Here is a 57,324-nt window from a genome sequence, read left to right on the forward strand (position 1 = left end):
TCCAGGTACATAAATCCCTGAAAGTTGCGACCCAGGTTAATAGGGCTGTTAAGAAGGCATATGGTGTGTTAGCTTTTATTGGTAGGGGGATCGAGTTTCGGAGCCACGAGGTCATGCTGCAGCTGTACAAAACTCTGGTGAGACCGCACCTGGAGTATTGCGTGCAGTTCTGGTCACCGCATTATAGGAAGGATGTGGAAGCTATGGAAAGGGTGCAGAGGAGATTTACTAGGATGTTGCCTGGTATGGAGGGAAGGTCTTAGGAGGAAAGGCTGAGGGACTTGAGGTTGTTTTCGTTAGAGAGAAGGAGGAGGAGAGGTGACTTAATAGAGACATATAAGATAATCAGAGGGTTAGATAGGGTGGATAGTGAGAGTCTTTTTCCTCGGATGGTGATGGCAAACACGAGGGGACATAGCTTTAAGTTGAGGGGTGATAGATATAGGGCAGATGTCAGAGATAGTTTCTTTACTCAGAGAGTAGTAGGGGCGTGGAACGCCCTGCCTGCAACAGTAGTAGACTCGCCAACTTTAAGGGCATTTAAGTGGTCATTGGATAGAGATATGGATGCAAATGGAATAGTGTAGGTCAGATGGTTTCACAGGTCGGCGCAACATCGAGGGCCGAATGGCCTGTACTGCGCTGTAACGTTCTAATTGTAATTCCAAAAAAAAAGATACAAGCAGACTCCCAAAGATCCTGTTCAATTACTGTCAATTCCATGGAATACCCGGAAATATCGATACACAATCCCAGAACCGTCTATATTTCTAAGAAAATCTGGAGACATCAATATTTGGACATCGAGTCTCACAGGAACACCAGCATCAGCGAGTCGGATACAGCACACCCAAAACTGCAAGATATATCCTAATTTCAAAAGACAGTATATGGTCGTTTGACTATACACATTGAAGCTCGTAGATCATCCTCTTTCAAACTAATCTTCTCAGACGTTGATCCATTCTCTCCCTCCCTATAAAGCGGCTGATACACGGCTGTCCCTGAATTGATACTCTCTTGGACGTTTTGCGAGAATGAGATTGCATTGAAAATCTGATTCATAGCAAAGAAATTTAATTGGGCCTTATGAAAAATGACATTCATTACAGCCACTAAACAAACATGCTCAGCGAAAGACTTTCATCTGAACACGATACATATATATATATATATATATATATATAGACCACAGAACACAAAAGTCCGAGTGTATCAAACCTGTGTCCTCAGTACCCTGCTCTACGGCAGCGAGGCCTGGACAACGTATGTCAGCCAAGAGCGATGTTTCAATTCATTCCATCTTCGCTGCCTCCAGAGAATCCTTGGCATCAGGTGGCAGGACCGTATCTCCAACACAGAAGTCCTCGAGGTGGCCAGCATCCCCACCAACTAATGGTACAAGGACCACAGGACACAGATTGAAGGCTTTGGGCAAGAGATACAGGTGAAATATTATTCAGAACATTTTTATGCAGCGGGTGGTAATGATCTGGATTCTGCTGCCCACAAGGATGGTGAATGCAGAGACAACCAATGATTTCAAATTGAAATTGTACAGTAACGTGACGGAAATAAACTTGCAGGGCTATGGGGATTGAGTGGGGGAGTGGGAATAACTTTGTAGCTCCGTGAAGAAACAGCATGGAAACGATGAGCCGATATATCATCTTTAAACTGCTTCACTCTCTATCCTGCTTTTAATACACTCTTTAAAACGTTCCTCTTTGATCAAGTTTTTGGTCATTTGTTCTAATCTCTCCTTTGGACATTTGATCAAAATATCCCCTGTCTTGGTGCCATCTTTTCTTTGATAATGCTCCTGTGAAGTGCCTTGGGACAATTTGCTACCTTAAAGCTACTGTATAAATACAAGCTGGTGTACTGTGCAATGGCTGCTCCGAACGTGTCTTCTGTTGATGCCTGTAATTCCACTGAATTCGAATTTTGCATGTGTTAGTCGTTCCCCACTAGCTTGCCCAAGTATCTGATCTTCATATGCGAGTCTTCGAACTGAGTGGTTGCCGGCTATTCAACTATGTCGGCATTGACTGCCAATTTTGCATCTGAAGCCCACGGATGCCCTCTTATTGTGTTGCAAGGCTTGTATCGCATGGTGTGTTTCCTCAGTGTCGAAGGTTGTTGGGTCAATATGAGGGTATCTCATTTGGGTTAGTGTCCACACCATTACAGCCACATCACCAGTACCCAGTTACCCCACGTCTGCCACCCAGTTCTCTTAGAACACTGTACTTATGCTGGGGGTGTAGAAACGTTCGGGGGGTGGTTTGTTTAGTAGTGGTGGTTGGGTGCTGGATGCTAATGCAACTTACTTTGTTCTTAAAAGTCATCAACCTGATTCTTTGGGAGGTAACTGGCACCCACCCGAAGGCCTGGACAGCTCACTTTTCACAGTGCTGTTGTCTTCTGTACTAACCTTCTGAGCTACCGAAGCAGCACAGGGAGTCCACACCAGCAGTTCTGGCCCTCTTGGCATCATATGCCTTGAAAAGTGCAGAAAGTGGTTTAACTCCACTGTAAGCAAACTGTTCACTTCCAGAGTTGGTGTAACTGGAACGCTCCAGCAAGTCCACCAGAATTAGAGCCCAACTCTTGGCGATCATATTTACGAGAGGGAATGGTAAGAGCACTGTGCAGGTACACCCCTGGTTGCGTTTTTAATCTCGTCACGATTCACTGTGCGGCTTCCCCCCGGGTCCTGACTTTAATCTTGCGACTATTCACTGTGTGGCTTTCCCCCGGTCCTGTGTTTAAACTTGACACGAATCTCTGTGTAGGAACCCCCGGGCCTCGTGTTTAAACTTGTGACTATTCATTGTGCAGGATTCCCCCGGGCCCTGTGTTTAAACATGACACGAATCACTGTGCAGAATCCACCGGGCCCCGTGTTTAAGCTTGACAAGGATCACTGTGCTGGATCCCCCGGGCGCTGTGTTTAAACTTGATACAAATCACTGTGCAGTACCGCCGGGCCCGATGTTTAAACATGTGACTATTCACTGTGCTGGATCCCCCGGGCCCTGTGTTTAAACTCATAACTCTTCACTGTGCTGGATCCCCCGGCCCCTAAATTTAAACATATGACGACTAACTTTGCAGGTTGCCCAGGGCCCTTTGTTTCAACTGTGGCTATTCACTGTGCAGACTCCCCGTCTCTGTGTTTTAACTTGACATAATTCACTGTGGAGGATCCCCTGGGCCCTGTGTTTAAATTTGACACGAATCACTGTGCATGTTCCCCGCCGGGCCCTGTGTTTAAACTTGACATGAATCACTGTGCAGGATCCTCCTGGGCCCTGTGTTTAAACCTGATAGGAATCACTCTGCAGGATCCCCCGGGCTTGGTGTTTAAACTCTTGACTATTCACTGTGCAGGATTCCCCCGGGCCCTGTGTTTAAACCTGACAGGAATCACTGTGCAGAAATCCCCTGGCCCCGTGTTTAAGCTTGACAAGAATCACTGTGCTGGATCCCCCGGGCGCTGTGTTTAAACTTGATACGAATAACTGTGCAGGATCCGCCGGACGCTATGTTTAAACATGTGACTATTCACTGTGCTGGATTCCCCCCGGGCCCTAAATTTAAACATATGACTGCTAACCTTGCAGGTTGCCCAGGGCCCTTTGTTTAAACTGTGACTATTCACTGTGCAGGCTTCCCGTCTCTGTGTTTTAACTTGACATGAATCACTGTGCAGGATCCCCTGGGCCCTGTGTTTAAAGTTGACACGAATCACTGTGAATGCTCACCCCCACCACCCACCGCCCCACCCCCGGGCCCTGTGTTTAAACTTGACAAGAATCACTGTTCAGGATCCCTCCCCCGGGGCCCTGTGTTTAAACTTGACATGAATCACTGTGCAGCATCCCCCGGGCCCAGTGTTTAACCTTGACAGGAATCACATGTGCAGGATCCCCCGGGCCCTGTGTTTAAACTCGTGACTCTTCACTGTGCAGGATCCCGCCCGGGCACTGTGTTTAAACTTGACAGGAATCACATGTGCAGGATCCCCCGGGCCCTGTGTTTAAACTTGACAGGAATCACTGTGCAGGATACCCCGGGCCCTGTGTTTAAACTCGTGACTCTTCACTGTGCAGGATCCCGCCCGGACCCTGTGTTTAAACTTGACAGGAATCACATGTGCAGGAGTCCCCTGGCCCTGTGTTTAAACATATGACTGCTAACTTTGCAGGTTCCCCAGGGCCCTGTGTTTAAACTGGACATAAATCACTGTGCAGGATCCCCCGGGCCCTCTGTTGAAATATGTGACGATTCACTGTGAAGGATCGTCCCGGGCCCTGTATTTCGAATTGTGACTATTCACCGTGCAGGTTCCACCTGGGCCCTGTGTTGAAATTTGACACGAATCAGTGTGCAGGATCCCCCCGGGCCATGTGCTTAATATTGTGAATATTCACTGTTCAGATTCCCCTTGGCCCTGTTTTTAAACTTGTGACTATTCATTCTGTATGTTCCCCTGGGCACTGTCTCTAAATCTGGGACTATTCACTGTGCAGGTTCCCCCTGGGCCATGTGTTTAAAAATGTGACTATTCGCTGTGCACGTTCCTCCCGAAATCTTAGTTTAAACTTGTGACTATTCACTGTTCAGGTTCACTTCGGCCTTGTTTTTTACACTTGTGGGTTTTTATTGTGCAGGTTTCCTCATCACGCACTGTGATTAAACTTGTGACAATTCACTCTGACGGATCCCCCGAGCCCTTTGTTTAAACTTGCGACTATTCACAGTGTAGAATCCTGACAGGCCCTGTATTTAATATTGCGATCATTCACTGTGCATGACCACCCTGGGCCATGTGTTTTGATAGTATAAATATTCACCGTGCAGGTTTCCCTGGGCACCGTGTTTCAACGTCTGACAATTCACTCTGCAGGTTCCCCTGGGTCCTGTGTTTAAATTTTTGATTATTCACATTGCAGGTTCCCTCTGGCCCTGTGTTTAATCTTCTGACTATTCACTGCGCTGGTTCCACCCGGGCCCTCTGTTTAATCTGAAGTCGTGAGTCGAGATAAACGGGGCATTTTCAGATTGGCAGGCTGTAACTAGTGGAGTGTCGCAATGATCATTGCTGCTGCTCCAGCTATTTACCATCTAAATTCGGGACTTAGACAAAGACAGTGAGTGCAATGTTTCTAGATTTGCTGACGAAACAAAGCTAGGTACAAATGCATACTGTGAGGCTGAGACAAAAAAGATGTAGGCAGTTTAAGTGAATGGGTAACAAGGTGGAAGCTGAAAAATAATGGGGATCTGTGAGGTTATTCACCTCGTTCGCAAAATAGGAAAGCACTTTTTAAAGTGTGTGTTCTGACGGCGCTTCTACATTTTTGTTAAAATGTTTTGGGGACTCGTGTATTTTGCAATTGTAGCATTGTATTATTTGTGGAAATTGAAAATGATTCTATGGATTTACTTTTCATTTTCCTATTTGAAAACTACCTTTACTGGAAGCCACCTGTCTTCCGATAAATACCCAGGAGAGGCTTTGTGACTTGGGGGAGATTTTGTCCAGAGAACTGACAGGTCAGGATTTCTGGGGATCTGGAGCTAGACCATTGAGATATTGCTTTTGGTTTCGCTTTGGACGGTGTTTTCGGGGTGTTAACTGTTTTGAAGGCAGCTGGAGAAACCAGCCAAGCAAGCAGTCACAATCAGCACCCTGTTCCATGTCTTTGAGATGTACTTTGAAGCGAATGTAAGAGATCCATAAATTGAGGTTGCATTCCGACTGAAAGGCCTGCCAGAAACCCCTGCTGTCATATTTCTCTTGGAAAGCCTATCAGACTGATCTTCAACGTCGCCTGGAAAGAAACCTTCTAGAAATGTCCTACTGACGGTGAGGGAGGGAAAGAGACGGGTAAGGAGGAAAGAGAGAATGGCTGAGGGACCGAGAGACACACACAGTAAGGGAGAGGGTGAAGAATAAAATGTCTCAAAGAGAAAGGATGGGCTCGAGGGACCGTGCAGCCTCTTCCTCTCTTCCTAAGGGCTTTTTAATATTACATCCTGAACTAAACAAGGTTATGATGATAATGTTTAGCAAATGAAATGGAATTAATTAACAACAGTTTCTCCTTTAAAATGATCATTATTAATTCACAATTTTACTTGTGTGAATTTGGGCTTGACAGATATTTGGTGTTTATTAACATCGCTGAATAAATAAATATTGGAAGATTCAATTTCACTTTGTTCCCATCCTTGTTCAAACACCTGCTGACTCACTCGAAGGTTTAAACCGAAGGAGCAGTTCTGGTGGTGCAGGGTCCCTTTAAGAGGTTGGGACTGACCCTCTCCATGTTGCCCCCTCCCCCCATCCCACTCGGTGTCACAGCGCTGGGTCACGGGTTACAGACTGTCAGTCTCCATGACTGACACATGACCCCCTTACACCAAAGACAAGAAAAAGAAAGCAAAAATTATCTTGCTCCCTGTGAAATCAAATTGACAATCCATTGAAACCCCGAGCGTGAAATATAAAAGGCGAAAAGAGAGATTTTGATGCTTGTAAAAACATTTTTTACACAGAGGGAGGTGTTTGTGTTTATCTGTCCAAGTTGGTCAATGTGAATATATGTGTCTCTGTGTGGGTTCGTTCTCTCTCTCTCACTCTCTCTCTCTTGGTCAGTGGGAATGGCTGTGTCTGGCTGTGGATTTCTATGTGTGTGTGTGTTTATCTGGACATGTCAGTCTGCCTGTGTGTATTTGACTGTCTTTCTGTCTGTATGTGGGTTTGTCTGTGTGTGGGACAGGACACCGAAGGAGACTCTTTCATCCAATGGTGACTTTATGGGTGGAACTGAGGAACAGAAAACGATCTAAACCTGGAAGACGTTTTGTGCAAAGACTACCTTGTCGCAGTTCTGAGGTGTCAGATTGTATAAATGCACAAATTAGGCAAGTGTGTAACAAAGGCAAAGTCGTATTAATGTGTGATTTTAACTTGCACAAAGATTGGGAGAGGCAGACTAGCATCTGTCAGAAAGGTAGTGAATTTTGTGAATGTGTCTGGGATAGCTTCCGACAGCCATGTGTCCTAGATGTAACAAGGGGAGAGGCAATATTAGATTTAGTTATGAGTAAGGAGCCAAATTTAATTAGCAGCCTAACAGGTGTGAATATTTATCAATTAGTGGTCACAACATGATTGAAATCAAGGTATCGTTTGAAAGTGAAATGCACGAATCAGCTGCTAGAATTTTAGACTTGGGTAAGGCTGACTTTCCCAGGATTAGACAGACTTTCCACAGTAAACTGGGAATATCTCTTCATGGGTCAAACAACTGAATAACAGTGGAGTTATTGAAAGAAACATTTCACGCAATACAGAGCGAGTATATAACCCTGAGAGGAAAAAGCTCCACTTCACAGAAAAAACAGCCATGAACAACCAAAGAGATTAGGGACAGTGCAAACGGAAAAGCAAGGGCTTACAAAAATGCAAAACACAACACAGATCCGGCCGAATTGGATAAATACAAAGATCAGCAAAGGGTCACAAAGCAGCTTAAAGGAGTTACTGAAAGAGATTATGAAATGAAACTTTCAAGGGACATCAAAATCAATAAGAAGAAATTTTATAGTTACATGAAAGGAAAGCGGGTGGTCAAGAGCAATGTAGGTCCACTAAAAGCTGAAAATGGAGATATTGTCATTGATAATGGGGAAATGGCAGACATGTTGAACAATTACTTTTCCTCAGTATTTACAGTTGAAAAGGAGGATAACTTACCGGCAATCCCGAAAAATTAATAGCCGATAGGTGCAAGGGATTTAATACAATTAACGTTCAGTAAAACATCAGTAACAAAGAAATTAATGCAACTGAACAGTGAGAAATCTCCAGATACTGATGGTTTCCATGCGATGGTGTTAAAGGAAGTAGGTGAGCACATTGTAGATACCCTAACTATAGTCTTTCAGAGTTCCCCAGATTCAGGAGTGGTCCCTCTGGGCTGGAAAGTTGGACATATCACTCCATTTTTGAAGAAGAGTGTAAGAGGAAACCAAGGAAATTACAGATGAGTTAGCCTGACATCTGTGGTGGGCAAGTTGCTGGAGTCTATAATCAAGGATACCGTGACTGGACGCCGAGAATAATTTCAGTTAATCTGAGACAGCCAACGTGGATTCATGACGGGAGATCATGCCTGACAAATCTCATTGACACTTTTTTTTAAAGAGGTGACTAAGGGACTGGACAGCTGAATGTCGATGGATGTTATTTCTATGGACTTTCCAGAAGGCATTTGATAAAGTCCCACATAAGAGACTGTTAATTAAGGTAGACACCCAGGGAGTTGAGGGCAAATTACTGACATGGTTAGGAAGTTGGTTGAGTGGTCGGTGACAGAGAGTGGGGATAATGGGTAAGTATTCCCATTGGCAGGATGTAACTAGTGGTGTCCAACAGGGATCTGTGTTGGGGCTTCAATTATTCACATTTTTCATTAACGACTTGGATGATGGCATTGTAAGTCATATATTCAAATTTGCTGATGATGCGAAATTAGGCGGCATTGTAGAATGTCTAGATGATAGCATAAAGTTACAAGGAGATATAGACAGACTAGGTGAATGGAAAAAAAACTGTGGCGGATGGATTTCAATGTGGGCAAGTATGAGGTTATCCATTTTGGACCAAAAAAGTATCGCGCAGGGTACTTCTAAATGGAAAGAGGTTAAGTACAGTGGATGACCAAAGAGACTTGGGGCAAAACAAAAACAAGAAATGCTGGATTCACTCAGCAGGTCTGGCAGCATCTGTGGAAAGAGAAGCAGAGTTAACGTTTCGGGTCAGTGACCCTTCTTCGGAACTGACAAATATTAGAAAAGTCACAGATTATAAACAAGTGAGGTGGGGGTTGGGCAAGAGATAACAAAGGAGAAGGTGCAGATTGGACCAGGCCACATAGCTGACCAAAAGGTCACAGAGCAAAGGCAAACAATATGTTAATGGCGTTTTGAAAGACAAAGCATTAGTACAGATTAGGTGTGAATATACTGAATATAGAACATCAGCAAGTGCAAACCTGAAGAAAAACAACCTGAAAAAAACAGTGGGTAAGCAAACTGAACAAACTAAGATGAAATGAAATAAATGCAAAAAATGTAAAAAGGAATGCAAAAAAAGGAAGAAAAAATAACTAAAAATGACTAAAAATGACCAAAAAAAAAGGAAGAAAAAATAACTAAAAATGAAAGTAAAGTGGGGGGCTGTCATGCTCTGAAATTATTGAACTCAATGTTCAGACTGGCAGGCTGTAGTGTGCCTAATCGGTAGATGAGATGCTGTTCCTCGAGCTTGCGTTGATGTTCACTGGAACACTGCAGCAATCCCAGGACAGAGATGTGAGCATGAGAGCAGGGGGGAGTGTTGAAATGGCAAGCAACCGGAAGCTCAGGGTGCTGCTTGCGGACTGAGCGGAGATGTTCCGCAAAGCGGTCACCCAGTCTGCGCTTGGTCCCCCCAATGTAGAGGAGACCACACTGTGAGCAGCGAATACAGTATACTACATTGACAAAAGTACAAGTAAATCGCTGCTTCACCTGAAAGGAGTGTTTGGGGCCTGGGATAGTGAGGAGAGAGGAGGTAAAGGGGCAGGTATTGCACCTCCTGCGATTGCAAGGGAAGGTGCCCTGGGACGGGGACGAGGTTGTGGGGGTAATGGAGGAGTGGACCAGGGTGTCACGGAGGGAACGATCCCTTCGGAATGCTGACAGGGGAAGGGAGGGGAAGATGCGACTGGTAGTGGCATCACGCTGGAGGTGGCGAAAATGGCGGAGGATGATCCTTTGGATATGGAGGCTGGTGGGATGAAAAGTGAGGACAGGGGGAACCCTGTCACGGTTCTGGGAGGGAGGGGAAGGGGTGAGGGTAGAGGTGCGGGGAATGGGTCGGACACGGTTGAGGGCCCTGTCAACCACAGTGGGGGGAAATCCTCGGTTGAGGAAAAAGGAGGTCATATCAGAAGCACCGTCATGGAAGGTAGCATCATCGGAGATGGAGAAACTGGGAGAATGGAATGAAGTCCTTACAGGAGGTAGGGTGTGAAGAAGTGTAGTCGAGGTAGCTGTGGGAGTCAGTGGGCTTATAATGGATATTGGTAGACAACCTATCCCCAGAGATGGAGACAGAGAAGTCGAGGAAGGGAAGGGAAGTGTCAGAGATGGACCATGTAAAGGTGAGAGAAAGGTGGAAATTGGAAGCAAAGTTGATAAAGTTTTCTAGTTCGGGGCGGGAGCAGGAAACGGCACCGATACAGTCATCAATGTACCGGAAAAAGAGTTGGGGGAGGGGGCCTGAGTAGGACTGGAACAAAGAATGCTTGACATATCCCACAAAAAGACAGGCATAACTAGGACCCATGCGGGTACCCATAGCGACACCTTTTACTTGAAGGAAATGCATGGAGTTGAAGGAGAAGTTGTTCAATGTGAGAACAAGTTCAGCCAGGCGGAGGAGGTTGTTGGTGGATGGGGACTGGTTGGGCCTCTGTTCCAGGAAGAAGCGGAGAGCCCTCAAACCATCCTGGTGGGGGATGGAGGTGCAGAGCGATTGGACGTCCATAGTGAAGAGGAGGCGGTTGGGACCAGGAAACTGGAAATTGTCAAAATGACGTAGGGCGTCAGAAGAGTCACGGATGTAGGTGGGAAGAGACTGGACCAGCGGAGAAAAGAGAGAGTCTAGATAGGAAGAAATAAGTTCAGTTGGGCAGGAGCAGGCTGACACAATGGGTCTGCCGGGACAGTCCTGTTTGTGGATTTTGGGAAGGAGGTAGAAGCGGGCTGTCCTGGGTTGCGGGACTATGAGGTTGGAAGCTGTAGAGGGAAGATCTCCAGAGGAGATGAGGTCAGTGACAGTCCTTTGGACGGTGGCTTGATGTTCGGTGGTGGGGTCATGGTCCAGAGGGAGGTCGGAAGAGGTGTCTGCGAGTTGGCGTTGAGCTTCTGCAAGGTAGAGGTCGGTACGCCACACAACAACAGCACCACCCTTGTCTGCAGGTTTGATGACCATGTCGGGGTTAGACCTGAGAGAACGGAGTGCCTCAAGTTCAGAGGGGGACAGGTTAGAGTGATTGAGGGGGGCAGAGAAATTGAGACGACCAATGTCTCGCCGACAGTTTTCAATGAAGAGATCAAGAGCGGGTAAGAGGCCAGGGTGAGGGGTCCAGGTAGAGGGAGAATGCTGGAGGCGGGTGAATGGGTCTGCTGGTCGGGGGGAGGACTCCTGGTCGAAGAAGTGAGCCCGGAGGCGGAGGCGAAGGAAGAAGAGCTCAACGTCATGCCGAGCGCGAAATTCATTGAGGTGGGGGTGTAAGTGAATAAAACTGAGACCTTTGCTGAGTACAGAACGCTCAGCATCAGAGAGGGGGAGGTCAGAGGGTATAGTGAATACACGGCAAGGGGTCAGATCAGAAGGGGTAGGGTCAGAGGGAAGTGAAGCGGAAGGAGGATCTGGAGGGGCATTAGTCCCCATCAGCTGCTGGAGCTTGCGTTCCTTAACACCTGAAAGGAAGAAAAAAAGTTTTTTGTTAATGCGTCGGATGAGACGTAAGATGAGATGAAACTGCGGAGTAGAACAAATTTGAGATAAGGTGAGACGGTGCTGCTGGAGAGAGAGGTCCAGTGTGTGCATATGGCGGCGCATAGCACTGAGTGTGGATCTCAGGATGCGGCGAGAGTAGCAGTCCGAGGAACGTTGTATTTCTCGGAGATACCTGTGATCCTGGGTGGTTTCAAAGCATGATGGGTGAAACTGCAGTTGGAATCCACGTGGAATCAGTCGGAGCCGGAGACAGTCACTGAGGAAGGAGATGTGGCTGTGAAAACGGGTTTTGGTAGATACCTTATCAAACACCAGGAGGGAAACAGAAAGCAATGAGGGTGAACAAGGTAAAAGAGACAAACGAAAATCCCGTCGGAGAGAAGAGCAGAACTTCTTCAAGGTAGGCATTCCTGGAAGAGAAGTGGCAGTGAATTAAACACTAAAATAAAAGCAAAATACTGCGGATGCTGGAACAAGAAATGCTGGATTCACTCAGCAGGTCTGGCAGCATCTGTGGAAAGAGAAGCAGAGTTAACGTTTCGGGTCAGTGACCCTTCTTCGGAACTGACAAATATTAGAAAAGTCACAGATTATAAACAAGTGAGGTGGGGGTTGGGCAAGAGATAACAAAGGAGAAGGTGCAGATTGGACCAGGTCACATAGCTGACCAAAAGGTCACGGAAGAGACTTGGGGGTTCAGGTGCATATATGTTTAAAATGCTGCAAGCAAGTGCAGAAATTATTCAAAAAGGCTAATGGAATGCCAGCCTTTATATCGAGAAGACTGGAGAATAAAGACACAGAAGTTATGCTGCAGCTGTACAAAACCCTGGTTAGACCCCACTTGGAATACTGTGAGCAGCTCTGGGCACCACACCTGAGGAAGGATATATTGGCCTTAGAGGGAGTGAAATGTAGTTTTACTACAAGGACACCTGGACTACAGGGATTAAGTTACGAGGGGAGATTACACAAATTAGGCCTTTTCTCGCTCGAATTTAGAAGGTTAAGGGGTAATCTGATCGAAGTCTTCAAGATATTCACAGGAAAAGACAGGCTAGATAAAGATAAACTAATTCCACTGTTCGAAGATTCCAAAACGAGGGGACATAGTCTAAAAAGTAGGGCCAGTCCATTCAGGGGAGATGTTAGGAAGCCCTTCTTCACGCAAAGGGTGGTAGTGGCTTGGAACTCTCTCCCACAAACAGCGGTTGAATCCAGAACAGTTGTTGGCTTTAAATTTGAGATACATTTTTGTTAAACAAATATATTAAGGGATATGGGCCTAAGGCACGTATATGGAGTTAGGCTGCGGATCAGCCATGATCTCATTGAATGGTGAGACAGGCTGGAGGAGCTGAATGGCCTAATCCTGTTCCGAACTTCCTATGTTCCAATAATCTCTTAATAAAGAGCTTTCATCTTAACAACTCCGATGAATATACCGAAATATCCTGCACAAAATATCAACCAGTTGTATCATTATACTTGTCAGAACAAAAGTGCCTCTCTCAAATGCTGCCGATGTTGGGTTTATATGGGCTGATGATGCAAAGGTTGGTGGGACAGTAAGCTGTGACGAGGGCACGAAGAGACTGCAAAGGAAGATTGAAAGGTGAAGTGAGTGGGCAAGATATTGGAAGCTGGAATATCATGTGGAGAAATGTGAGGTTCTTCACTTCGGCAGGAAGAATAGAAACACAGAACATTTTTCTGATGGTGAGAAACTGTTAAATGTTGGTGTTCAGGAAGGATATACTTGCCTTCGAGGCGAGGAGAGAGAGAGAGAGCGAGACATAGAGATGTGGTGAGGGAGAAGGCCAGTATTAAATGTCCCAAAGATACTATGCAGGGTGCATTATAAAACAAAATCTGACACCAAACACACATAAGGAGAGATTAAGGCTGATGACCAAACTCTTGGTCAAAAAGGTTAGTTTTAAGGAATGTCTTTAAGCAGGAATGAGAGGTAGAGAGGCAGAGAGGTTGTGAAAAGGAATTCCCGAGTGTTAACAGGCAGTGGCATTAATTCCTGATTATTGTTAAAGATTTGTTAGGAAAGGGTATTAATATTTACGGAGCCGAGACAGCTTGATGTGGACAAGAAGCAAATCAGCCATGACCTGATTGAATGGGTGGGACATGTTCCAGGGGCCGAATGGCCTCCTTCTGTCTTCCTAAGGGTTTTATTAATATCACTGCCAATGCAATGTTGGTTTTCTGTTTGCAAAGTGCTGACAAGGTCGTGGTTCTCTCTGGTCTCCCCTAAACCCTCCAGCCAGCCTTGGAATGACTCATTGATTCATGTCTAAGGGAACCAGTCAAGGGTTCTGGTCTATATTTGCTGAGCCTTCCAGTCTCACTCAGTTTCTCGTCTATATCCGACTGTATGTCACCCCTACTGTACCTCCACTCTGTATCCCATCCACCTGCCAAATTAGTTTAACCGCTCCCACGCCCGAACGTCACGAGCAAAACTCCCAGCAAGGATGTTGGTCCCATTGCAGTTCAGGTGCAACCCATCGAACTTGTACAGGTCCCACCTTTGCCAGAAACAGACCCAGTGGTCCAGAACACTAACGCCCTTCCTCCTGCCATGCATTCATATGCTCTATCCTCTTATTCCTCTACTCACTAGCACGTGGCACTGGGAGTAATCCAGAGATTAGAACGTTTGCGGTCCTGCTTTTCAATTTGCTACTTAGCACCCTAAATACTTGTTGCATCACCTCATCCCTCTTTCTACTTATGTCGCTGGTAGCAATGAGAACCACCACCTTTGACTTTTCACCCTCCCCCTTCAGAATGTCTTGCAGCCGTTCCGTGAGATCCTTGGCCCTCGCACCAGGCAAGCAACATACCATCCTGGCGTCACTTATGCGGACACATAAACGCGTGTCTGTACCCCTTACGATAGAAGCCCCCATCACAATAATTCCCCCACTCTTTTTCCTGCCCTGCTGTGCAGCTGAGCTGCCGGTGGTGCCACGGACCTGGCTTTTGCCGCGTTCCTCTGAGAAGCTATCTCCTCCAACAGTATCCAAAGTGGAACATCTGTTAGAATTAGAAATGGACCAAAGGGACACCTGCACTATCTGCCTAGTTCTTCTGCTCTGCATGTGGGGGTCACCCAATTCCCTTTCTACATTAGCAGTCTTAACCTGCAGTGTGACCACCTCCCTGTACGTGCTATCCAGGATGAGATCAACCTCGCAGATGCTCCACAGTGTCCGCTACTGCCGCTCAATATCCGAAACGCGGATTTCGAGTTGCTGCAGCTGGAGACACCTCCTGCACACGTCTTCACCCTGGACACTGGAAGTGTCCCTGACTTCCCATATCGCTCAAGAGGAGCACTCCAGGTTGCCGAGCTGCCCTGCCATAAGTTACCCTTAATTTATACCCTTAAATTACCCAACAATTAGATTATTTACACAAAGGACCTTGGGTCACTAAAAGAAACGACCTACAATATTAAAAAAAAACTTTAGAACTTTCCCTTTACCTTTACTTTCCAAACCAGATACTGAGATTTATTCTCTAACAACTGTTTTGCACCCACTGTTGAGCATTGAAGAAACTTTGTTATCCAATACAATATTTAAAATGATTATTTTTTCTTTCAAGAATCGAAATTCCATTTTATTCCAGGCTTTGCCATGTATTGTTTGTCTGTTCATTTGATTCCTCCAATAATCATTCCTTTGTCTTTGTCTCAGCTGTTGTTGCACTTCTAAATCCCAGTGGTCAAGCTCAAATATTTTCTCTCTTATTTGCATGATGTAAGTTAGGTTAAAACAGAAACTGGATTATCTTATAACTCAAATGTCTTATTGCAAGTTGCAACAAAATAGTTGCCTATTTAAAGATAAACGCAGCTCAACTGATTTTACCCCACCTAAAACACATTGATATTGTAGATGGATGTTTAATTGTGAATCCAAGGAAAAGTTACAAACCAGTTACTAATCATGTTATCATTCACAAAGTATGAAATTGACTAATTTCTTTCTTAATGAGTCCACTGATTAATTATTATGAGGATTAAGTAACGTTAGTCATTTTAAAACACCATTCCAAGAACCTCCAATTCCGCACTGGACAAAATCTGCCTCCTCCTTAATCTGATTATTGTTGTTGACCACTCTTTCTGTTCTCTAGCTCATGAGTGCTGTGATCTGCACAAATTTTGCATGTTCTTACCCTCTAAAATATCATAACCCGAAGTGACTAATCACGATGAAGAATCTGTTAAAACTTCATTGACACCCTTCAGATTGAAGACTGTCACCCCACCTGCTGATCACCTTACTCGATGACAGTCATTATTCTTTTACAGGTGTGCTGTTAATTCCTAAACTATTATCATGTAAGTACATACAATTAAAACAATAGATTATGCACGCTGGCTTATTATTTACCTCAGATACCCCTTTACTGTTGATCGGAAATGTACCGAATCATACGGATTATTTTTTCAACTAAGTTACCCAAATTCAAATAATGCTGTCATCAGTTGATAATATCTTTCATTTAATTATCTTAAAAGGAGGCTTTCCTTAATACTCAGCTACCACCTAGACAGTATTCCCATTAACTTTTTTGAAAATTACGTATGTGTATATCCCTTTAAACTCAGGGAGATTTCCTTTCGAGTGCTTGGAATAGCAACTCATATTAATTAATTTATTATTGATTTAAATGTCTTAAACAATCATTTCCATGTTTCGTTGTTTCAGATGAATTTATCAGAGACACTAATGTCTACAGTTGTTATGCGAGCTATCTGCAAATAATTACAAAGACGTTCTCCAGAAAGATAACAAATCGAAACAAATGTATGAATGAATTAATGGCAATTCCTGACTTTAAAAAAAAATAAGGCCAAACCTTCAGATCAAAATATTACCATGCTGTCATAAATGTTGCAGAAGTCTTAAGCTGCTGGTGTTGATTGATCTTTGTGACCATATGGTCCACTTATTTAGAGAAACAAAGAACACAAGGTCCATTTGGCTTGGAGCCAGATAAGTTCCTTCTGTCCAGATACACGTGGTAATTCAGGAACAGTAATTATCACCAAATCCGAGGTGGATTCAAAATTGGCTTTGTGGCAGGAAACAAATGGTAATTGTTGATTGGTGTCGCAATGACAGGAGGGCTATTTCCAGTGGTATTCCGGGGAGCTCAATACTGGTCCACTGCTTTTTGTGGAATATCTTAACGATTTGGATGTAAATGTAGACCTCATGATCACGAAGTTTGCAGACCAGACGAAGATTGGCTGTTTTGTGGATAGCAAGGAGGATAGCTGTAGATTGCAGGAAGATATTGATGGTCTGGTCACATGGGCACAAAAGTTACAAATGGAATTCCAGCCGGAGAAATACGAGGTGATGCATTTTGGGAGGTCAAACAAGACAAAGGAGTACACTTTAAATGATAAATCACTGAGAAGTGTAGAGGGAGTGAGGGGCCTTGGCGTCAATGTCCACAGATCCCTGAAAGTAGCAGGACAGGTCGATAAGGTGGTTCAGAAGGCATATGGAATCTTTTCCTTTATTCGCTGTGGTATAGAATATAAGAGCAGGGAGGTTATGCTGGAACTGTATAACTCATTGGTTAGGCCACAACTTGAGTACTGTGTGCAGTTCTGGTCACCTCATTCCAGAAAGGATGTAATTGCACTAGAGAGGGGACAGAGGAGATTTACGAGGATGTTGCCAGGACTGGAAAAATGCAAGTAGGAGGAAATATTGGAGAGGCTCGGGTTATTCTCCTTTGAACAGAGAAGGGTGAGGGGAGATCTGATTGAAATGTACAACATCTTGAGAAGCCTAGATCGAGTGGAGGTGAAGAATCTATTCGCCATATCAGAGAGCTCAGTGACGAGGGGGCACAGTTTCAAACTGATTGCTGGAAGAATAGAGGGTAGATGACGAAAAACGTTTTTCACCCAGAGGGTGGTAGTGATCTGGACCTCACTGCTTGAAAGAGTAGTTGAGGCAGAGACTCTCGACTCATTGAAAAGGAGTCTTGATATGCACCTCAGATGCCATAATCTGCAGGGCTAAGAACTAAATGTTGGAAGGTGGGATTGGAATAGGTGGATCCTTTTTTCGGCTGGCACAGAAACGATGGGTCAAAGTGGCCTCTTTCTGTGCCTTAAACATTTTATGTTTCTATGATTCCATGGTTCTTGGAAGGTTAAAATACTAAGTTATTCATCTTTTCTACTGATATTCGTTCCATGTTTTTGGCCAATCTTTTACCTCGTAATTCATCTTATTCTCCGGTCTTGCGGATCTATGTCTGGTTGTTCCCCTTATGGATTCCCTTCCTTGAATGAAAAAAGTTGGTCAGACTAATCAGAGCAAGATTCCACTCAACTTCACAGCCAATCATTTCGGTTTCGCCTTTTTCAACGTCTGGCCCCAAGTTACACCATTGTATGTTTTGGGGTTTTGAGGCTTAAACACTTTTATTTAAAAATTCGCGGTTCTGAATTTTCAATGTATTACAATGGTGTCCTCAGTTGTGCCTGACCTAACAAGTTGCAAATAACGGCTACTTATGAATCCAGTATAATTTATTAAGCAAGATGTTATAAATACTTAACAAAAAAGCACTGAAGACAGCATGCAAGTTTCTTATCCTTCAAGGCCAGGATTCATTGAATGTTGCCAGCACAGGTGATCCCTTTGTTCTCCAGTCTCTGAATTGACATTACGTGGAACTGTGTTTCAGAATAATTAATCTACAGACACCATTGTAAACTGTACCAGCAAAGACTCCGAGTTTCCATCTTTTGGGCTTCCAAATCATTATTATGATATCCTTTGAATTAACGCTTCCATTAGTTTAACATGAGGTTCATCTGCTGACACCGCACCTCTGCAATTAGACTGAAGTATGCTAAATGCATGTCCATCTCTTATTTCCTCGGCTCCAAGAGTTAACATTTCATTGTTTGAACAAACAACACATCCTTGTAGATACAAAGCAATTGTACATCAATCTTTCCTCTTCTTATCAATAATGCCAACTGCCGTAAACAATTCACCTCAACTTTCCCAGGGTGCCAGCGTTGTGTCTAATGCAATATCAGGAAAAAACAACGTTGCTTTTAATTATAAATGTTTTCTACTGCAGATGTATTTAATTGATCAAGTCAGTTAGCAATCTGATTAAACTGCATGGCTCTTGTTTAATGATCGGTGTCATATCCAGTTTAAGCTTCTTTCACATCAGTTCCTTAATGGATTGCAATCACTCTCCTCCTGACCCCTTTACGAAGGTCATCTCTTTCCCTTTGCTCTATGCTCAATATTCTTTTTTTGACTTCTGCTAATTTACTACCGATCCTCTTGCTCTGGACCCCCTCTTCCCGCCACGAACAGCTCTAGTTTTTGTCTTTACTCCTGCAGGCCATTTTCTTCTTGATCTCCAGCGGTCACCTCTTGTCCATTAACCACTTGATCTTTAAGCTGGTCTCAGTTGCTTTGTTTATGAATTAATTTAATAATTGATGTAACTGCATATTTCACCGCGCTCTTTAACTGCTCTCTGAACTCGGACTGAGTGGCCACATATATAAATGTGTTTGTACAGCAACTTAAATTCCGCAGCATATATGCGACATCTTCAAAGGTATAGTAAGAATCATCATCTAAGAAATAACCATCATCAAATATATATAAAATATACACCAGCCACAGAAATATGAAACTGCCAGATATGGTGAAGAGTAAAATCATAGACTTCCTTCTTCTCTCCATTTCAGAGTCACTGTGATTATCTTTCTTGCTCTGACGTCTCAGTCTCTGACGAACACGATTGGTCACTAAAATGTGTCTGCACGTCAGAGTGTTCAGCAACAGAATTAAAATGAATGGCAATAATGGTGTTAAAACTTTTTCAAACATTGCAAATCCAATCCATAGAGGGTCAGTAAAATAGCTTGGCTTGTTAGAGCAGCCCCATTGTACATCGTCGATGACCCCTCTAGGTTTAAATCTAAAGTAGATGGGAATATTTTTTAGACAGAGGAGAATGCCGGTAGTTGTTAGAACCACAGTCGCAGTTTTCCTGGCACAATATTTTGATTTCAGCTTCTGGCAACAAATGGCGACAGATCGATCAAATGTGAAAGTGATGGTGAACCAGACGGAACAGTCGATGGCTGCACGGATCAGGACAGAGAGAGGGCGACACACAGAGGTGAGGTCCAAGAAATTTAATGGGAAATAAAGGTTATTGATTCTCCGGAGTATGATCTCAGTGATAATGACCAGTAGATCCGCCGTTGACATGGCCACCAGGTAGCGAGTGGTGCAGGTGGAGAGTCCACAATTTCCCTTGGACAGGATTACAATTGACACTAAATTAACTGTAATGGAGAGAAAGGAGAAGCGGTTGCGAATTACTGAAAAAACTGAAAAACATTCCGCACTTCTCAACCCAAGCAGGAAGGATTTTAGCACAAACAACCATGTGGGTTGGGATCAGGTCAGATCGGGTCCATGGCACCAACCTGCCTCCAACACCAGCACTTCCAGATTTAACAAATCCAGGAAGGGACGAACAACTGCTCACCGGATGCTGGTCATCCAGTTCATTATAGTGACGAGGAGCCAAAAACGGGTAGATTGGTGAACGTTACCCAGTCTTCAACCACTCCCACTGTCGGAATCCATCCCGGGCTCGAATCACTCCCTGGCATTGAAGTAATTTCAGCCTGATTCGAATCAGTCCCTCGGATAGGAGGCACTCAGACGTCTTTGGCCATTCCTTCTGATGTATAAATGATTGAAATTGAACAGGGATTTGCTTGAGACAGTGCAAATATGATCAACGCACAGGCTTTCATTTCGACAGGAATATCATTAACATATTAGAAAGGCGGTGATTGAACACATAAATAATAATGTACTCTTCTGGGCTACACATGATAAAAGTATCCAGGGTAACCAACAGGTGCACACATTCTTTACGAAAAATACAATAACTGAGAGATTATAATTATCGGGATATGTTGTGGCTCGATTCTTTTGATAAGAGAAGTATGTGTGTCCAACTAATAGAGGCCTTTGAAATTATATAGGGATTAGAGAAGGAAAACGTGGACCTGATATTTCAACCTTTGCTGGTGACCAGTTCAGTATTTCCTCAAAATAAGATGATCATCAATAAATGCACGATGGAATTCAAGAGAGACCTATTTACTTGGAGTGCTGAGAATGTGGAAGTTGCAATGGAAAAAAAAATAAGAAGAAGCGAGGTGAGAAAATGAGGGAGACAGGATTGGAAGAATATACAGATGGAATTAGATGAGCGGGAATGAAGAAAGCATCGTGTAGAGAGGGAAGACAGTCGTGATCTAGTTGTGCCAAATGTCCTGTTTCTGTGCTGTAAAATCGGTAACTTGTCCATTAACCAGTCATAGTCATCAGTATTATTCATAATATTGAAGAGGATTATGTATTATTGCAGTGCACTCATGACCAAACGCTTCTCAGGACCGTGCTCGGGAAGGAAATTAATCAGCATCTAATAGTGCTGTCAACAACTCTACTTCGAGTAAGAGTAAGATGGGGACCAGCATTGACTACAATGACAGATACTCCAGGAAATACATGGTACCTAGTGTTACTTTGTCCAGACCAGTTAGTCAGCCACAAGCAGTGTAATTCTCGAGTGACAGAGACTCCCAGTTAGACATGTTCACTGAGGTCAGGGGCTCCACACCAGTTGGTGCAAACACACTGTATAATTCTACATTAACAGATAATTGCAGTAATCCTTACCCTCTGATATACTGCTGCTTTGAGCTCTGATTCTACAGAACACAACATTCCACATAATTCAATAACTTTACAATGCAGTGTGCCTTGAGCTAGGAACAGTTGAGACAACAGATTCAAACTGCACAGATAATTCAGGAAATTAATGCAATTATATTATTGAATATGTGTCTGTCTAACTGTAACCATTCGATCTCATGTAGTATTATCATTCCCATGGTAATGGAAGAAACCAGCTCATACACAGATTTGCAAAACTTCATTGGTTAGAGATACTTACCAGGAACGCCAATGATAGCAAGGATCAGACAGAATATTTTCCCCACCCATTGAATTGGTCGGTGCATTTTCTGCTCGGATTGATCGGTCTGTTCGTGCTGCAGGTTATACCTCTGAAATACATTCTGAGGTGACACATTCCCAGTGCATTAACTTTATACCCTCCCGGATCTCCATGGGGATACTGAGGTTGCAAAATTGTTCAAACAGTTTTTCTTAATCTTTGAACAAACAGATTAGGACAGTTGTGTTAATTCCCTGTTGATGGAATATATTTTTCACTGAAATTGAATTGGACCCATCGCCATCCCCATCCCCACCCCCCAAGACTGGGCAAATCTGATCACAACAAGCAACTAATCATAAGTGGAAGCTGTGTTAAAGAGAAATCAAGGAAGTCCTCGAAAAATCATGAGTCCCATCTGTAGATTTCATGTTGTTTCAGTGAAGACCTTCGCTCTGCATGACTATTCAGAAATTAATTTCCTAACGTCAGAGGAGCCTCTCAGGGATGTTCGTCTGCACTTTGGGTGCCTTCATTAGCTGTACAATTCTGTTCAACAATTCATAAATTCAAAGAAAAAAGGAACATAGAATGGTTGCAACACTGCATTTGGCCATTTGGTCTGTCTTCTCCATGTCTGTTCTCTGCACGGGCACCTCAGCTAATCTGACTTCCACATCTCCTCCTCACTGACATGCATTGCTTTTCTCTTAAGTTGATTATTCAGTTCGCTTCTGATTCAATCGGTATTCACCACACCCTTAGGCAGTTCATTTCATTTCCTCAACACGTGCTGTGGAAACATACGTTTTCCCTTATGTCGCCATTGATTCTATGTATGTGTCCTTTGGTTTTCGCTACGTCTGCCAATGAGAGCAGTTTCTCTGTGCCCATTCTGTTTAAACCGTCCGTGGTTTTTAACTACTCCATCAACCTTTCTCTCAATTTGATTCTCTAATCTGTCGGCATGAAACAACTGTCACACTTGGAAATTTTCCCTTGATCATTTCCTACACCCACTCTAAAGCCGACACATTGTTCCACAAGTTCACTGCCCAGAACTGGGCACAATGTCAGGATTTTCAATGTTGTTCCATCCCTCACACGCTCTTAGTTAGTGTGGTTCCCTTTTCCACCTCTTTATCCGATACATTGATGATTGGATTTGTGTCAAAACCTTCTTTCACATTGAGCTCGAAAATTTAATCACAATTGCATTGAAATATCTGTCTCCCCCTCGCCTGAAAACGGTCCATCTGTGACCCTTCACTTCTCTTTCACGAATTCCCTCTCCATTTAAATGGACAGGCTCTGCATCAGCATTTAGTGTGATCCACCAACTCCCACAGATATATCCTCCAACTCTGCTTTGTGTAAATAATAACTTCCATTCTTTCAGTATCCTCATCGCCTTCTGTTTGTCCCAACGCTGCCATCTTCCATACCAGAGCTTTTGCAGTCTCTTCATTTCACGTTAACCGTGCATTCCTCACATTAGTTTTGCAGAGTCCTCTGCGGTATCTGTCCCATCACCCGAGTGACTGTCCTCACCTCCTTCCCTACCTTCCAGAACCAGGCTATTAATTCACTTATTCTCAATTTCCTGTCCAATGCCTCCACCTTCAATACATCATCCTCCTCCATTTCCACCATGTCCAACTAAAATCGCGAACAAAATATCTTTGTTCATTCTTCCATCACACCCAAGATCTAGTCTCCTTGCCTGCAGCTTCTTTCTATTCAAGTGCAAGAGATGCACCTATGATGATAAGGTCTTTAGAAATAAAAGCGGGAGTAGGCCATTCAGCCCAGAGATCATGTTCTGCCATTCAATACCATAATGGCTGATCTGAACATGGCTGTAATTTCAATTTCCTACCAGACAACAATAAGTCTTCACTCCCTCGCAAATGAAAAGTTAGTCTCAACCAACCTTGAATATATTCAACGACGCAGACTCCACTGCCTTCTGGGTAAGAGAATTCTAAATGTGATGGAACTTTCAAGAGAAGAAATTCCTCCTCATTACCATTTTAATTGGGAGACCACTTATTCATAAACGGTGGAGAATGTGCACAGAGATCTATGGCTGTGGTTGATCACTGAGCTGTCCGGGAAGTAGACCACGAAATTAATGTTAGGAATTGACAAAGTTCTTCAAATTCATTCACTGGAACCACTGCAAAAATGTGGAATTTGGCAAGAAGGCAGAGTTCAAGGGTATGCGTCCTTGACCAGATTAGGATCTGAGCTGTGGCATTCGGTATGCCTGTAGGTTGCGGTGGAGGGAAATGGGTTACTTGGTAAGGAGAGCAGTATGGAGATTGAGAGTCGAGGTGAGGAAGGCTGGATTACGGTTGTGGAAGCAAAGTGTGAGAGCAGCCAATATTTCAGAGGTGATCAACAGCAGGTTTCTGATGGCTTGGATACAAGGGGAGGATGCTGATTTCCGGGCTGGCTGGGGCACCAATGTGGGCTTAGCCTGAGGTCGCAAGTTGAAGGCACTTCCTTCTTGTAACTTGGACGAGGGCATTTCTGGCGAGGCTGGGATTTGTGATCCATCTTTTGTTTGCCTTGAGAACGAGATGGAGAGCCACCTTCTCGAAACCCTGGGCTTCATCTGCTTTTGACACACCGGCAGTGCAATTAGAAAGAAAGTTCTAGTATTTTTACCCAGCAATAGTGAAGAAATGGTGACGTCGTTCCAACTCAGGATGTGTATGGCTTGAGGGAACTTGCAGGTGTCCATGTTTCCATGCGTCCGCCCCCTTATCCTTTAAGGTGTTAGAGGTGGCATGCTAGAAAGGAGCTGTCGAAGTAAAATTAGTCGCTTCCTGCGTTGTGAAATTGTGTATGGTGCACACCCACACTTTTTGGGATTTTCTTCTCCCTGCTGCTTTCACATGCGTTCAAGTCCTCTGAAGAAGGAATTTTCCTCCACACAAGATCAGGGGGCAGGTTGTTCAACCTTGCCAGTCCAAGAGCGAAGTCCAAAGTATGGAAAGTCCTCATCAGGGAACTCCTCTTTGCTGCCGATGCTGCTTTAACATCTCACACTGAAGAGTGCCTGCAGAGTCTCATCGACAGGTTTGCGGCTGCCTGCAATGAATTTGGCATAACCATCAGCCTCAAGAAAACGAACATAATGGGGCAGGACGTCAGAAATGCTCCATCCATCAATACTGGCGACCACGCTCTGGAAGTGGTTCAAGAGTTCAACTACCTAGGCTCAACTATCACCAGTAACCTGTCTCTAGATGCAGAAATCAACAAGCGCATGGGAAAGGCTTCCGCTGCTATGTCCAAACTGTCCAAGAGAGTTTGGGAAAATGGCGCACTGACACGGAACACAAAAGTACGAGTGTATCAAGCCTGCGTCCTTAGTACCATGCTCAACAGCAGCGAGGCCTGGACAACGTATGTCAGCCAAGAGCGACGTCTCAATTCATTCCATTTTCGCTGCCTCCGGAGAATACTTGGCATCAGGTGGCAGGACCGTATCTCCAACACAAAAGTCCTCGAGGCGGCCAACATCCCCAGCTTATACACACTACAGAGTCAGCGACGCTTGAGATGGCTTGGTGATGTGAGCCGCATGGAAGATGGCAGGATCCCCAAAGACACATTGTACAGCGAGTTCGCCACTGGTATCAGACCCACCGGCCGTCCAAGTCTCCGCTTTAAATTTCGTCTGCAAACGCGACATGAAATCCTGTGACATTGATCACAAGTCGTCAGAGTCAGTTGCCAGCGTTCGCCAGAGCTGGCAGGCAGCCATAAAGGCGGGGCTAAAGTGTGGCGAGTCGAAGAGACTTAGTAGTTGGCAGGAAAAACGACAGAGGCGCAAGGGGAGAGCCAACTGCGTAACAGCCCCGACAAATAAATTTTTCTGCAACACCTGTGCAAGAGCCTGTCACTCTCGAATTGGCATTTATAGCCACTCCAGGCGCTGCTCCAGACACCACTGACCACGTCCAGGCGCTTACCCATTGTCTCTCGGGATAAGGAGGCCAAAGATAACACACAGCAGCCACTGTGTGCAGTGGTGGAAGGAGTTCAGTGTTGACGTGGTGCATCAGGTGCACATCAAGTGCGTTCACTTACCTGGATCTTACTGAGGCGCTTGTGTTTTGTTGGAGGTGGCACAGATCCAGGAAACTGGAGAGCATTCCATTATCTCTGACTTATGCCTTTGTAGATTGCGAACCTAAGAGGCAGTGGATGAGTTATTTGTTGCATAAATTCCAGCGCCTGATATTTTCTTGGAGCAACAATATTTATCTGGCTGGCCCAGTTAAATTTCTGATCAAAGGGAATGCCTAGGATGTTGATAATGTGGTAACTGGAAATTGACCACGATGATGAATATCAATGGGAGGTCGTTAGTTTCTCACTTGCTGCACTTGGTAATTTCCTGGCAAATGGGTGATGTAATTTTCAATGTCCTTTTATGAGCACAAGCCGGATGCAAACAATGCAAAATCTATGGTGTGGTTAGTTGGCAGTGAATGAAGACAGGTTCAGCTTGTTTGTCATTCATGCAAATTTCGTCAATCTTGGCTTCAATGTTTGACCGAATAATTGAAAGTGGAAAATTACAGGGTAGATGAAGGAAGTACAAACTGTCGTTGATCTATTTGTTGAAACAAGCCACGAGCTTCATGGTTGGCTGTGATAATTTCGAATAGATACATTGTAATGAACAGGAAAACAAGGACAATACGCAGGGTTGTACCATATATGGACAAGAGGAGGGGTCATTGGATCTGATACAGGCTTGTTCATTCCCCTTCAATACTTAGTTACATGTTGTCAAGGGGAGGACACAATAGGGAGAGTTCTGCTGCTGTCCGTCGAACCATGGGGCTTGCAAAGCTTACTCTGGGGAGTTCGATGAACCATCTCTTCCCACTATTTGGCAGTACGTCATCGTATCAGGGGAATTGCGGTGGTGCATGTCGGGGCAATGGGAGGGCTATCATTATCTTCTTCTTGATGGATCTGTCGTTTGAGGGTCCAGTTCGTAGGTGATTGAGAAAGCTGTTAACAGCTCAGCTCTGGCACAGAGTTCTGGAAGTGACTGACAACAGATTAAAGGAGTTCCACGGAAAGTAAGTAATACAATTCCCGCCCCAGTAATTCATTGCATTTTCTGGGTTACTTAAAACAGCAACAAGAAACCTCGAACCCCGACTATGCCAGTTGGCTGTAAAGACAAAGCTGCCACAGATTTCACGTTCATGACAAACAGAAATCAAACACTCGGACTCTCTGGTGAATCAGATTCAGTCCTTTGTAAATACAAACATTTTTCTGTTTCAATAATTTCGTTACCATTCTCGGGAAGATCAGTTCCTCCCCTACATCCGAATTTTACATTTTGTTCCGAAATAGTTATGTGATTTTATGTTTGATTTCGCACAATATCAGGATGGATCAATTCTACACTTACAAACTTGACATTCAACAAACCCCCAAAAAGACTTCAAGGCAAATCTGTCAGCAAAAACATGTCTACTTCCTTCTGCCTCTCCCTTACATGAGTTGCAGTTATTGCAGATGTTTTACTTTGCGGTGAGTAGTTTTCTCATTGGATTGAATTACCCTGAGAGAAGGACTCATAGCCTCATAGAATATTTCATTCACCTGCCCTGCACGGCCTGAAGTCAGGCAAATTTCTCGCCCTGACAGAGATCAACAAAGGACAATGAAACATCCCAATTACACGATCAGATCCTGGGAAGGCGCAAAATGTAGGTTCATTATTTACCATATTTGGTAAACATGCATCTGTCAAAGGACAAAGCAGGAACCAGTCTTACTTCCACATAGGTTTATTCACAATACTCCATACAGCATAAGTGTAGACTACATTTCCCTTCTCCAGACCAGCTCCCCCGTACCCCTCCCCAGGTGGAAACTGGTTATTCCATATGCACCCTGATCTTTCCACAATTGGTATCAGCTGCTCTTAATCAGAATTAGAGCATGCAGCTTTACATACTCAATTGACAAATCATTTGCAACATTGGCTCATTAGCAGCATTTTGTTATCAGTCCATCAGTGTGTCCATTGTATTGTATTCTTTTTCTTGTGATTCTTCTTCGAATAGACAAGTTGCATGTGAGCATTTTAGCTCCACTTTGAAGACCAGAACTGCTCTTCACATGTCCTGCATTGCATGAATGCACACCCTCTGGACTGTTCATTCAACACTCACCACGAAATCTAACACTATGCCACTCACTCACACAGCGACATACACAAACACACGTAAGCAAAGTACAGTTGAAAAGAATAGTGCACTTTTAAAGTTTATAAACAAAATAATAGTTCATAATTCACTTGGCACGTTTTCGAAAAGACACAATGCAGACCTTTTGAAAAAGACGGCTTCCCTCCTGAAGTGTCGTTAAACAGCCGGAGTCGCGTGCTGAAGTGGCTTTCATGATTCTCTTGAAGGGTGTTGGAGAATTTTCTGAGCTTTGCTAATTATTTCTTAACTTTGTAAAAATAGAGAAACAGGACGCAGCTTGTAGCTAACCTAACCAATGATCAGGAAATGTAGACAGAGCAACTGACCACAATCATCTGGCTTAGGAAGGGACAGAGCTCATGATGAATTTTGGGGAAGTGAAAGCAGAGTATTCGTTACTGACTCTTCCGCTTTTATCATGTTTGTGCAACCTAGCCAGAAGTAACGGCCAAATATAGTACCTGGAGTGTGTACGTTAAATAGGGAACAATAGCTTGTTATGCTCGAACTAACGCTCTACTGACCTCGGACATTGCAAAGGGCACAGAGCTGCAGTTGGTCTTGTGGTTGTCCTGTGGTTTATGCTTAATTGTGAAACTGCTAGCTCTGCTTCTTTTATACTTTATAAGTCCACGGCGATTTGTAGTTGGGGGAAGCAGCACTGGACTGCATTTAGGTGAGGTGTGCTCCCCCATGATATCATGCAATAAAAGTTTGTTCTCAACGTCTGAGTCCGGAGAATTTGTTCAACAATTGGGCACAATCTGGATTTTCTTCAACAGTTTGGCGTAGTCGGCAGGATCCCTGAGTTCACGGGATCCAAAAGAACCTCGTGAAAAAAAAACTCATCAACAGGATCAGGGGTAAGTCAACTTTTCTGCGACCCTGATATCCCAATCACCCAGCCTGAGCCAGAATTAAGAGGACAACTGCGTCCCACGTGAAGGCCAGGAATTAAGTGGGCGAAGGGAACAAGGGGGTCAAGGAAGAATTGGCTGAAACCTGATCAGAAAAGATTTAAAATTCCGCGAAGGGAAGTTGAAAAGGAGATAAGTAGAAAATCCAGTAAAATGTGGCGAATTCGGTGTAGCAGTAGTACCAAATTCCGGGAATTTGGTGATCCTAATTTGAGTTTGCACGAGCTGTTCCTCCACCGGGTGGAGTAAACAGGCTGTGGGACAAAAGGAGTTAGTACAACCGTCTGGGACGGTGAACGACTGGGGCTGTAACTAAACTACCAAATTGACCCGACAGGCACGGGATCATTGCTCCTGAGTACACGAGCCGGAATCTGGCCCCAGAGAGAGAGGCTGTGGGACGGAGGGAGAACGAAAGAGCGTTGGCCTGAGAGACAGGGGTGTGCCGGTTAGCTGACCTTGAGAATTTAACATTAACTGTGCCTGTTCGTATCCTTGTGTCTATTCCTTTGGTTGTGTCTTGTTTGTTTTCCTTTGTTTTAATGCTACTTGATTCATAGAAAAGAACGCGTAAATTTAGAAGGTTTTGAGAAAGTAGAAGTAAGAGTGGACTCAACGGCTTTCAAGAAGGAAGGGTTGCCCCCGGGGACAAGTAAACCATGTCCTCTGGAGAAAGGCGCCTCACGTCTGTTTGCCCCCTCGAAGGAGACGCAGAAGTGTCACGGTAAATATGTGTTTTAAAGATAGGTATGTTTTAAAGTAAAACCAAGTTATGGTGTCTTTGATTCAACTGTGAGAATGTCGGAAGCTTCCACGAATGAATTGAATATCTGGGATGTACAGTTTGTGTTCAGCAAAACTGACTGTCGTTAAAATCTTTGTTGTCTGGCTTTCATGTTGAAAATTAAGTCTATTAAGTTGTTTGGAATTGAATGATTGCGAAAAGTGATGGTTCAGTGTGTTCATTTCTATTTAGTGTTGTGCACCCAGGAATGGGATATAAAACTGTATTATATTTTAAGTTAAAGTTTTATTTTTAGTTGGTTTTGCAACTGTGAAAAGGCAATGAACAATTTTCTGAGGGATAAGCTTCAGCCTTGAAGGTCTGAAGATGTCTGGCAGAAATATAATTTGGAGTTTGAAACATTGTTTTAATTGGAAACTCTGCTATTGTTTTATTTTACAGTCTAAATTTGAAGACATGTTTTACTGACTGTTATATTGTTTTAAGGGAAAGAAAGGATAGAAAAGGAGATATAGGAAAGATTCTGTCTGTTTAAAAAGATTAAAGTTTGTGTAAGGATCTAGTGTTAAGTCTTTTGTTGTAAGAATGTTAAATAACTTTTTCTTTAGTTTTTGGTTTTATTACAGTCATTTGAAAAGGCGCCTGAAGAAAGAGCAAGAAAAATGACGTAATTTACCTTTATTTTAAAATAAGCACGTGCTATTCTGTTCTGTGTGTAGTTAATAAGTATTATAAGTTAATAAGTCTGAATTGAATTAATACTGTTAAGGTTAATTGACCTGTTTAAGTTGAAGAACTGTTAATGTCATTTGCAACAACAATGAACTTTCAAGTTTATTAAGTCATGTTTTGGACGAGTCTTAAGTTCCAGACGTGGGACTCAATCATTTAACATCAGCAGTTTTGATTTTTAAAAAATATTATTGCAGTGAAATGGAATTGGAATCGTCTTTGTTTTAAAAATCCTTGGATTAGGAACCTCTTACAAAAGATACTAAAACATTTGGAAACAATTGGAGCTTAATCTAAAAATGCTGTCTTTCCTGATGGAGATGCTTTCCTTTGAAGTTGAAAATGTTACACATGATTTTTTTTTAAACCCTAAGGATACCAAATGGATTGAAAATGTTTAAAATAGATAGTTCTTTTCGATCAGAAAAGAAAGGTTTTGTAATGTGACGTAGCTGAGAATGTTTTGCTCCGCCCCCTTGGAGATAAACAAAGAACTTAACCCGCTGCAGCTTTTTGCATTGCTGAGAGTCAAACTTATACATATTGGACATCGTTAAATTTTACATTTCTAAGTTGACAGATAGAATTGGACAAATTAACCTATTGGGCTCAGGGGCAGAGCCACAATGGATTATTTTTAAGCAGGTGACGGCAGGTTCCAAGGCCATGTGAGAACTGATGCCACAACAAGAGATCCAGCAGCTTTGAGAATTTAAAACTTAATTGCAGACATCAAATACCATAGCATCTTTATCAATGAGGCAAAGTGCTTGAGAAGGAAAGATACTTGCAAGCATTTCTATCCCTAACGTACAAATGTACAACCAAGTCTGGGCATAAGAAATTGGAATCTATAAACAAAATTTAATTGATATGAGTGGTTATTTAAAGCACTCAAAGGGAAATCTATCTGATATTTAAGAGGACAATCAAAGTTTTAGAAAATAACAAATTAGTGGTTTACTGTGTTGGACATTAGCAATGAGTTCTGGTCCATACAGTTGGCACAAGAGTGTCAATATAAATTTGCGTTTACGTTCAAGGGACAACAGTACATCTGGACGTGTCTCTCCCAGGGATTTTATAATAATCCATCGATATTCCACCTTCCTTCAAGAAGGTTAGAGTGAAAGTTAGGCTGAAAATGGCACCGATAATGAAGGAAAAGGTTTCTTATTTGTGAATCGCAATAACACAGGGAAAGCATGAGACAGAGCAAAAGTGAGTGCAGACAATCCTCGAACTCCCCCTAGCGCAAGATATTAAAGCTCTGAGATACAAAAAAGGACAGTTCCTATTTCAGGTTGTGAGATTAAACAGACAAGAAGCACCAACCCCCACGGTTAACCCCACATTCTAATTACTAACGAGTAAGGTTACGACCCAACAGCCACAAGTGACTGGTCTCCTTTGCCTTACCTTGACTACAGGACCAGAAAATGGACTTGCGATAATATAAACTAATAAAATTGTAGACGATAATGTAAAGCTTGAGTTGGTACCGGTAATATTGATTTTCTCAGATATCCAGCTACCTGATTGGTGCCCTGAGAAGACCCGAGAGTTGTGCAAGGTATTACTGTAACAATTGTTGAGACAGGAATTTGGTAATGAGAAAATGATAAAAACATTACATAAGGTACAATGATATTTTACCACATGTTATGGAAATTGGGAAAAGAGGTAATTGGAACAACATTGTCAATTGTCTGAGTGTAGTCTGGAAAACCAGGTGATCATATGTCATCATCCTAAATATAAAACGGCAGAATCAAAATGTGGTTTTAATGCCACTGTAAATTGCACCAGGGAAGCTAGGAAAACATTGTCAGGACTAACCCATGTGGCCTATATGGGAAAGGGGAGATATTGCTTAACCACCACAGCGAAGGAATATCAGTATGGATCTAAACGGACTTGTCCAGTGAGCAACAGTAAATTTTGGTTCAACCCACAAATACCAACCCGAGTAGGGAAGATGGAGCAGGTACAGATACATGAGCAAAAGACAGAAACAGAAAGTATTAAGGAGGATTTGACAAACTACCTCCGAGAATATGAATATACTATTCAGCCATTGCCCACACCCTTGGGTAAAGAGAGACAGCAGCGGGAAGTCATTGCAAGCTGGAACAACAGTCGAAGATGCAGAAGATGAGATTGACAAGATAAATGATTCTACCTGGCAGGAGGACTTATGGAACTGGGGCTCAAACGTGCAGATACACCCCTGGTTTAGAATTATCTCCCATGTCCTGATAGTGGTTTTGGGTATCATGGTGTTAGATGTGACATACTTAATTTGGCAACTTAAGAAATTAATTAGGCGATGTAAGAGGATGTATGAACACAGGTTGGACAGCTACCCAAAAAGCAATTAGTGTTTGAACTTGCTGTGTCAAAGGAGGGACAATTAGTTATGCTATTAAAGGGTAATTGTATAACCTTTTCATATATACTGAAAATGAGTTAATGAATGATCAATGTACTTTATGAAATTGTATTATGTTTATACAATCGATTATGTAACAGTGATGCTTAAATGAGATGGTAATTGAACAAGTGTTCCACCTTTTATTTTGTAAACAAGTATTTGAAGCCCCTGCAAAACTTTACAGAGTTCCCACAGCCCCCTTGAGATATAAGCAGGCGATGTATTGAGTGCGACCCCTCCGGGTGTTGAAGGCTGTTTCTAGACAAATAGAGACCATTAAAGGCACTTAGGTGGGATCAAGGGAAGGATTCTTAAAGGGGTTTTGAAGAGTCAAGAGGGGACTGTGAGAACAGAATTTTAGAATTTTAAGAACAGAGTTTATGGGAACATTTAAGCTGAGATTAATCAATCATGTATTGCCAGCTTGGCCTTGTGGCTGATACAGCGCGATGGCAGAAAAATATATTTTGCTTCAATGATTACTTTAAGACCCTGCCTCTCCCTCTACTCATGATGATGCTGTGTTATCATGGTATGATAAAAGGAGGGATTGTTGGAGAAATTTTTCTGAGCTTTGCTAATTATGACTTAACTTTGTAGAAGCAGAAAAGCAGGACACAGCTTGTAGCTAATCTAACCACAACCAACGGTCATAAATTGTAGACAGAGCAGCTAACCACAATCAGACATTACGGCCAGATATGGTGTCTGGAGTGGACATTGGATTAAGGAACCAGCTTGTTATTGTTGAAACTGATGTTTTGCTGACCTCGGACTCTGCATGGTGCACAATCAAGTAGGCAGTCTTGTGACCATCTTATGGGTGTTTATCTAATTGGGAAACTGTTAGCTCTGCCTCTTTTATACGATATAAATCCACGGCGATCTGTAGCTCTTTGGGAGTAGACTTTAGGTAAGGTGTGCAACCCCATGATATCATGCAATAAAGTGTTTGATTCTCAACATCTGAGTCTGGAGAATTTGTTCAACAATTGGGAAAATCTTAATTTTCTCCATCAGTTTGAGATCAGTGGTGAGTAAGGGTTTAGAAACAATAATCAGAGGGACAGAATTTACACACATTTGGATAGGTTTACGTTATTTAACGATTGTCAGGATGAATTTTCAAAAGGCAGATCATGCTTTACGAACGTAATTGGATTTTCTGATGATGCAACTGATAAGGTTGATGAAGGAATGGGGTAATTGCTGTTCATAAAGGTTTTAAGAAAGTGTTTGATTCGATGCCACATAAAAGGCTGGTGAACAATGTTGAGCCTCATGGAAAAGAAGGGTGAGTGTCCAATTGGATCAAAAATTGGCTTAAGGACAGAAAACAGAGAAATGTGCAAAATGGTTGTTTTTCAGACTGGAGGATGGTAGACATTTCGTGTTCCCCAAGGGTCAGTGCTGCCACCTCTGCGTTTTTGGTTTTTTTTGTTATATGTTAATGACTTGAATCTTGGAATTCAGAGACGAATCCCCACATTTGCTGATGAAACCTAACTTGGAGGAATGGCAAACAGTGAGGTTTATGCAAACTTCCTGCAACAGGAGATAGATAGGCTAGCAAAATGGGCAGAGAAGTGGCAGATCGAATTTAATACAGAGGAGTGTGTGGTGATGCATTATGGCAGAAGGGATAGTGTGAGGTTTTGCAAACCGAATGGCTCAGTTCTAAAGACTGTGCAGGAACAGATGGACCTGTGTGTGGTTGTGCAAAGATCTTTGAAAGTGGCAGGACATATTGAGATAGTGATTGCTACGCATATGAGATATTGGGGTTCTTAAATGGAGGCATAGTGTACAAAAGCGGGAACGTTATGCTGAAAATGTATGCAGCTCTGGTTAGGCCCCAAATGGAGTATTGTATCCAGTTCTAGTCATCACAGTTTAGGACGCATATGAGTTTGCTTGAGAGGCTGCAGAGCAAATTTATCTGTATAGTTCCAGGGATGGGAGATTTCCGTTAGAAGGTGAGGTTGCAAAAGCTGGGGTTGTTCTCCCTAGAGCAAAGGATATTGAGAGAATATTTACTGGAAGTGGACTAAATTATGACAGAATCACAGAGTTGTTGCAGCGCAGAAGGAGGCCATTCAGCCCATCGTATCTGCACCAGCTCTCTGAGTGAGCACTTCCGTTAGTGCCATTTTCCTGCCTTATCCCCATAAGCCTACATATTCTTCTTTTTCGTGTTACGAAATAATTACCTGTCGGTTGTGTCAAATGAACCTGTCTCTATCGCACTCTCTGGCCGCATATTCCAGATCCTAACCACTGGCTGTGTGAACACGTTTTCCTCATGTTGGGATGTTTTTTTTTTAACCAAGTACATTAACTCTATCCCCACCCGTTGATCCTCGGATGAGTGGGGACAGTTTCTCCCTACCTACCTGTCTAGACATCTCATGATGTTGACAAGTTTAGATACGATAGACAAGGAAGAGCTGTTTCCATTAACTGATTAAACAAGGACTGTGGGACACAGATTGAAAGTTTTGAGTAAGAGATGCAGGGGGAATATGAGGAAGAAAGTTTATAAGCAGTAGATCATAATGACCTGGAACTCACAGCCCATGAGGGTGGTGGAAGCAGAGACAAATCAAAGATTTAGAAACATAGGAACATAAGACCATAAAAGCAGGAGTAGTCCATCCAGCCCATCGAGACTGACCTGCCATTTCGTATGATCATGGCTGATCGACCACTTCATTACCTTTTCCGCACATATCCCCTCATGTCATTTGTATTTAGAAATCTGTCAATCTCTGCTTTGAACATACTCAATGACTGTGCGTCCACAGCCCTCTGGAGACAGAGTTCCAAAGATTAACAGCCCTCGGAGTAGAGATTTCGCCTAAACTCTGTCCTTAGTGGCATCCCCCTTATTTTGAAATTGTGTCCCCTGGTTCTAGAGTCCCCAGCCAGGGGAAGTACCTTAGCTGCATCTACCCTGTCTATCCCTTTAACTACTTTATATATTTCAAAGAGATCACCTCTCATTCTTCGGAACGCTAGAGAATGCAGGCCCAGTTTCCTCAATTCCTCTTCAGAGGACAGGCCTGTCATCCCAGGAACAAGTCTGGTGAACCTTCATTGCTCTCCCTCCTAAAGTAAGTGGAACAAAGCTGCACACAATACTCCAAATGTGGGTTAACCAAATTTGGATATGATTGACTTCACTCCTCCTGTACTCAAATCATCTTGTGATGAAGGGTAACATACCATGAGCCTTCCTAATTGCTTGCTGCACCTGCATGTTAGCATTCACTGACTTATTGACAAGGACACCCAGGTCCCTTTTGTACATGTACACTATCTAATATCTTACCATTTAAGAAATACTCTGCACATCTATTCCTCTTACCAAAGTGCATCACCTCACAGTTTTCCACATTATATTCCATCTGCCACGTTCTTGCCTACTCACTGAGCCTGTCTATATCCCCTTGAAGCCTTTTTGCATCTCCTTCACAACACACCTTTCCACGTAGTTTTGAGTCATCTGCCAACCTATAAATATTGCATTTGGTGCCCACATCGAAAGCATTGATACATATTGTAAATAACTGTGGCCCAGGCACTGATCCCTGTGGCACCCCATTAGTCACAGCCTGCCAACGTGAGAATGACAATTTTATGTCTACTCTCTCTTTTCTGCTTTGAAACCGATCCTTAATCCATGCCAGTATATGAAGTCCTATTCCATGTGCTTAATTTTTTCTAACCAACCTCCTGTGGGGAACTTTATCAAACGCCTCCTGAAAATCCAAGTACACCACGTCCACCGACACTGATTCTCTTTGTAACATCCTCAGAAAACTCCACAGGTTCATCAAACATGACTTCCCATTCATAAATCCATGTTAACTATGCCCAATCATATCATTATTATCCACATGTCCGTTCATAACATCATTTAGAATCGATTCAAGCATTTTCCCAACGACTGATGTCAGGCTAACAGCTCTGTAATTCCCTATTTTTTCTGTCCCTCCCTTGTTAAATAGTAGGGTGCCATTTGCTACCGTTCAATCGGAAGAACCGCTCCAGAATCTATATAATTTTGGAGGATGATCACCAATGCATCCAGTATCTCCATAGCTGCCTCTTTCAACACTGGGATGTAGAATATCACTTCCTGGGGACTTATCAACCTTCTGCCCTATTAATTCTGCAAGACAACATTCTTACTAATACTAATTTCCTTCAATTACTCATTCACCCTAACCCCTCGGATCTCTAATTCTGGGCGATTTCTTGTATTTTCCTCAGTGAAGACAGACGCAAAGTAATCAATTACCTTCTCTGCCGTTTCTCTATTCCTCATTATAAATTCTCCTGATTCTGCCTGTAATGGGCCCACATATTGTTAGCCAAGTGATTCCATTTTATGTACCTGTAGAAGCTTTTACAGTCGGGTTTTATATCTTTTCTAGCTAGCATTCATATTCTAGTTTATCAATTTTGTAGGACTTTTCTTTTAATCATACACAATCCTTAACTTCCTCTGTTGTCCATGGTTGACTGCCTTTAATTTTGTGGTTTATGTGCCTTGAAGGAATGTATAGTTGCTGTAAACTATGTGATATTTCTTTAAAGAATATCCATTGTCTATGCACGGTCCTTTCTTTTCGTGTATTTTTCCAATCCACCTCGGCAAATTTGCCCCTCATACCTTCATAACTTCTTTTGTTCAAACTTAACACCCTGGCTTAAGATTGAGCTACCTCACTTTCAAACATAATGTAAAATTCAATTATATTACGGTCATTCATCCCTAAAGGTTATTTTACAATAAGATTATTAATTAGCCCTGTCTTATTACACAACACTAGATCTAAAATTTCCCGTTCTCTAGTCAGTTCCTCAGCATACTCCTTTAGAAACCCATCCATAACACACTCCAGAGACACATCATCCATAACATTCTAATTAGGTTTACCCAGTCGATATGAAGGTTGAACTCACACGTGCTTTCTGCATTACCCATGATGCCTGGTTCTCTAATCTTCTGATTAATTCCATGCCCCACACTACCACTACTGTTTGGTGGCCTATAAACAAACCCTACCAATGTTTGCTGCCCCTTGTTGTTTCTTAACTCCACCCAAACAGATTTCATATTTTGTTCTTCAGACCTGAGATCCTTGTCAAAAGCCTTAGTAAAATCCATGCAGACCACATCCATTGCACTATCCTCAACAATCCACCTTGTTACTTCCTAAGAAATTGAATTGAGTTAGTAAGACGCGACCTTCCCTTAAAAAAAATTATGCTGACCATCCCTGATTAATCTCTGCTTTTCCATGTGGCAGTATATCCTGTCAGAATTGATTGTAATAATTTACGTAAATAATCTTGAGATTCTCAGAATATGCAATGGATGGTGGGACCCAAGGATGTACAGAAGGTCAGGGGGATCTTGGTGTAAATTTCAATAGATCACTGAAGGCAGCAGCACATGTAGATAATGTGGTTAGGAAGGCATATGGGACACTTGCCTTCATTAGTCCAGGCATAGAATACACGAGCCCAGAGGTTATGATGCAGAATTATAAAACACTGGTTAGGCCACAGCTGTTGTACTCTGTACAGTTCTGGGCACCACTCCATAGGAAGGATGTGAGTGCACTGGAGAGGGTGCAGAGGAGGTTCACCAGGATGTTGCCTGGTCTGTAGCATGTCAGCGATGAAGCGAAACTGAAAAGTCTAGGGTTGATTTCCTTAGAAAAGAGAAGGCTGAGGGGGGACATTATTGAGGCCCAGAAAATTACGAATGGCATTGATAGGTTAGATAGGAAGAAACGTTTTCCCTTAACAGAGGGGTCCAGAACCAATGGGCAGAGATTTAAGGTAAGGGGCAAGAGGTTTAGAGGGGATGTGAAGAAAAACATTTTCACCCAGAGGGTGGTTGGAATCTGGAATACACAGCCTGAAGAGCTGGTCGAGGCAGGAACCCTCACAACATTTAAGAAGTATTTAGATGAGAACTTGAAATGCCATAGAATACAAGGCCAAGCGTTGGAAAATGGGATTAGAATGGTTAAGTGTTCGATAGCCGGCTCAGACACAATGTGCCGAAGGACCTGTTTCTTTGCTGCATAATTCTTTGACTCGATTACTCTAATCTGCCTACCTCCTAGGTTAGACTGATCCACCCATAATCGTTTTCCCTATCCCTTGCAATGTTGTTTTTTTTTTGAAGCAATGATGCAATGTCCACAGACGTTCAATCTTTTGGTACCTGGCCTGTATCTCGTGAGATTTGAAGATGATCTGCAGAGCATTCGCTAATTCCTCCATGGCTTCCTTTAACAACCTGGGATACAATCCATCCGTGCTGACAATTTATCCACTTTCAGGAATGCCAGACCCTCCCGTACTTCCACTATCATTATGCTTATTTTATCTAATATTTCACACTCCTCCTCCATTATTACACTGTCTGGATCATCCCTCTCCTTTGAGAAGAAGGAGACAAAACGCTCATTGAGAACACTATCCGCATCTTCTGCATCCATGCATAAGTTGCCCTGGACATCTTTGATATGCCCTACCCTTTCCTTAGTTATCCATTTCTCTTAATGTACTCAAAAACATCTTTGGGTTCTCTTCGATTTTACGAGAAAATAATTATTTTTCATGTCTTCTTTTTACTTTCCTAATTTCCACTGATATTTCACCCCTGCACTGCCTTTACTCCTTTAGGCTTTCTAAAGTATTGCGTTTTGTGTGACCATCATAAGCTTTATTTTACTGCTTTATCTTACCCTGTCTGCTTCTAGATAACCAGGGGGCTATAGATTTGGCATTGCCACACTTTATCTTTGCCAGGACATGTCTACACTGTGCATGTAAAATCTCGCTTTTAAATGTCTCCCACTGTTTACCCCTGACTTTCCTTGAAGTAGCTTTATCAAGTCAATTTTCGCCAGATCACCTCTCAGCTTCGTAAAACTTTGCTTCCCCCAATTTAGAACCTTTATTCCTGTTTTATCTTTGTCCTTTTTTCCATGATTATGCTAAAACTACCTGCATTATAGTCACCGTCTCCAAAATGGTCACCCACTGTTGCTTCATCCACTTGCCCAACTTCAGTTCAGAAGAATAAATCTAGAATTGCGCCCCGTCTCATTGGGCTTGTTCTGTGCTGGCGAAAACAAAGTTCTCTTGAATACAGTTGAAGAATTTATTACCCTCTGTGCCCTTCATACTATTTGTATCCCGGTTGTTATTGGGGTAGTTTATATCCCCATCCATTATTGCCCTATTGTTTTTGCACTCAGATATTTGCCTGCATGTTTGTTCTTCTATCTCGCTCTCACAATTTTGGATTCTATAGTACACCCATAGTAGTGTGGCTGTCCTTTTTTTATTTCTTAGCACCACCCACATCATCCCTCATCAAAGCTGTTGTTGGTTCCTTAACCCTGCTTAACCCTTAACCCACGACCCCTGCTTTTTATCAGCCTCTCTATCCTGCCTGAAAAACTTTTATCCATGTATGTTGATCTGCCATCATTGCCCGTCTTTAAGCCAAGTTTCTGTTCCAGCAATGTTGTCATGTTGCCAAGTGTATATCGGTGTCCTGGGTTCATTGGTTTTATTTGCTAGATTCATTGGATGTAAATACATTCCTTTTTTACACTGACACATTCTAATGTTGCACACTTTTTAACCTTTGCTTCTTTTGTCTTTCAGAGTTTCTCGCTAATTTTCTGCCTGCCGAATCCTGTCCTGAATTTGTCCCATCTGAACCTGCGCGCTTGTTCCCATTCCTCTGCTAATCTAGTTTAAACCATCCCCAACAGTACGAGCAATCCTTCCTGCAGAGCAATTTGTCCCAGTCCTGTTCGGGTGTAGACTGTACGGCTTGTACAGATTCGGTTCAGACTCAGACATCGGCCTAAGAGCGTTAAATGGTTCACTGATAGTAGACGGAGTTTATTATGGATACCGATGGCTTTGCTTTTTACATGATTTAATTTACACGTACATTATTGCTGTAAAACGGGGTTTCCAGATCTCATAGCTGGAAATCGAGAATTAGCAGGGGCAGCAAAAACCACAGCAAAGATGAGTGAGTAAATAACAAGAACAGTAATACAGTGAGCAATGGTTCACACAGCTAATAGATGGAGATAAAGATTTACCAGGATGAACAACAGCAGCAAGCAGGGCAGAGTAAATGATAAGAACAGTAATGCAGTTAAACACGGTTTATAAAATTACAAGCTGTATAGTCAGACTTACCCGGGACACCAGTGAGAGCCAACATGGGACAGTAAATGTACTGAATAATCTGATGTGCACGATGGATCTGAGAGTTGAATGACAGCCAATCATATTGTGTAGAAAAAGAGTAAAGTTGTGAGGATAAACTCCTGCCCATCGTTGTATCATTCCAAACTATTGTTCTCAAATTCTGATCCACTGTTGTAACATTCCAATCTATTGTTCTCAGATTCTGATCTATCCTCTCGCTCGCTCGAGAGCCGCTGACCCCTATTAGTTACGAGGTTGTGGCTCGACACAGACACTATGGGATAACACATTGAAAAGAGTCCTTTATTAATAGAAGAAAGAAACCCTCCACTGGTAGAATAAGGGTCCATGGAGACTGATATTAATTACAGACACTGAACAAACAGTTCAGTTCACACCTTTCAATCCATCACTACAATAAAGGAGAATAATGACACTGTCTGGATTGAATGCATGAGGGAGGTGTTGAGGGGAGGAGTGGTGGAAATAGCAGAGGCTCTGGCCAGAATTGTCCAATCCTCCTTGAATATGGGAGTGAAGACAGAGGAATTGAGGGTGGTAAGTGTTAGACCCTATGTAAGAAAAAAGAGAGATGGGGCAAATCCTGCAATTACTGAACAGTCAGACTAGCGTCGCAACTGAGAATTTTTGTCAAGGTCACCTTGGGATGTTTTATAACATATAAATCGCGTTGTTCTTGTTGGTGAATTTCTCTGTGGGAGAAGCCGCCGGTCACAGATAGGCCTGACTAGCCAGCAGTGGACCTGCAACCGAGGAGTACAACATTTCTAAAATTTTCACCCATAGAGAAATGCTAAGAAGTATACATTTTCCTGAGAGATATTGCAACAAAGGCTCTCTCGAATGATTCTATGATTGTCCTCTGAGGAGAGACTAGTAGTAGAGGCCTATATTCCTTTGAGTTTGTCAAATTTAAGATTATCTGTTGAAACACATAAAATCGTTATAGAACTTGGCAGAGTAGATGCTGAGACGACTTTTCCCCTGACTGCTTAGACTAGATCGAGAGGCCACAGTCTCGGAGTAAGAGTTCAGCCATTATGGATCTGTCTTTCTGTGGTAATTGTATTCTTTCATGGGATGTAGGCGTCTCTGCTAAGGTCAGCATTTGTTGCCCATCGCTAATGTCCATGAGCAGGTTACACTGAATCGATCTGATGAAAATTAGTTCCAACAAAATGATCAAAATTAACAACCCGAAAGGGCTGTGGATGCTCAGTCATTGCGATTGATAAATTTTGCATATTAAAGGAATCAATGGATATGGGGATAGTTTGGGAGCGTGGTGCTGAAGTAGAAGATCGCCATGATCTTATTAAAGCGTGGAGCAGAGTCGAAGGGGCTTGTAGTCAACCCCTGCTCCTATGCATATCCTTCTGCGCCTAACCTGAAGGTGCTGACTGTGGCTGGAATACAGAGTAAAGCTTACTCCACACTGTTCCATCAAACACTCCCAGGGCGTGTACAGCATGGGGTTAGATATAGAGTAAGGCTTCCTCTACACTGTTCCATCAAACTCTCCCAGGGCAAGTACAACACAGTGCTAGACACAGAGTAAAACCCCCTCTACACTGTCCCCATCAAATACTCCGAGGACAGATACAGAGTAAAACTGCCTCTATACTGTCCCTGTGAAAACTCCCATGGAAGGTAAAGCATGGGTTAGATACAGATTAAAGCTCCCTCTACACTGTCCCATCAATCTCTCCCAGGGCACGTACAGCACGGGGTTAGATGCAGAGTAAATCTCCCTCTGCACTACAAATGGGTTAGATACAGAATAAAGCTCTTTCTGCACTTTCCCATCAAACAATCCCAGCCCATACTGAGCATGACTCTGGGAGATTGATTACAAGGCAATGTGGCAATGTCATAAAGAACAACCATTCAGCCCATTTGGTCCTCTCCTTGTTTCTTTAATGGTGGCGATCTGGGTCTTCATATCTCAAAACACACCCCACTGTGTTCAAACTGAGAATCCCAGCGTGGAATGATGGAACATCAGGTCTCAAAACACATCCCACGCTGTTCATACTGAGAATCCCAGGGTGGAATGATGGGACATCAGGTCTCAGAACACATCCCACGCTGTTCATACTGAGAATCCCAAGTGATGGACCAAGATACAGAGTACGAAACAAAACCAAGGGCAGAGGAAGGTGGATAAGAGGTAAATCAAGAAGGAGAATCTGAGAGACACCAGTGTTCAATGTTAGAGTCGGTAAATTTCAGGGGGAGAATACTGAGTTCAGTAGTTTTAGTATCGAGGGAGATGGGGAGACTGGTGTGGAATCCATCACAGTGAAGATTAGTGGGGAGGGCGTTTCTATAGGGCTGTGTATTAGGGGATTCAGATGGACAAGAGAGGAAAGGTCAGAGGAGCAATTACTGCAGCAGTGTCCAAAAATATTGAGAGAGAAAGGGGTAGGTTCGTAGTTAGAGTGGACCATGGGCAGTCTGTTAAACTGTCTGTTTGTTGTGACCCGTTTTCCTTCTGTAGGCCAGAGACACACACACCCCATTAAACGCAACCAATGTCCTTTGGGCTGGGGAGGTCTCCCTTTGTGAAACATCAGCTTTTAGTAAAGCTTTTCATTTTGGCATTCATATGGTGTGAAATGTGCTGCAGAGCATCCGGCACCATCAGCTTTAAGGTGCACTAAGTACACATCAGCTAACTTCATTAGCTGTAAAACAGGATGGGGCATTCTGAAGCCATGAAATGCACTATACAAATAGAAGTCTCCATTAACAAAGGAGAAAAGGCCCAAAATGGAGCACTCAGTCGCAGAACATAAGTCTCCTCTTATCTTAGTGAAAGCAAAGGCACAAAGATGATTTAATTCACATAAGTCTGGAATATTGAACCCCTGCCCAGTTTCAGGGATTATTGACATCAATTCAAATAAACCCTAACTGGTAGAACATGGTTCAGTCCAACATGTGATTAACAGCAGCAAGAAGAGCAGAATCCAGCCCCTGCAGTCACTTGTGAACTCACTGGTGTTTCCACAGATTGAATGTCTGAGTGAATACCTTCCCAAACATGGAGCACGTATAGGCCTCTCCGCATTGTAATTGTGTTGCTGTTTCATAAGTACATTTCTGCTTTCACAGCTCTTCTCAATATCAGAAAACTCCTTTCACAGCGAAACGGTTGATGTGTTAGAAGGTGGGATGAGTGAGCGAATTTCTTTCCACACACGGAGCATGCGAACGACCTCTCACTAGTGTCTGTTTCATCAGATGTTTCCTGCTTTAAAAGCTCTTCTCACATTCGCGACATTTAAATGGTCTCTTATAATTGCGAACATGTTGGTGTTCAGTGAGGTGAGATGACTGAATCCCTTTCCACACATGGAACACTAGAATGGTCTCTCCCCAGCATCAGTGTGTTGATGAATTTCCAGCTTGAATGGGTAATTGAATCCCTTCCCACAGTCCCCACATTTCCATGGTTCCTCTCCAGATCGGTTGATCTGTTGAACCTCATCCTGATACAAAACACGTATACAATTTCTCCCCGCTGTGAATGGTGTGAACGTTTCTACAGGTTGCGTAACTGGTTAACATATTTCTCCTTCTATATTAAAACGGGCAATGATTTTCAGCTCCTAAAGTATTGAAAGAAATGTTCAGATTTTGATGTGATGTTTGCGTTTCCTATCTACAAATTTTCCTATTCTAAAACTGTGTAAAAGGAGTTTTCAGAAGTTAGTAAATTACAGAAATTCAGAGCAAACAATTTATTTTTTCTCTGTACGATTCATTCATGGGGTGTGGGCATCACTGGAAAAGGCAACATATTGTCCACCCCTGATTGTTCTTCAGAAGGTGGTGGTGAACAGCCTTCCTGAACCACTGCTGCCCATGTGCTGTCCGTACACCCACAATGATGTTGGAGAGGGCGATCCAGGAATTCGACCCAGTGATGATGAAACAGTATCAATACATTTCCAACACAGGAAGGTGTGTGACTGGGAGGGGAACATGCAATTGGTGGTGTTCCTATGTTTCTACTGTCAGGTCTTTTCTGCACATTTGTGCCAAGGCTGTAATGAAGTCTGCAGCCGATTACCCTGGCGGGACCAAGCTGAGCATTGGTCAACAGGTTATTGGTGAGTAAGAGGCCAGAATTGGAGGAGCACAGTTTTCCTAAAATCATGGAATGACACAGCACAGAAGAAGGCCATTCAGCCCATCATGCCCAGGCAAGCCCTTTGAAGGAGATGTGCAATTTAGACCCACTCTCCTGCCATTCACCTGTAGTCCTGAAAATGTTTCCAATTCAAGTATTCATCCCTTTTGAAAGTTACTATTGAATCTGCTTCCACCATCATTTTGGGCAGTGGATTCCAGATCAAAACAACTCACTGCATAACGTCTTCCATCATGTCACCTCTGTTTCTTTTCCCAATTACCTTAAATCTCTTCTGTCTGCTACCGACTGTTCTGACACTGGAAAGGGTTTCCCCTCATTCAGAGGGTTGTATGGCTGAATGAGGTCACTGAAATAGGGAGTGGGTGATGCCAAGGAAGGAATTGAAAAAAAGGATGAGTATTTTAAAGGCTGATGTTCCCAGTACAGAATGTAACTCATTACTAAATAAAAGTATGTGTCTTTAACTGCTCAATATGCAGAAGTGTCAGATACAGAATGAGGGACTATCATTCACTGTATCTTTAACTAAGAGTAACATAGAAAAAGGGAAAGGAATGGCCTATACATACCTGGTCAATGAAGTGACTGAATTGGAACTCCAAGAAAAAAACAGGGACAAATGTTAAGCTACTTTGTTGAAAAAACAATTTCCATGTAACTATTAAAAGATAAAGTGTTTAACAAAGGTTCATACTTACTCAATGAGCCGGCTAACGCAGATTGCATACTTCAGGCACCACGATGAGTTACAAAACATGCTAGTGCCTTGACCTCCAGCCCCAGAGCTTCTTCTTGTTGTTTCCCAGGACAATCAATCACCACTCACTAACATTGCATTGTCAGATGAATTTCAAAGGCTCAGAAGGAAAAATAAGAAATAATATTAGAGAAACATGATTCAATTTTTAAAATCTACTTAAAATCAAATCAAATGAATTGTTGCCTGAGCTTGGTGGGGAGTGGCTGTGGATGGTGTTCACTGTTTTGTACCACTGTATTTTTCTATACATATGAAACAGGATCTGCCTCTTCATTCCATTGGACAAATGGCAGATAATCTTACCCAGGATGCTCCTCGCGGGTGACTACGGCCGATCTCCATCAGAATGTCTGCTGCAGACCCCAGGAATCGTCTATGCACGGAGCATGTGCGGTGTGGCTCCAGGAAGCTGAGAGGAGGCGTGAGAAGCCTCAGCAACACCAAGGCTCGAATTTTATGGTCACCAAATGAGTGGACTGATGGCTGGGTCTGTGAAATTGAGTTGGAGGCGACGGCGGCGGGTGGGCGTGGGGGTGGGGAAAGGGGTTTGGCGTGGCTGCTCCAAACCTCTTCCACCCCGTTGTAATTTTACACGGGCTGTGGCAGCAAGAAATGGTTCACCTGCCCCAGGCCAATGAAGACCCTTAAGCAGACAATTAACTGGCACCTAAGGCCCTCCACCTGACGCCGCGAGTGTTTTGCCCTCAGCAGCCTTTAGGCGTGGATGGGGACTCCCACCTAACGAAAAGTTCCAGCCCATGTCTCAGGCCCCGAATCTGAGCCGCCAGCCCCGGCGGATGTGCAGCGAGGGTCACAGCGAGAGAGACGGGGCACAATTACAGCGGTGGTGCAGCGTCTCCGCCGTCCGAGCAGCCACTTCCCGATTTCTTCTCCCATTTCCACCAAGTCAGGAAGCCTGTGAGCTGATTGGCTGGTAAGTATTGTAACTTTTTCCCTTTCTCCCAGGTTAATCTAAGTAGCTGGAAATGAACATTCCAATTTTCTTCAGAATAAGGATTAAGTGTTACATGTTTGGTTCTTACCATGTTATCAGTGTGCCAGAACATTTTCCTTCTTCCCAGTATGGGTTCGTGCATGCGCCTGTCTACGTCATCAATTAATGACTGCAGTAATTAAACATTATTATTTGTTTCATAACTATATGAACTCCACACCAGTCTGTGTGACTCCTTCAAACGCCATGATGCATCTGTTTCCAGTCTCTCCCACAGGATCTCTTTATTCTTATTCTTTATTCTTTGCACTCTCTCAAGATTAACCCTTGTACTACATATCGCACCAAGTCGTTATCCCAATACATGTTTACATACATTAACTCTTTTTATTTACATATTACACACTCCCCCCGAGGTCTCAGATTTCACCAGTTCAATCTGCCAAGAGGCTTCACAGCTCTCTGTGGGCTTGTTGTTGTCAGATGTGGAAGATTGGTAGTCTTTCTCTGATCAGTTGTGTCTTGATTCGGATCGTCTTCATTGAGATTTGTAGTTTTAAATGCATTTTGAATTGTCGGTCAATATTTGAGTTGTGTAGATGTATGATCAACTGATGTCTTTGCTGTAAAGGGAGAAGATTCTTCTATTTCTCCATCCAGCACATTCTTTCGTTCGTCGTGTACAAATTCGCTGTTGAATTTTGTCTTTCTGCTCTTACCTATTGCCCTTCTGACAACTTTTGTAGGTTTCTGGTCCAGTACCTCCTGTGATAATTATGCCTCACTTTGTTACACTACGACTTTTCTTTGTCTTGTCCTGTCTAATAATTCTTACTTTTAACCTTGGAAGCAATTTCTTGGGTAGAATTGTCTTGCCATTTCTGATGGCATTAATCGGCATAATAATGGAGCAATGCTAAATGGAAATCTTGATTATTCTTCAACATAGTTTTAATGCTCAGTTTGTGTTCGGCAGGGTCCACTCAGCTCCTGAACACATTATCCCACACCCCCAAACCGGTTCAAACATGGACAAAAGAGCTGAACTCAAGACGTGTTATGAGAGGGACTGCACTTGAAATCAAGGCAGCATTTGACCGAGTATGGCATCAATGAGTCCTCGCAAAACTGAAGTCAATGTAAATCAGGGGGAAAACTCCCCGTTGGTTGGAATTGTACATGACACAAAGGAAGATGGTTGTGGTTGTTGGACGTCAATGGCCTCAGCTCCAACAAATCACTGCTGTAGTTCCTCAGTGTAGTGTTCTAGCCCCAACCGTCTTCAGCTGCTTTGTCAATGACCCTCCGTCAATCATAAGGTGAGAAGTGGGGTTGATCGCTGATGATAACACAATGTTCAGCACCATTTGTGATTCCTCAGATATTGAAGCAGTCCGTGTAGAAATGTGACAAGACCCGGACAACATCCAGGGTCGGGGTGAAAAATGATAAGTAACAACCGCGCCACGCAACTGCAAGGCAATCACCACCTCCAACAAGAGAGAATCAAACCAGGAAATGTCATGAGTAATGTTGAATCCTCCACTATCAACATCCTGGGGGTTACCATTAACCAGAAACTAAACTGCAGTAGCCATTTAAATACCATTGCTGCAAGAGCACGTCAGAGGCTAGGAATCCTGCGGTGAGTAACTCAGCTTCTGAGTCCCCAAAACCTGTCCATCATCTACAAGGCACCAGTGAGGTGTGTGATGGAATACTCTCCATTGCCTGGATGGGTGCAGCTCCAACAACACTCAAGAAGCTCGACACCATCCAGGAAAACGCAGCCCGCTTGATTGACACTGCATAGAATCCCCCTCAACACCTAGGCACAGTAGCAACGGGGTGTATCAAATCCTGAAACCCCCTTCATAACCGCACTGTGGGTGTACATACCCCACATTGACTGCAGCAGTTCAGGAAGGTAGTTCACCACCTCTTCGCAAAGTCAATTCGGGGTGCGTAATAAATGCTGGCCTACCTAACAACGCCCACATCCCAGACACGAATAAAAAATATTTCTGACTGCTCCCTCAGCTTCTCAATTTTATTGTGGATACTTAGGAGAAATTGTTAAATGAACAATCCATATTTTTTCTGCAAAATGCCGGAAGTAATCAATTGCAAATTGTGGTCCATTATCCGAGTTTATCTGATCAAGTATATCATGTGTTGCGAAAACTTCGTGCAAAACCCTGATGACTGCTTCAGTTGTTGCCTGTATCCGTTTAGTTTCGATCTATCTTGAGAAGTATTCAATTATAATTAGACAGGATCACCCCTCAAAGAAGAATAAATTCCTCGCCAACCATTCTCATGATGTAGTTGGGAATTCGGTCTAAATTAAAGGTTCTCTTTCATTCTGTGAGCTGTTTTATTAGTTCATGGGATGTGGGCGTCGCTTGCTCGGCCAACATTTATTGCCCTCCCTAATTTCCCTTGCGAAGGTGGTGGTGACCTGCCTTCTTTAACTGCTGTAGTCCTTGGGGTGTAGGTACACCAACAGTGCTGTTAGAAAGGGGCTTCCATGATTTTAACTCAGAAACGGTGACAGAATGGCAATATTGTTTCAATTCAGGACGTTGTGTAATTTAGAGGGGAACATGCAGGTGTTCCCATGCATATGCTGCCCTTGATATTCTCGATGGGAATTGGAAAGTGCTGTTGAAGAGCCTTGATGAGTGCATCTTGAAGATGCACTGTGCATATGTCACAATTCGAAATCAGTTATTTTATATCCTTCGAGATTCTTGGCCACCACACAGACTCGAGCCCCTGTTTTACATTTAGTTATGCCCTTTGACCCTGGTGTATTTTGTCCATGATGTCCAGTCTGACTGAGTCTGAAATTACCAGTCTTCCCTCCTATACCAGCAAATCATCCAATATAGTAAAGTGTCCTCTATATTCGAAGACGATTTTCATTCTCTTATCCTTGGGAGTCTATTGTGGCCAATCTTTCTTTAACTTTTGAAAATACAGATGCATTCTTCATCTTGTCTCGGTGCCTGACAAATGTGTTGGAGTCTGTTTGAACATGCCAGACATTGTGATGTAGTGACCTGCGAATATGACTCGATGTCATTAATAAAGTTATCATCCTGTCGAGTAGGATTATCAGCCATCATTCGGGACAATGCATCTGCTGTCGTTTGCTGGGGCAGTTGCCATGTACATATGCTGTTTTACACGTGAACCACTTAAGCCTCAGCCGGAATCTCTTGATCTGTGCTGGCATCCTAGTGAGTTCATTTTCCTCAAGCATGAAAACCATAGGTTTGTGCTCTGTCTCAGTGACAATCTTTAAGCCTGAAATGTAGTTTGAAAAGTTCTCACAAGCCGAGGTGACAGTGAGAGAGTCCTTCTCTAACGCAGTCTATCTCTACTCCATGTCAAGCAGTGCTTGTAATGCGTAATAAACTTCCATTGGGCTGTTCTTGGAAACATACTGTGGACGAGGCGTTAGCTGCGATTGCAGTTTATAATGAAGGGTTGCAATGAGCTCAAACATCCGGCGAAATCAGCATCTTCTCGATCCGTTGGAATGCTTGTTTCTAATGTGAATCCCAGCATTATGCCTGAGATTTTCTGGGCAGTTGTCACAAATTCGGAACGTGGGCTAGATTAACTAGGAATGTTGCCAACAATGCAAAGAAACCATTGAAGATCATGAGTCGAAGTAGGAAGTGGAAATTCACTAATTGCTTTTATCTGTTTTGGGTTGGCCATTATCTGCCAATTCGCTACTTCTGACAATGTGTCCCAAAAATGAATGGACGTTTTTGTAAACCCACATATCTCATTCAATGTTGGGCCTTCATTCTGCAGATGATTCAACACTTTTGTAACACTTTGGCTATATTTCTCTATGGACTCCCTGTAAATTAAGGATGTCGCCCATGTGTCAGATTGCACCATCGACGCCTTGCAGAATATTTGACATAGTTCTCTGGAATATTTCTGGAGCTCAAGTGATTCCAAATGGAAGATGGTTGCAACAAAATATTCTAAAGAGAGTAATGAAAGTCTTCAATAACTTGGTTTCTTATCTAACGGCGCCTGCAACAGCCACTATTCACATCAGGCTTCGTGAAGACAGTACTTCTGGAACCTTTGCCAAACTTTTGTCCACTCAGGCCATTGGATGAACTTCTGATGCCACTGCCGTATTAAGTTGAGTTACTTCTATACAAATACGAAGACCACCCCGTTTGATTTAGGAATAGGAACCATTCCTGAGCACCTATCTGTAGGCTCAGTGTAATAAAACAAATGAGTCCCATCTGGTCATGTCTTCTAATTGATGTGTGCATGGAAGCTCCTCGGATCTTTCTACAAACTAAGTCTCTACTCGGTCTTCAGTCACCCTAGACCTGCAAACAATTTTGGAAATTCCTCTTGAAAGTGTCTCCTGAAGTTTTGTTGCTTCACATCTTCTCCTTTCTCTGGAAGATGAAGGTCAATGCAAGCTCTTCTGCTTAAAAGTGAGAACTGCTGATTTCTTAGGAAATACAGTGTTTCAATATTTGTTTTCCCTTCTACTGGAGAGTTGCCTGCAACTTCCACTTGATTTCCATTTCAACCCTTCTTTGGCCATGTAACTGGGTTTCCTTTGGTTACAAGAAAGGTGTGGAGAGCCACTGTTCTTTGTCTGATCAAAATGTTTCACTTGATCCGGTGTAGAGTTTGAAATTAATGATCTATCCATTGTCATATACGTCTGCACACCAAACTGCTTGATTCGCATCATTGATGTTGCCAAGAATATGTTTTGCTTCGACTGCTGCAGGAGGTTGTTTTACTTCAGTAACCCCTCTAATCTTAAATGTTTTTGCTTTCTCCAGCGCTTGAGGTAGTCAAGATTTAATGTTGGCACATCTTACTGAAGTGCCATTGTTTAATGCAATGAAAGCATTAAGCTCCACTGGCAGGAAATTGTTCGCACCTATGAGTAATTTTGGTGTAACGTTGCTGGCAGATTTTAAAGCCACTCGTCAGTTACACTACGCCAATCTCCAACCCACCCTGACCCAGACTGCCGCAGTAAACCTTTTCTTCTAGTGCCTGCTTTTCAGCTCACTGGTGAAGGCACTGAACACTTGCAGGAGATGTCCTGAACCAAGATCGTTGCTCATCGCGCAGGATTTCTCTATAATTGGAGCGCTGATTGAAGCAGGGATCTCAAGCGTTTATAATGTCTTCAAATTTGGCTGATGTCCCTTTAATACTTATCTTACTTTTATATCATCAGCGAGAACACCAATTAAATATAATCGTGTATTCACTTCTCTACGTCAGACCAGATGTAATCCCATATCGAAGAAACATTTTTTTACATAATACTCAGCTTCGAGTCTGATTGGGTCCGTCATGATTTTTAAAACTGTCCGGCATTCCCAATGTCTTATCTATGATATTTCACTTCATATAGTTTTTCAAGAGTGCTCCCCTTTAATAAACTCAGATTTTTTTTATAAAGGCTAGCTTGCTTTGAATGAGTGTAGCACGTATTTTTGCGCGTCCTTTGCTGTTTCAATAAGCATAGAGCCATAGAATCATTGAGTTATGCACCACAGAAACAGGTCCTTCCGCCTATCGCATCTGTGCCGGCCATCAAGCACCTAACTATTCTAATCCCATTTTCCAGGACTTGGCCGGTAGTCTTGTATGCTAAGGCGTTTCAAGTGCTCATCTTACTACTTCTTAAATGTTGTGAGGGTTCCTGCCTCTACCACCCCTTCAGGCAGTGCGTTCCAGATTCCAACCACCCTCTGGGTGATTTTCTTCACTCAATTCCCCTCTAAACCTCCTGCCCCTCACCTAAAATCTATGACCCATGGTTATTGACCCCTCTGCTAAGGGAAAAAGCTTCTTCCTATCTAACCTATAACTACCCATCATAATTTTGTAAACCTCAATCATGTCCCCTCTCAGCCTTCTCTGCTGCAAGGAAAACAACCCTTGCCTTTTCCGTCTCTCTTCACAGCTGAAATTCTCCAGCCAAGGCAACATCCTGGTGAATCCCCTCTGCACCCTCTCCAGTGCAATCACATCCTTCCTTTAGTGCGGTGCCGGAACTGTACACAGTACTCCAGCTGTGGCCGAACTGGCGTTTTATACAGCTCCATCATAACCTCCCTGCTCTTTTATTCTATGCCTCGATGAATAAAGGCAAGTATCCCATATGCCTTCCTAACCTTGTCTACCTGTGCTGCTGCCTTCAGTGATTTATAGACAAGTACACCAAGGTACCTCTGACCTTCTCTACTTCCTAGGTACCTATTGTATAATCCCTTGCTTTGTTAGTCCTCTCAAAATGCAGAAATCCACTCTTCTCAGGATAAAATTCCATTTGCCTCTGCTCCACCCATCTTACAAGCCCACCTATATCACCCTGCAATCTAAGGCTTTCCTCCTCACTATTTACGACACCACCAATTGTCGTGTCATCTGTGAACTTACTGACGATGCCTCCTACATTCCAGTCTAAATCATTAATGTACACCAGAAACAGCAAAAGTCCCAGCACCGATCCCTGTGGTACACCACTGGTCACAGGCTTCCACTCGTAAAAACAACCCTTCAATATTACCCTCTGTTTCCTGCTACTAAGCCAATTTTGGGATCCAATTTGCCAAATTACCCTGGATCCCATGGGTGCTAACCTTCTTGACCAATCTTCCATGCGAGTCCCATTGAAAATCCTAACCGAAGTCCTTGTGGACTACATCAACTGCTTTACCCTCATCTACACATCTCGTCACCGCCTCGAAAAATTCAATCAAGTTAGTTAGACACGATCTCTCCCTGACTGTCATGCTGACTGTCCCTGATTAATCCCTGCCTCTACAAATGGAGATTAATCCTGTCTCTCAGAATTTGTTTCCAACAGTTTTCCAACCAGTGATGTTAGGCTCACCAGCCAGTAATCACCTCGTTTATCCCTGCTACCCTTCTTCAACAATGTTACCACATTCGCTGTCCTCCAGTCCGCTGGTACCTCTCCTGTGGCCACAGAGGAGTTGAAAATTGGTGTTAGAGCCCCTGCCTTGTCCCCCCTTGCCTCATATAACAGTCTGGGATACATCTCATCTGGGGCTTTATCCAATTTTAATCTTGCTAAAACTGCTAATACTTCCTCACTTTCAATGCTAATATGTTCAAGTACATTGCACTCCCTCTCCCTGATCTCTGCACCTACATTGTCCTTCGCCATAGTGAACACTGATGAAAAGTAATCATTTAAAACATCACCTGTGTCCTCCGGCTCCACACACAGATTGCCACATTGGACCCGAATGGGCCCTACTCCTTCCCTAGTTATTCAATAGCCCTTAATAGACTTATAAAATGCCTGAATAATTACCTTTATGTTGCCCACCAGTGTTTTTCACGTCCCCTCTTCGCTCTGCTAATTACACTTTTTAAATGCCACCTAGACTTTCTATACTCCTCTTGTGCCTCCGCTGTTTGCAGCAATCTGACTCGGCCACAAGCCTCCTTCGTACCCTGATCCAATCCTCTTTACCCCTTGACATCCAGGGTTCCCTGGACCTGATGGTCCTGCCCTTCACATTAACAGGTACATGTCGGCTCTGCACTCTCACTGTTTCCTCTGTGAATGACTCCCATTGATCTGATGTCGACTAGCTGCTCCCAGTCCACTTTGGCCCCATCCTGCTTTATCATCTTAAAATCCGCCTTCTCCCATTTCAGTACCTTTATTTTCGATCCATCTTTGTCCTTTTCCATAACTACCTTAAATCGTACAGAGTTATGGTCACTATCGCCGAAATGCACCCCCACTGACACTTCTACCACTTGTCCGGCTTCATTCCCTAGGTCCAGTACCACCCCTTCTCTTGCAGGACTATCTACGTGCTGGCTCAAAAAGCTCTCCTGTCTGCATTTTAAGAATTCCGCCCGCTTTAAGCCTTTTGCACTAAGGCTACCCCAGTTGATATTGGGGAAGTTGAAATCCCCTACAGTTATTACACTATTACTTTTAGAACTATTTCAGATTTGCCTACATATCTGCTCTTCTATCTCTCCCTGACTGTTTGGCGGCCTGTAGTACAGTCCCAGCCACGTGATTACCCCCTTTTTGCTTTTCAGGTTCTACCCATATGGCCTCATTTGCGGAACTTTCTTAGATGTCATCCCTCATTACTGCAGTAATTGACTACTTGATCAATAGTGCAATGTCACCTCCTCTTCTACCCCCTCCTCTGTGATGCCTGGAGATTCTATGCCCTGGAATATTGAGCTGCCAGTTCTGCCCTTCCCTCAACCATGTCTCAGTGATCGCAATAATATCGTAATGCCATATGCTAATCAATGTCCTCAATTCATCTGCCTTACTGGTAAGACTCCTGTCATTAAAACAGATGCAATCCAGCCTTGCATTTTTCACTTGTGCCTCAGCAGGTCCATATTTTCTGTGCCTTCCAAAGTGACTCATTTTCTCTTCTATATTCGACTGCATTTCGCCCCCCCCTACAGTAACTCCACTCTGCATTCCATCCCCCTGCCAAGTTAGTTTAAAGCCCCACCTCACCCCCCAACAGCACTAGAAAACCTTCCAGCAAGGATGTTGGTCCCGTTCTGGTTCAGGTACAATCAGTCCAACTTGTACAGGTCCCACCTTTGCCAGAGCAGACCCGGTGATCCAGGAAACTAAAGCCTTCCCTCCTGCATCACCTTCTGAGCCATGCACGCATCTGCTGCATCCTCCTATTCCTATACTCTCCAGCATGTGACACTGGGAGTAATCCAGAAATTGCAACCTTTGAGGTCCTGCTTTTTAGTCTGCTACCTAGTTTCCTTAATTCCTGTTGCAGGACTTCATTCCTCTTTCTACATATGTCCTTGGTAGCAATGTGTACCACGACCTCTGACTCTCAGTTCAGAGTATCTTGCAGCTGCTCCCAGACGTCATTGACCAAGCACCAGGGAGGCAACATACCATCCTGGAGTCTCATTTGTGGCCACAGAAACGCCTGCCTCTCTCCTTACGGTTGAATCACCTTTCAGTATGGCTCTCCCACTCGTAATCAGCCTCTCCTGTGCAGCAGAGCCATCCGTGCTGCCATGAACCAGGTTGCTGCAGCTTTCCCCTGGGAGGCCATCCCCCCGCCCATCCCACCCCCTCCCCCAAACCCCCCAAACAGTATCCAACGCGCTATATCAGTTTGACAGAGGGATGGCCAGAGGGGTCCCCTGCACGATCTGCCTGCGCCTACTACACCTCCTGGTGGTCACCCATCCCTTTTCTGCCTCTGCAGCCATAACCTGCGCTGTGACCACCTCAGTAAATGTGCTATCCACGACGTCCTCAGCATTGGAGATGCTTCACATTGAGTCCATTCACAGCTCCAACTGCGCAATGCGGCAGCTATTAGCTGCAGCTGGGCACACACACTGCACACATGGTCGCCAGGGACACTGGAAGTGTCCCTGAATTCCCACATTGCACAGGAGCAGCATGCCACGGGGCTCAGCTCTCCTGCCATGACTTATCCTTAGAATAAGCTCCTTTGTTACTCCCTTTAATTTTGAGTACAAATTTGGAAAGGGACCTTATTCTACTCAAACACTACCTACAACTATCTAAATTCCCTACCTTTACTTTTACTTCGGCTATTGAAAGTAGTAACAAAATGTAGAAATACACACCTACTCCTACTTACCAATCAGCTGCCTCCCTTGCAACGCGTCGCTTTTTGAACTGTGACGCCAGTGATGCACAATGCAGCCATTTCATGTGCAATGCTCCGCAGATTTTTTTTTGATATGCACTGCAGCCATTTAAAGTGACGTACAGTACGACTATTTTTAATGATATGCTCTGATCCATTTTAAGTAAATTATGCAGTGCAACCACTTTAGGTGATATGCAGTGTGATCTTTCTGGATGATATGAAATGGAACCATTTTAAGTTGCATGCAGTGTGTTCATTTATCTGATAAATTTATGAAGCATTATAAAGGGCTATAAAGAAGTAAAGTCTGTTGTAAAGAGTTTTAAAGCATTATGATGTTTTATAAAACATGATTATGAAGAGTAAATCGCGATGTAAAGTATTTTGATTAGTGTCAAAGTATTACAGAGGGTTAAAATGATGATAAGGTATGATAAAGATGGTATAAATGTTGTACCGGGTCGTAATTCATGAGAAAGAATTGTGAAGCATTATAAAAGATTATAAACAATTTTAAATGATTATAAGGGTTATAAATAATTATAAAAAGATTATAAAGACTCCAAGTGATTATGAAGAATTCTCCCTCAGCCTCAGACACACATCACCATGGGGAAGAGGCCGCACACACACTCCCCATCTGCAACGGGAACAGGTCCCATCACCATGGGAGAAGGCCCCACCACTACTCCT

At 43.3% G+C, this 57,324-nt stretch overlaps 1 protein-coding gene across 1 annotated transcript; it reads right to left on the reverse strand.

Annotated features, from left to right (window-relative positions):
- Positions 1–18,235: 18,235 nt before the first annotated feature.
- On the reverse strand, positions 18,236–33,451 carry LOC137361381 (probable G-protein coupled receptor 139). Its single transcript, XM_068026251.1, has 3 exons — positions 33,439–33,451; positions 28,055–28,165; positions 18,236–19,979 (listed from the first exon to the last, which is right to left on the reverse strand). Exons 1-3 carry the CDS (start codon positions 33,449–33,451, stop codon positions 19,084–19,086), a joined length of 1,020 nt encoding a protein of 339 aa, XP_067882352.1. The 3' UTR covers positions 18,236–19,083.
- Between the last annotated feature and the right edge of the window lie 23,873 nt (positions 33,452–57,324).

This window comes from Heterodontus francisci, unplaced genomic scaffold (genome assembly GCF_036365525.1).
Source record: "Heterodontus francisci isolate sHetFra1 unplaced genomic scaffold, sHetFra1.hap1 HAP1_SCAFFOLD_214, whole genome shotgun sequence".
Classification (NCBI taxonomy): domain Eukaryota; kingdom Metazoa; phylum Chordata; class Chondrichthyes; order Heterodontiformes; family Heterodontidae; genus Heterodontus; species Heterodontus francisci.

What these genes read in the sequence shown, in the direction of transcription:
- LOC137361381 (XM_068026251.1), bottom strand. An exon ending in GAAGCCGTCTTTTTCAAAAG is followed by an intron (nt 19,980 to 28,054) that starts GTCTGCATTGTG and finishes TCTCCATTACAG; the next exon opens with TTAATTTAGTGTCAATTGTA.